The sequence below is a fragment of the Ciconia boyciana genome, chromosome 7 (assembly GCF_034638445.1).
Source record: "Ciconia boyciana chromosome 7, ASM3463844v1, whole genome shotgun sequence".
NCBI classification, from domain to species: Eukaryota; Metazoa; Chordata; class Aves; order Ciconiiformes; family Ciconiidae; genus Ciconia; species Ciconia boyciana.
The window spans coordinates 14,510,669-14,582,757 of record NC_132940.1 but is presented as its reverse complement, the minus strand read 5'-3'; the positions used below and the strand labels follow the sequence as shown (position 1 = coordinate 14,582,757).

The 72,089-nt window shown below is 39.6% G+C and overlaps 1 protein-coding gene across 1 annotated transcript; it reads left to right on the top strand.

Annotated features, from left to right (window-relative positions):
• Positions 1-16,174: 16,174 nt before the first annotated feature.
• On the top strand, positions 16,175-59,536 carry LOC140654436 (vitellogenin-1-like). Its single transcript, XM_072867701.1, has 35 exons — positions 16,175-16,214; positions 16,522-16,542; positions 16,767-16,918; positions 19,376-19,627; positions 22,162-22,323; positions 23,013-23,164; positions 25,947-26,097; positions 26,197-26,354; positions 26,468-26,633; positions 27,694-27,816; positions 29,377-29,595; positions 31,655-31,872; positions 31,958-32,055; positions 35,975-36,099; positions 36,186-36,287; positions 36,374-36,493; positions 36,751-36,940; positions 37,029-37,122; positions 37,234-37,419; positions 42,569-42,713; positions 44,298-44,517; positions 45,400-45,569; positions 46,212-47,024; positions 47,108-47,164; positions 48,050-48,313; positions 49,370-49,576; positions 50,618-50,760; positions 51,279-51,417; positions 52,593-52,728; positions 53,438-53,624; positions 54,049-54,146; positions 54,753-54,847; positions 54,953-55,112; positions 56,277-56,438; positions 59,418-59,536. The coding sequence occupies exons 1-35, from the start codon at positions 16,175-16,177 to the stop codon at positions 59,534-59,536; spliced, it is 5,844 nt and encodes a 1,947-aa protein (XP_072723802.1).
• The last annotated feature ends 12,553 nt before the right edge of the window (positions 59,537-72,089 follow it).

The following is a 72,089-nucleotide window of genomic DNA, read 5'->3' as shown; positions in this document are numbered from 1 at the left end:
CATGAATTGTTAATGTAGAAGAATAAAAGAATTCACTCAAGGCAATCAATTTCCCTTTAAAAATACAATTCACCCCAAAAGAGTGAAAGAAGGCTTAAGTGATAAATTGCAGGAATATTGCTTTCACATTTGACACCCATTAGCCCTGTTTTATATTGGGAAAATAGTATCATTAAGCAAAGCAGACAGTGCTTTACAACTATTAGCTTATGAAAAGATTCAGCTACTACATAAAGATAACTGTTATTAAATAGGAACATTTTGCAAAGCCTTTAAAGGGTAAGAAGCAAGAAAAGTTGTCTGTGGTAGTATAGGTCTTTTTCTACATGCTTTCACAAAAAAGCACGTCTCACATCTTTAAGACGGAACAATCGGAGCTATTTGAGTTGAGAGGCACTTAATGGGAAGCTAGATTCCCTTAGCAATAAATGCATATGCCTGTATAAACTGAAGGAAGTTGCTGTCCTCCTCCAGAAGCACGGGAGTGCAGTAATTACTGTGTGCTGAATTCTCGCAGTGAAATGGTAGCGACTTGTTCTGCCCCAGGAGGAGCCATGGAACAGAAGTAGGGTGGTCGGCATTCAGTTCTCCAGGGTTGAGGGCCAAGCTAAATAGTGCCTCCTTCATCCTTGCCAGCCTTTTCAGACATAAGCTGAAACCACTTCCACCAGCAGCCTTCATCCAATAGTCCTTTTCCAGCACAGATCATAAACACTCACTCAGTCTTATAATACACTATCTTGTAAGCTGTTAAACAAAAAATATGTGACTGAGTTTCAAAACCCTACCAAACAAACCTTCCTTCTAATATCCAGAAACTGCTGTCCTTTCTATCTCCATGTCTAATTTGAGGCAGATAAAACCAACTTCTCACCATGCTTTATCCATCTGTAACATGTCTTCCCACCACATTATACTCCAGATGTCCCTTGGAGAAGGAAAAGAATAAGGCTGATAGAGAGGGGGCAGTTCATTCCCTAACCTATGCCCTCTCCATTCTGAACAAAAAGCATATATGTCTATTGAAACCATTAGCCCTCATCCCCTGTGCCAGGTTATGTCCTAAAGCAAGGCGCAGCAGTGTTGCGGATGCAGGGATTTGTGAAAGGAAAGGATGAGAAAAGTAGGATGGTGAGGACTGCATGAAGCATCAAACACAGGAACAAGGAGAAGAGAATTCAGAGCAAGGGTTAGTTTTTGCACTGAGTGCTGGCTAGAAAAAAAGACTTGGAGCTCTCATCCTTGCTGTTTCTTACTTTATGTACTCTGTTTCTGAGCTGTGGATACTTGACTATATAATCAATTTTTTTCCCCTTAATCATCACCCCTATATTTGGTTTGGTTTTGAGGTGAAAACAGCGTTTTCTAATTCCCTGAGAACTTTCTATTCTAGCTAGTGCCAGACTACAAAGTGGAAATAGCTTGGGATAAGCATTGATCCTTACTGACACTAAGCAAAAAAGACCTGGAAAGCCCTTGCTCCTGGCTTATAAACATGTGGACAAGGAAATGCCTTTCATACAGCACGTGTGATTCACATGAGCCTTTACCTCTATTTTGCCAGCACCCTGTCTTCCATTTCAATAGCATTAGTTCAGCCATCACTCCCTGGTCTCAATGGTGGTCTTCAGGAGCAACTGCTCTTCACCATCTGCCCACCAAAATATCTTCACCAGCTCATTTTCTTCCATCAGTTCCTCCTTCTTTCTGTTTTCCCTCACCTCTCTGGTTCATTTTCTTCTTTGCCAACCTTCCTAATCTTCAGCAAGCAAGAGCTGTCTGCCCCCAGCATCACAACAAAGCTAAGTGCCGAAGAAAATCTGTGTACCCAATCTCACATCTGAGATAAGCTCCAGCAACCAGAGGAGGCTGGGAAGAGACAGCAATATTTGGTTTTGTTATTGATCAGTATTTCTAATATAGGGATACCTCAACCTCTCAGTCAAGATAGATATTTCTTTGAGGTAGATGCTGAGCCTTCACCTAGAGAGAGATTTTCCCTGCCTTAAAACTTTTATAGTCCAATAGGCATGACATACTATCCACATTTTGTATTAAGAGTGATTTGCTCCAAGAGCAACATGGAACCATAAAATGAAACCAGTTCTTCTCAGGCTGTATCCACTGCCTCAACCACAAAAGCAAGTTTTCTGACTCCTGCAGGCTATTTAACAATTGGAACTCAGAAATATTTCACAGGCTCTTTTTCTTAGTACCTGTAAACTGGGTCTTACTGAAGCCAAAAGTGTTTCATACTAGTGATGTTTGTAACTTTGCTGTGTTTTGTCATGTTTGAATTCAAGCTTATATACCACTACAGCTTTTCTGTGCTAGATAAGAATGTCCTTTTTCACAGAATCACAGAATCACAGAATCATATAGGTTGGAAAAGACCTTTAAGATCATCGAGTCCAACCGTAAACCTAACACTACCAAGACCACCACTACACCATGTCCCTAAGCACCTCATCCAAATGTCTTTTAAATACTTCCAGGGATGGCGACTCAACCACTTCCCTGGGCAGCCTGTTCCAATGCTTGACAACCCTTTCAGTGAAGTAAAATTTCCTAATATCCAGTCTAAACCTCCCCTGGCGCAACTTGAGGCCATTTCCTCTCATCCTATCACTTGTTACCTGGGAGAAGAGACCGACCCCCACCTCTCTACAACCTCCTTTCAGGCAGTTGTAGAGAGCGATAAGGTCTCCCCTCAGCCTCCTTTTCTCCAGGCTAAACAACCCCAGTTCCCTCAGCCGCTCCTCATCAGACTTCTGCTCTAGACCCTTCACCAGCTTCGTTGCCCTTCTCTGGACATGCTCCAGCCCCTCAATGTCTCTCTTGTAGTGAGGGGCCCAAAACTGAACACAGTATTCAAGGTGTGGCATCACCAGTGCCGAGTACAGGGGCACGATCACTTCCCTAGTCCTGCTGGCCACGCTATTTTTTATACAAGCCAGGATGCCATTGGCTTTCTTGGCCACCTGGGCACACTGCTGGCTCATATTCAGGCGGCTGTCAACCAACACCCCCAGGTCCTTTTCTGCCAGGCAGCTTTCCAGCCACTCTTCCCCAAGCCTGTAGCGTTGCATGGGGTTGCTGTGACCCAAGTGCAGGACCTTGCACTGAGCCTTGTTGAGCCTCGTACAACTGGCCCCAGCCCATCGATCCAGCCTGTCCAGGTCCCTCTGCAGAGCCTTCCTACCCTTAAGCAAATCAACACTCCCGCACAACTTGGTGTTGTCTGCAAACTTACTGAGGGTGCACTCGATCCCTTCGTCCAGATCACTGATAAAGATATTAAACAGGACTGGCCCCAACACAGAGCCCTGGGGAACACCGCTTGTGACCGGCCGCCAACTGGAGTCAACTCCATTCACCACGACTCTTTGGGCCCGGCCATCCAGCCAGTTCTTTACCTAGCGAAGAGTACACCCGTCCAAGCCATGAGCAGCCAGTTTCTCCAGGAGAATGCTGTGGGAAACCGTGTCAAAGGCTTTACTGAAGTCTAGATAGACAACATCCACAGCCTTTCCCTCATCCACTAGGTGGGTCACCTTGTAGAAGGAGATCAGGTTGGTCAAGCAGGACCTGCCTTTCCTGAACCCATGCTGGCTGGGCTTGATCCCTTGGTTATTCTCTACATGCCGTGTGATGGCACTCAGGATGATCTGCTCATTTCATGAAATCATACTGATTTCCTCAGTACTAAACTATTAAAAATGTTTAAAAAATCAGGTCCAGAAGTAAGTGCACTCATCCTTAAACTGTACTGCACCAAGTAACTCCAACACACTTTGCTTGCCCCTTTTTCATACCTACATCAGAAAAGTTAGTGCATCATACATTATGATTGCTGACAGGTATTTTCAAGAATGTCACTGTTTTGTATAAAGCTTTGTACTAGAGCTTCTTGGTAATCAGGAAAGGTGCTACTTGGACTTTCAGATGCTTGTCATATGCATATCTAAGTGATCCAGATTGTATCTCTGTACATTACAATTATGCTTAATGTCACCATTCTACCCCATGTATTTCATTCTGGCCACTTATCAAGTGAATGAGCAGCACTTTTTCCCCAGCCAAGCATTCATACAGCTGTGCTGTAAATTCGAACTCATCCCCATATCATTTTCTCCTACACCTTGCCCAAGTTTTATTCAAGTTATCCATAGATTGTTCTGTTCTTCCCAGATCAAGGGCATATATTATAGTTGCAGTTGCTATTTGATTGGCAGCAAGGATACTATTAGGTGCTAAACAATCTGAAAAAGTAGGTCACATAAATTTGCAGAGTGTAGTTTGCTGAATTTCTGTGGAGATTTACATATAGCACATTGTATAGATTTCTTCTGAGCATCCTTTGCCCGCATTGTGCTTTAGAATGATGTGGTGGATGGGAATGTTCTTCTAGCAAAACACCCTTCATTCTTTCTACAGGACTATCCTGATGCCAGAGCTAATGCTCCTTGAAATTTGAGCATGAACTGGGAAGTGAGTATAAATGGAAGACAGTGACTTGAGGGCCAAAATATAATAAAGATCATGGAAACAGATACCAAAAAAGTACAGAAGTGATTTCAGACTTAATTTATGCAACTTGTTGTCAAATGTAGTTAAATGGAAGCCAGGAGTAACTCTCTCATCTTGTCCTCTAAATACTTCCATAGTCCTCACAGCACATCGATGTGAGCAATATAGAGGGCCAAACTAAGCCCCAGCCTAACACCGCTGATGTAATTCCAAATTATCAGGTTAGATAGAGGCAACGCTGTGCAAAAATCTATAGCCTGTGTTACTGAGGCCCCTAGTTTAGGTACCATAATGGTCTCTTTTGGCCTGTGAACCTTTGAAATGATCATTCCACTTTTTAAAGAAGACTTAAGCATCTTGAGGTCATTGCATTGGGCTACAATTGCAGCTATAAAATGACCAGTAACAAACCAAACACATTTCTTTTCTCTTTTCTGAAGCATGCTTCTTATGTTGCAGACACTGCTTCTCTCACTCATTATAGTGAGATCCCTTATTGCCCAGTATTGTACTAACTCTGTCTGGTCTATTGTATTGTGATAACACTCCTTTGCCCATTGTATTAGGTTAGCACCTCCTTGGCTGTAATAAGTATGAAAAAAAATTCAAGGTTTAACTTGTCAAATGGAACTTTTCAGTGACTTATTAAAAGAACCCCTGCAGTATTACAAAATGCAGGTTTTCTGTCATCTAACTAAAAGATCCCTTTAGAAACCTTCATTTTTTATGTGTGTAAAGACAATTTCTTCTAGTGAAACTCTTTGATTCTTCCCTGAATGAAATCAAGTGTTTTAAAACTTTTTGAGGTGCCCCAAAGGCTCACTTCTATACTATGGAACGTGAAAGACTATGAACCTCTCACATAATCGTCACATAGACACTTTGCAGTGTGCTCCTGGCAGCAATCGTTCATTACATACTGCAGGCTTTCATAAAAAAAAAAAAAAACTGAATACAATCAGGGAAGAGAAAACTGTGAACTGTGTCTTTCTTGATCATGAGAATTCAGGGGAAGCAAAGCTGGAGAGAAAGCAGTTGTCAGAGATTGTTAATGAGGTTAAGACAAATTGTTGCTGGAGAGTTCTTACCTAATGAAATAGAGTAAGAAACAGAAATGTGGAGGGAGATGGCATCCCTGTTAACCTCCTTCAAGCAGATATACCTTAAGTGTTGTTGTCTCTTGTACTTCACAAGCAAACAGTAACATTTATTTGTACGAGTGGAGCTCATAAGTCAGCATTCTTTCCTCTCCCCTCACATCCCTGCTTGGAGCACCTTCCTCCCACCACAGCACATGGATTACTGCCAGCAAAGTAAGTTGCTGCAAGTGAATCAGGTCCTTGGACTGTCTTCTCACATATTTGCTGTTTCTCCCTTTCTCTTTATCCCTTGTGCCGTAATGCTGAGGCGAAGCTGGGCTTTTTCCCTTTTAGAGTTCCTATGGCAGCCATTAACATACATGGTAATGAGCATAGCATACACACAAGAAAGAGAGAGAACATTTTATACAAATAACTCTGCTTTGGTCTTTGGGGGTTGTTTGGTTGGGTTTTTGTGGGGCTTTTTTTGCTTATTTGTTTATTAGCAACGCCTGTGGTAAACACAAGACCAATTTCCTGAGCAGTTTGGGAAGACAGTGCCTCCCACATCTTTGTGTGAGTGCATAAAGGAGGGAAGGGAAGGGGCAAGGTCAATGCCAAGCTTGCTGTCCTAGTGGCATAGTCAGGGCACCACGCGAGGAGGCAGCAGCACCTAAAGGATGGTTTAAATGGAGCTCCCTTTCCGTTCCCTGGACAGCTAAGAGGAGTATTCATCTCTCTCTGGTTTTATTCAGTCTTCTTCGTAGTTAGTACAGTTTAAGTCCCCGTGAAGCAATGTAAATTAGTGAGAGGTTTAGAGAACTCCAGCATGGGCTGTTTAAGAGATCAAGGAACCATCTGAGGGGTATTGTTGCACTGTGCTTCTCATTCAGCTTTGAGTTTGGGACAGAGTCACCGTGTCTATAGTGCCACAAAGCAAGAGACAGGCTGAAAATGGTGAGAGATGTTAGAATAACTTTTCTAGATAAGAAAGAAAAGCCAACTGGGAAAAACAGAATATATGAAATTCAAGGGTCTTCCAGAAGTGCAAGACTAAGAAAAAGAAAATACCTGAAGCTCTTATATTGTTCTGAAGGATCCAGGGAGGGATCAAAGAGAAAAAAAAGTTTATTTTTGGTTCTTTTTTTTCTGCATTGTACACTTGCTCCTGGCTTCAGATAAGAGACTGAAGTAGACACCTTTTTCCAGGCTTCTCATCTGAAGAATTTTAAATGGCCTTCAAAATGGAAAAGTAGAATTATATATATATATATCTCTTTTTTATTGTGTAGCTTCAAATTATTCTCATTCGTTTCCAGAGCAGGTTTTGGTGTGTATTTATTTAAATTGTTTAAAACCTCTCTATCTTCTTTTGTTTACAGGGGCAAATCCAAATCATTTTTCCCCAAGACAGAGAGCCAAAAATAAACTACTTAATGTTGAGGTAATAAAATGGACAAAATATCACCTGTGTGTTTCAGTTTAAATCCCTTTTTCCCTCATGTTATTTCAATCTGCCTATTGAGGCGACCTAAGAGTCTCTCTGTAAAAACAATAGGTTTCCAATTAAGTATCATTAGTGGGACAAAAACACCTGTTTTGGGTCAAAGATCTTATAAGGCTCCAGAGCCAAATGAGTGACAGTGAGGGCAAAGTGCTATGATGAGAAATCGAACGGCTCCCTCCCTGGGAAGTCTGGCGTCTCTTCCCTCTCTCCAGATCAATCTGAAGCTGTTGTCGGCTTCTTGTGTGCCTCGTGCTCTTTAGCAAAGTACACTCCCTGTATCTCTCAGGGTCAGGGAATACCCTTGTGAGAAACCTGGCTGCGTCCCTGAACCTGCCCTTTCATACAGTTCCCGAAAGTCTTCTCCTCACCCCTTGTACCACCTTTCATTGCAGGCAGCTCAGGCCAACTTCAGCAACTATTCTTCCCGCTGTTTCTGAAGAAGCACACTGCCTCGTTTTGCCTTTGGTCGTGGTCCTTGGCACCTTGTTTCTCACAGCTGGAGGTCCATGGGCTCAGTCCAGGTCCATTTTGAAGACCTGTCCACAGGTCTCACTCTTCCTGAGAGAAAGAGGCAATTTACCCATTAAATGGCAACAAACTCCCTTTTGCTGTAACTTCAGGATGAAAAGGCAGGCTGTTTCAAGCCCATTGCTAAACTGCTCCGTGGAGTCGGAGAAATGGCTCTAGAAATACCTTTAATGGTCTTCATTTCAATATACTTTGAACCTGCTGCTTCAGTAATTATCTTCTTCAACGCGAAGGTTGGCTCACATACCTGTGGTTCCACATGTAGTGTAGACAGTTCTATAATTTTAGAGCCTATTAACCACTAACTTACAAGTCTATGGTAGTTCTATTTTGTGAATGCTTTGTGAGGCTTGAGCTGATAGCCTATTTGCTTGTTTTTCCTTTTTTCTTGTTTCCCAGGTGACTGGCCTGGCTTTTCAAACTGTACTGTGAGATCAGTTTCTTTTCCGTGCTTCATTAAGACAGAGCATTTGTTACCCTCTCTTCAGACATTGCCTAAGTCTTGGTACATGCACTGCTGTCACTCCCTTTTATCTTTTTCTATACATTTCCCAACATGTTGGGTGAGTGTAAATTTACAGATGGAGCTGCTGATGTGCTTTCATGTAGAGCATATTTTCTTTTATAGCTGTATGTCTCATATTTTAATTTCCCTTTGTTGTTACCAGCAGTTACTTTTATGCCTGGAAGACGAGCTCTTCCCAAACTCCTCCATAGCTTCTCCTAGCAACATTTCTTTGTAGATTGGTTGGTGAGGAGAACTGAAAGGTTATAGGGCTGCTACCTTCCAGAAAGACATTGAATTATTTAGTATCAACACTTCTACCTGAAATGATAGCATCTTTTGACTTCAGGTTCAGCAATGGCACTGCCATCATCTATTAGAACAATGGCTCGAGCACACTGCTGCTACAGAAAGCCCAGGAGCTGTCTGGAGAGTCTAAACATGGACAGATTTCAAAAAATCCTTAATGCTTATGACTAATAGCTACACTGAGAAAGAGATTTGAGCTTTATAAACACAAAAAAAATCCTGTGTTAAGAGTCTTGGCTGTGTTAATAGGCAGTTCTGCTGAAACTGTGTGTGAGATGGCAGCCACAGGCACCCGCGCTGAAGAGTAGTCGCCAGTGGTGGCTAGACCAAGAACGCAAGTGGTATAGGATGTTTGTGTGACTAGTTAGGAGTTAAAATAAATATATGTGTTTAAATGTGTACATCTATTATACCTTATAGGGTTATATGCTGCATATATTTATAAGTGCACAAGTACAGAATGGAGTGATAAAGTTGATGTTCACTTCAGAAAACTCACAGATGTGTGAATCCAAATAGTTTTGTTGACTGTAGGAAAGGTCTCAAATCAATCTTTAAATGAAGAGGATGCCAAATTTCCATTTCCTTTTACTTCTTCTAGTTTTCATTTTAAGTGTCACAGTGTCCAGAAATTCTGGAGAAATTAATAGGAATGTTTGAATTATGTACTAGATAATACTTACGTTTCTTTGTGTTTTGCAGCATAAGCACTCAATTATGGGGTTCGGGCACTAATAATCAGTTCAAAGGAATTTAGTTGTTAGAAAGCCTCTAGAAAAATAAGAAGGTAGCATCAACCAACATCTTCCTATGTCAAAAATTTTAAAATATTGGGTTAGGTACACAGCTGGGGTAAACTGACCCAATCAGTTTATCCCAGAAGAAACTCAGCCTGTGAATGAATCACAACTAAATTGTCAGAGAAGAAAGGAAAGCCAACAAGACAAAACTGTAGAAAATGTCCATGGAATCTCTCTGGCTTCATTCCATTGCCTTCCCTGAAGAATTTTAAAAAATGGATAATTATGTCCAATTTCAGTTTTGAGACCAACATTGTTTGTTAATCAGTGCAGGAATTCCCTGAAAATTAAATTCAGAAGTTGCTTTCCCAGGCATTTGCCTTTGAACACCAAGAAGATAACAATCTTCCTAGTGTTTTCTCCAGAGATGAGCAAAAGGAAATGAATTTCGATATTACTGTAAAAAAATAAATTAATTAACAGTTAAGAAACTGTTTTCTGAAATAATTTAATAAAAAAAATTTTTTTTCAGAAACTGGTTTCTGAAATAAAGTCTTAAAGAACTTTTTAAAATATTCTGAGCGGTACCTGTGATAAAGCAGATTTTCAAGCCCTATTCATATGGAGAACTATTTTATTCCTTGAGTGTTTGCACTGAAGTTACTGTGATTACTCAAAGAGCAAGTTAGTGTCAGTATATACCAGGTATAGCTCCAGTTAAGCTCCGTGAACAGATACCATTAACTTCAGTGCAGGGTTGAGAGTGTAGTGAGCCAGAGTCTGCCTTTAACTTTTGCCTATATTCATACTAAAAAGCCTTGAAAATAGAATTTGAGCAGTTAAACATTAAGGCTGTACGTAACATGCCGGGGAACAGCATTTGTAGTGTTCTGGCTATGTTAAATTCTTCCTGCAGCAAAAGACAGTCTTTATCCCAAGAAGTTAGAACTGTTCCCAGTCAAATGGGTAAGAAATTTTCTGCAAGATGGGAGAAAACGCAGTTGTATAAAAGCATAAGATACCAGTCAGCTGAAAATTGCACTCCTGGATCTGCATCCAGATCCCACATGTCCTGGATACAGGAATTTATTCAGCCTTCATTCTTTATATTAGGGAGAAGAAATTAATTCTTCATAGTCTTAGCCAAAGGTGTGTTCGAGTTACTTTGTCCTCTGATGTTTATGGGCAATGTGGAAACATAGCACTGTAGTGAGTTTACATTCCTTGGTAAGCAGATATGAACATCAGTGCTCCATTTAATATTTTAAACTGTAATTGTCTTATACAGAAAATGGGATTATGATTAATACATGCTGTAGTGGGAATAATCATGTAGCAACTTTCTTTCAAAATAATGAAACATATGGTGCTCAATTTATTACCGAACTAACTTTCAGAGTAACTTAAAAACAAAATTGTGTTCTCATTTTTATATGATTAGACCTTTTAATCTTTGGAAGTCAAAGTCATTGATTAAATACGGGTAGGTGATTTTGCCTTTTTTTTTTTGAGGGTAAAGTCAATGCCTGTTGTTTGAACTGGCACAGTATTATCTGCTCCTTCCTTGGGAGTAATACACTGCTTATCTTATCTGACCCATGACCTAATGTCACAGTGACCCAGTGCTGTGAAACTAAGGTATCACACACCTCATATATTCTGTACTGAGAGTAAGTTCATATTGAGCTTCCTCGTGATACCATAAACTTATCTGATACTCTGACACTAGAAAGTGGTGATCCAGATCCATCATGTTCTTGCAGTGGTTCTGTGGTATAAGGGAATAAGTCACTAAGGTGAAGGTCTATAAAACTGAAAAATAATAATCATTATACTTGAGAATATTGGCTTCAGGGGAAAATAGTCAATGCTTTCCCCTTCATTCATAAAGACTTTTGCACATTTTGGGTGGAACCACAAAATAAGTAGCAATTTTGATAAGTCATTATATGTTTGTACAAATCCACACTTTAAAAAAAAAATTGTAAGCCCAATTCCTTTCTTAGGAGACTTTGAAGTTTTGCAGCCCTAATATATTTGGCCTGAAGTAAAGAAAAAGAAGGAACTGAGAATTTTCTTCTTTCTAAGATTCTCCCACCAATGACTCAGGCCTTGTTCCTCCAAGAATAGAAAAGTATCCTCACGCAGGATTACAGGGGACAATGGGCCTTTTTCTGAAGTGGCAACTTGTTTATGTGCTCACAGAACCTCCTGCAAAAGGGTTGTTGATGCCGAGTCTGTTAAAACAGGTATGCTCCCTCTTCCTGCCATCCACCCTAAGGCACATGGGATGGCCTGGGATCTCCTCACCTCCCTGCGGCAGTGCCCACATTTTATACAGTCAGAGTACATTGGAATAAACATTGCACAAGTCTTTTTCCCTCTGGATAAGTTATTAGCCATGATAGCTCTAACCAAGCATGCAATTACAAGCAGTACCTCCGCCTACAGTAGAACAACGTTTAATGCAGCTCTCAGGTGTCCTATATGTGCAGTCACCATTTCATCCCCAAAGTGACTGAGGTAGAGACATGACAAGGCTAAATTTCAGGGCGACCTGATTTCCCATCAGTACCAATGCCACAGCAGCTAATCACTCTGTGACCACGAAGTCTAAGTTAGGGTTAAGATAAACTTGGAGAAGTTATCTTCTAGTGCAATAGAACTACATAGCAAACACCAGTCCTCAAATATGACGTGACTCAAATCTCAGATGGCAAGTTGTCTAACATTTAACCCTACTGAATTACTTGGGAAATAGTATATTCTGAAAGGGGGGGGGAAATTCTGAAGCCACTTCATCAGTATGCTGGCTGCTGAGCCAATGATGATAGCGATGATGGTGGACTGTTAGGCTTCAGAATGTGTTTTCCATATTTGAATGAAAATAAAAGCCTTTGAACATCTTAGTAAAGCTAAGTTGTATCAAAATGATCTGTTTTCAGACCGTGAATGTCAGAGTTGGGTTTCACGCTCTTCCTCTCTTTTTCTTAATTTCATTCTTTCCTCTGGAAATGACAGGCAAATCCATGCTAGGCATCAAGAACAGTCTCACTGACTACTTCACTGAAATGCACAAAGACTTGGCTTTGGCTTAACAGCATATATTACCAAAAAATAAATTTATCAAAACAAAACTCTGCAGCTATACTATAAATCTAGACCAACAGCATCTTTCAATCATGCATACTCCAAAGCCAGACAAAACAGAAATAGCATTTCTACCTCTTTCGTTTTGCAAACCTTGTATCCAATTGCCACAGTTATCACTCCATTGGTGATGTGCCAGCATCAAACTGGGATAACAGCAGGGAATTGGGCCTGTTGGTTTCTTTCTAGTAAAATGAATGGAAGTCAAAAAAACAAAAAGCACCTTTTAAAGTAAGCTGAAGTAACAAAATCCCTTTGTGAATGTACTAGAATCAGCATATGGCAATTTAGCCCAACCCAGAACACATTCTTATTCATTAGGCAATGTCCAGAGTCTCTGGAGAGAATATCAAACATTATCTTGGATGCTATGCTACAATAACAAATGCTGAATATTTTGTAAAAAAAAAATTCAAGGAGTGACTGTTAAATATGAAATAAGTGTGAATTTTTTATTATTATTTTTTAAGTAAGGTTTCTTCATCTTTAGAAATGAGGAGAACTGAAGGCTAAAAATCACTTAGCTTAGCCAACTGATTATATCTATTTTAACCTGCTATGGTTGCTTGGGAGCTGTTTTGCTAATCCCTACTTTGTCGTTAGGCTATATATTAGCAGGATGGAAATGGCATCACTGCACCATAATTCAGCAGTATGAATACAGAACAAGGAGAGTGCAGAGCTATCGGCAGCAGTACAACAGCAGATAATAAGACTCCGTTACTCAAGCAGAATGTGTTATGTAAAGACAATTGCAGTGTAGAAGCAATAGCTCTAATCAGGTTAATTAGGCTGTATTCATGTTTCATTTATGGTGCAAGTGCCCTGTAAATTCAAAGCAGTCTACCTCATCTTATTGCACCTCTTATACAGCCATCATGCTCTCTGTAACACTCAACATCATATCTTTTCTTCCTTAAAAAAAAAAAATCCTAAGATATTTCCCATCAATTTTTAAGAATTCCTTCTCTTCATTGTTTATGGCTAAAAAAAAATAAAAAGGAAAAGATACTGGTTGTGTATAAAGCCCATGCCCACATTAAAGTTCCTTTCTCTGCAACCAAATTAGGCACTTGGAAGGTGTTTGTGGAGGGCCTGTTTAATTGCATTTTATTTATTTTTCATGTATTTTCTTGCTCACTAACATAGCATCTTGAATGTTTAAGAAAAATCATATTGGCTTTAAAAAGTGTGGCTCTCACCTTTCCTCCTTTTATCCATTTCCTTAAAGTGATAGATTGCCTGTTTATTCCCTCAGAGCTAGCTGGAAGGACGTGTCTGCTTTGGAGAAAGGATTAGAGCCCGGTGCTGTGACCCTAAAACTCTAGCTGTGTCTCCTCTCCACTTAGTGAATTTATTAGGTTGTCCCTTTAAAGTAATAATGGGTACAACAATTCTGAAATCACTTTCTCCTCACCCTCAAGAAAACAAGCGTGGGTACAGAGGAGCTATTAAAAAGAGAGGACATGCTGCAGATGAATAGAACACAGCAGCCTGCACAGTCTTAATTATTTTAGCTAACTGTCTAGCAATCAGCTGTCTACATTCTGGTTGCAAGCTTAGACTCAGTGTTCCCCATTAAAAAAAGAAACGCAGTATTTTCACTACCCAGCACAAATCTATTCATGTTACACCTTAATTATAAAGCCTTTTATTATACTTGAAAAATGTTATAGCTCCATTTTAATATGTATGTGTCCCTTAGACATTCTTTCAACTTGCTGTTAATAACAATGTTTAAATTAATAGCCTCGCTTATATAGGTCTGTATATAAGATATATATATTCTTTCTTATATATTCTACCCTGTGGAAGTGTGGCTGGTTGAGCACGACGGCACAATGTTGCTGCAGAGATCAAGCTGTGGCACTGATGAGCAGTGCCATAAAAGCAGGGTGACCGAAGCAGGAGAGTTTTGCATGTTCCCACTCGCAGTATTACACTGCTGCTGTACATTTACTTCCATTCTGGCTGCAGAAAATGTGACTGTTTGTAAGGCATTTCTGACTACATTTGACAGTGCATATGTGCCAGCCAAGGTATGCGGCTGAATTTTACAGGGCCCGCAAACGTGATGCATCTTGTCGATCTCACACGGTAGTTAGCACCTTAGAAGAAAACATCAGGGAAAATCCATGTGCACTTAATTTTTCGCCACCTGAATCCACAGTGAACCAACACCCCAATTATTAATCTCTTGTAACGGTTCATATGTCTATCATATGTTTGTAAATATTTTACTAGACACACATTTCATTTCACGGAAGATCTGACTACTCATCCAGTTGCGTATCTTTCCCTTTATGAAAGCAAGCTGCAAGGTTGAAATTCTTGAGATTTCTGGAGGTATCGGTAGCGAAGGTGCCTAAACGAGACTGCCCTCATTTGACTTCTGGCTTCCCGCCGTTTGTCCAGCCAGCTCGGCTGCAGGGAGCAGCAGCAGAGCGGAGGGGCCGAGCTGCCGCCGAGCGCGCGCCACACGGCTGCATCCCTGACTCCAGCTCAGGTGCGCTGGCACGGCGATAATAAACTCCATTATTCCTCAGTCAGGTGGCATCACTCCAAGTAAATGAAGTAATTGTGTAAAGGGACTGTTTGATGGGGTCTGCAGTAAATATATTCTCAGGCCGGATGGTGGAGGCCTCAGGACCCGTGCTCAGGTTTCACCCTTCACCTCCCTGATGAATAGCAACAGCCAAGAAAACCTTGTTCTCCTCCTGGAGGACAGAGCCTGGCTGCCTGACTGTGTGCATTACTTGCAAGTATGTTGTACCTTTCACAGCCTCAAGGAAATACCAGATACACATTCCTGAGCTCTCCTTCCTGCCCCCTCAGTAACCCTTGTACCCAGGTGGGGTTTTACGTGATATTTAATTTACCATTTGACCAAAATACAAGCTTAATTTCAAAGTCAATGATAAACACTTGCAAAAAATACGTATAACTGAGTTTAGGGAGCAAACTCCGTCCTGATTTAGTTTTGCTAAGGACTGGTCTAAATGTTGTAACTACAAGTGGGAAATTCTGGGTATGTTTTCCCAAGAGTGGCTGCAGCCAAAGCCCTGTGAGAACCCACTGAGAAGGACCCGATGCTACCAACTCGCTGAGGTCCTTCTGGAAATGTAACTTGTTTTTTATTAGATTATTTTCATAAACAAAGAAAATAATTTCCCTCCTGTTTTCATAGTATAAACTTTGACCATTAACCAGAAGCTAACGTGAAGGTCATACTGACAAGATTTGTCTTCCCAGGTGTGGGTAATAAGATACGCCTGGAAAGACAACCATGGTAGATACCATGGAAAGACAGTTTCTCACTGCATGTCTATAAGCTTTAAGGTATCTCAATCCTAAATCTATGAAATCAATCACAAATTCTCCTCTAAAAATAGAGTTTCAATGTGACAGAGCAAGGTGTGTCCCCAAAGCTGTGACCCTTAGCAAGAGCAAATTATCAGGAGTTTGAAGACATGATTGGAGAAAAGCTAAATTATTTCAGTTGTGATTGAGAAATTATTTTTATTTAATGTTAAATGTTAATTAGTGTTTTACTATATAGCTACGATGTGGAGAAATTGGGGAAAAAATAGCAAGCAAGATATTTTGAAAATGAAATCTCTATTTCACATTGAAAGTAAATTAGTTGAAATCATCAGGTAATTTGAAGTTGTCAGCATTCATGACCTCAGAAATGTTTATTTTTTGATTGATCAATACACATTCTAAAATACGCTTATTTGTCAAACCAACATGCCAAAAGAAACATGTGATAGCACATACCCTTATAAAAGAGAAACCAGCATGTTCATCTTTACTTATCCCCATCATGAGGGGCTTGATATTAGCCCTGGTTTTAACCCTGGTGGGTAAGTAACTTATCTGCTTTGATGAATTTAAAATAATAGATTCAGGAAAAGGTTTCAGAATCTAAACATAGTTCACTTACAAACGTGAACTTTAACATTTTATAGAAAAAATTATTTTATGACAATTTTTTTGTTGTTTAGGGAAAAAAAAGCTTTTGGCTATGTGTTGAACGAGAAGTTAATTAGAAAGAGTTATACCATATGTACAAGATGAGATATAGCCTTTCATACTAAAATACATTAACATTTTGGGGGGGGTTTTTTGCTTTGTCATTTCATTACTCTTTTTTTTTTCCTTCTCTTTCAGGGAGCCAGCATCTTAATTACCGTAAGTAATTTTCCTATCAGCTAATATAATTATAATGAGTGAAATTCAAAATAGAATCTGAAAAGTATATCAATGTTTAATTTAATTTTACAACAGCTAATTTTGTTCAGGTGCAATACAAAAATGAACAAATTCATCTTTTTTGTTCCATACATTCTAATACAGGTACTTTAATATGTTCTGTACAGTCTCTATAATGTTTTATGGGAACCATTTCTTTGCAGAACCTGACTTCAGTGAAAACAAGGTTTATACATTTAATTATGAAAGCATGCTTCTGAGTGGACTTCCAGAGAAAGGACTTGCAAGAGCTGGAATAAGAATAAAAAGTAAAGTGGAAATTAGTGGTATTGGGCCAAAACTTTGTCTTATTAGGGTAAGAAAACGTATTCAATTTGAAAGGTAAAATTCTCTTCATACTTGAATTCTTTTTTAAGCTTTTGGGAAGTAATTAAGTTTCATCATGTGTTGTGCTTACTCAGGGAGAATGTAACTAACACTATTATTTTTTTATGCAGTGTCCTAAATTCTATTTGCACTTTGCCAGGTAATTCTCAGCTCAAGCCAACCTTGGGCTTGAAGGATTTCTTCTGCTTTGTGGTCAGGGAGACAATGGAATGTAATTTGAAATGCACAATATTTTATTACTGGATCAATCCAATTGTTCCAAACTGTACAACCTAGGATTATTTAATCAACTGATTTCGTAACCAGCAAACGAAAGTCAATAAAACATGCGACAGTAGCTGGATGTGCTTCAATATTTAGCATAATTAATGTCATCTGGTGGCTTCTTTTTCTGCAGGGTCCCAAATGACATTCTTTGTCATCCTCAATTGTATATTTTTACTACATGCTGAGTAATTACTAAGAGTTCTGATTATGTGAAGAACACTTTTGCCTTTAACAGAAGCCTATACGTGCTTCTAATGAACGTATTGAAACGCACTCCTCAATTGCTTTACACAAACTCCACTTAGTCTTGTGTATATGTGGAAGAAAAATTATCTTTTTAAAAGCTTTTATTTGGCAAATTGAAAACTGCAGATTAAAAAGACTGGTGACTGTCTGATAAATGCTTATAAATGCTGTAGCCTTCCAGCCTGAATTAGCCTTCTGTTACTAGGTATTTTTATAAGTTCAAATTATAATAGATCTAGACAGGAAACATTGCTTTTCCATGACCTTTGCAAATGGCTGGATTTTTTTTGAAAAAAAGCAAGGAAATAAGAGCCACACGTCTGTACTGGTGAGTAGAAGGCTTCCCTGGCAGAGAGGAGGCAGAAGCAGTCTTGTCTTCACCCCACCTCCTCCCCCATTCCTTCCGAAACAGCTCTTGGTGTGTCAGGGTGAGTCTCCCCCAAAATTGACTCCTGTTCCTTAAAACCTTCCAAACCACTTCACCTGCCCTCATGCATTTGGAAAAAAGTTTCTGTTTCAAAAATAAATACAAAAAGACTTTCAGGCAAGAAGAAAAAGAGAAAAGAAAAAAAATCACGAGATTTTGGGGCAAGTTCTAAGTGAGAGGTAACGATACATTTTTTCCCTTCTGCTCTGGGAAAAGTTTATTTTGCTGCTGTTATATTTAAATTAGACAGTTCGGAGGGATGGTTCAGGGAATTAATCTTTCATCTGTAGCCTACTAGTTCGCATTCAGCCCAAGTAAAAAGCTGTGTTCCCTGGGCGGTTTCCAGCTGACAATTTTTTCATCGCAAACCCACAAGTAAGAATTGCCAGCTGTGTTCAAAACCTAGCAGACAGCGTAAGTCCTGGCTGGGCCCCGAGGGCTGGGGAAAACTACTTCGCCCTGACCCTGCAGAGCAGTCCCAAACCTGCCCGTATGCAATATGCCAGAAGCATGTCCAAGAGGCAGCATGAGGGATTTGCTCCGTAACAGCCTCCTCTGTAAGCTTCAGTTACTGGGGTTGGTAGTGATCTCCACCAACAATAACAAAAATAAATACGAAAGTGCAGTCTCCAGCGATTTGCTGTATGAGGATTTAGTTTGTGTGGCTTTTTGAGAAATTAATCCGCGTCTTGCATCACATCGCCAGCCTGAGGTGTCAGAGAAAAGTCTCTTTAAACTGTCAAAATATATGGAAGGGAAGGGTCCTCTGAGAAACTAAGCTAAACATGCCCCATTCCCATGGGGTAGAAATCATTCGAGTTATGCATAGTTTAGCACGACTTTCTACTTGCTTGGATGTGCCCCAGGTTGAGGCTGGAGTGTGAAGTGCAGAGCGGGGTCGGGGGCAGCGCCTGAGCCTTCGGCTCCACAGCAAAACGTGTAGGGAAGGACAATTTTGGTAATCTGCTCTCCACTGCTCAAACTAATTATGACTATCTGGCTGGCCCAGCAGCCATGTTGTTATTAGTTTCTGACTGCTGTCTGTGCTCTGTGACCCCAGCGAGGGAGGCGACAGAGTTCACAACAGGAGTTAATGATGCTTTATGCAACATTAACTTTCTCCTGCAATTTCCTGCAGATCTTCCATACTACTTTTGGGTAGCAACCTGCTTCATGCAGCTCTTCTCTGGCTCATTTCTTCATACAAGTCAACCTTTGGCAATATGGATTATCTATGAAACAGAACAGAGTGCAGTGACTGTGGAAATATCACAGTCATTTGCATTACTCTCTTTCCTTTTATATATGGAAATATGTATATTGATACTAGCTATGTTAAATGACGACTTTTAAGTTTCCCTTTGAAGAGGCTTTGCGTTATTTCAAAGTGTATTTTTGACGTGCGTAAAGCTCTAGATGCTTATGTGCATTGAAAAAAGTTAACTGAAAAAATTAAAGAGGAATTATATTCCCCCTTTGTTCTAGATTCACTCAATCGAAGCAGCAGAGTACAATGGTGTCTGGCCTACAAGCTCATTCTCTCGATCACTCAAACTGACCCAGGTACTAACCGGGCAACTTAGTAATCCCATCAAGTTTGAGTATAGCAGTGGCCATGTTGGAAAGCTTATGGCTCCTGATTCTGTCTCGGATGATGGTCTGAACATCTACAGAGGGATTCTGAATGTGCTGGAGCTAAGTATAAAGAAGATGCAGCATTCATACAGCTTACAGGAGGTGAGCTTTTTGTTTTGGCCATTGTGGTCTCTTTGTAAATAAATAAGCCTTCTCTTCAGATTCTTCTACTGCATTTTCTGAATTCATCCTTGACATAAACTTCACTAACAAGAAACACCTAGACTTGGGAAATCATAATTAAGTTTTTCTTATGGGACAACTTTTGATGAAGCTGTAGCTAAACAGGACAACACAATAGCAGATTTTTAATCTGGCTGATCAAAGTATTTCAGAAAATACATTTGCTGTATTAGACCCTTAGAAAATCTGGCTTGTGATTCTAGAGAAAGTAAACTCCTGTGAAAGCTGAAGCCTACATAAGATTTGAATACTGTATTAAAACAAGCTTAAACGTACAGCACATGATTAAAGATAAAATAACAGTAATTTGACTTTCTTACCAATCATATATACTTTAATCTTTTCTAGCTCCTCTTTTAGGAGGAAAACAGTATATATGCCATGACATTACTGTAATAGCTTTGACAGTTGCAGTTGATGTTCTATTGGAATTTCCACTGTTTTTCAGGTTTTAATATCTTAGTCAAGGTAAATCATCTGATATTACTATTCACCACAAAAATTGCAATGTGTTTAGTTTTGCAAAACCATATTTACATTGATTAGACTACATTCGATTCAGAGATCAGCAAAAACCTTGAGATTATTATACTTCCATGTTATTTTTATTGAAAATGCAGACTGGAGTAACTTTAATTTTTAAAAAATTTATTTTTATGTAAGTAGAGTTGTTTCTGGGAAAGGAACTACATGATTTAATATTTTCACACTGCTTGTTGCACATAAAAACCTGGGTGGTGGTGTCGCATATTCTGCAGCACTATTTTCTCATATCTAGTTTTACATCTTCATTCTTTCTAATTCAGTTAGCAATATGTCCTAGTCTTGCTGCTGAGCAATATATGTGACTTCACCCCCTAGAATTGTTCCCAAGTTTTCTTTGCTTTTCTCAGACAGTAACTGATTAATGAAAATTGGCACCCTTGCTTGACAATCTCAAGTCACTCTGTAAAGGAAGATAAGCGTTATTAGTCCCAAAATCTGAGCTGCAGAGAGGTTTAAAGGACTTACGTGGGAAAGTCTACATCACATCCTGCAGGGTATAGGGTAAGGGTATAGAATCATAGAATCATAGAATGTTTTGGGTTGGAAGGGACCTTACAGATCATCTAGTTCCAATCTCTTTGGCTCTCTCATGGCTCCTGCCATGGTCAGGAACACCTTCCACTAGACCAGGTTGCTCAAAGCCCCATCTAACCTGGCCAGGGATGGGGCATCCACAACTTCTCTGGGCAACCTGTTCCAGTGCCCCACCACCCTCATAGTGAAGAATTTCTTCCTTCTATCTAATCTAAATCTACCCTCTTTCAGTTTAAAGCTTGTTCTTTCAATCATTGTTCTATCACTACATGCCCTTGTAAAAAGTCCCTCTCCAGCTTTCCTGTAGGTCCCCTTCATCTGAGCTAACCACAAACTGCACACAGCTAGAAAGTCCAGCTAAGCAGAAGGCTACTTCATCCCTCTGAGCCCAGTGGGCTGGACATTCCCATTTAAAGTCTAGATGTCTCTACCACACCCTGCAGTCCACAGAGGAGCCCCACACCTGTATTTGCAGAGTACAAGTCTTTCAGAAACCTTGGGCAATTCTTATTTCTACCCCTTACCAAAGCCACAGTGTCTTCAGGAATACTGTTAAGCTAAAGATGAAATGGGTATGTCTTGCCTTCCAACCACCACATGACCATTTTGCTGTTCTGACATAGCCCAGAGCTGCTCTCTGGAGTGGCTATGCTACCAATAACAATTAAAAAAAAAATCATTAAAATAACCCTTCCTCCTAAAATGTAATCAAATACTTTCCTCTCCAAAAATCTCCTCACTGACTGAGGACATTTAAGAGAGCTTATAAATATATATCATTGAAATATTATTGAAGATCTGAGCTAAAACTGTAAACTCAAGAAAACTCACAATCAAAACTCTGCTATTCTTAAATTCTTTTTAATTATTGCTGTTCGTATTGTGACAGATCATCTGATATTGCAAGACCTGTTACACAGGCATTTATAAGCTGTCTATAAAAGCAAATTTTAAGGGCAGAATGTCATCTCCAACCTTAAAATACTTAGCTGTTGAGATTTTATTCTGACTGATCAAATTATTTTGGCACTTTTTATTAATATTCCTTAAATCATATTTCCTAATCGACAGCTCTAACTGAAAATTGTTACTCACCTTTTCTGAGGCTCCAAATCTTGTCTCAGTGAAACTCTTGAGAATTTTAGTTCTCTCAGTGAGACTCTGATTTGGCTTACTGGAAACCTGTACATGTAAAAAAGAGATGAAAGTAACGATCATTCCAATTTTGTTTCTGGAGAGTACCATAAATAAAAAAGCATTCATTTCTATCAGGAATTTTGAAAATACAGAATTAAACAGGAGAGCCCATGTGGGGAATTGATGAAGCTTTGCATAGGGGTGAACTTCTCTGATCGCTTTCTCATTTTTGCCAGGCTGGGATCGGAGGTATTTGCAACACAACGTATGCAATCCAGGAAAACAAGAGAGCAAACTTAGTCTATGTGACCAAATCCAAGGACCTGAACAGTTGTGAAGAGAAAGTTCAGATGGTCACAGGTTCAGCGTACACTCATCCATGCTGGACCTGTCAGCAGGTAAATTAGAGTGGTATTACGTATATGTATTTTATATGCGTATACAGGGATCCATTTGGTATCCATGTTATTTCTTGCTTTGTTACACTTAAAATGAGAAGAAAAGTCAGATCTTCTGTATCTAGTTATCAGCATTTTCTTTCTGTATGAAAATCAGATCCACAGAGCAAAATTCTGTGCTGCAGACTGTTATGTACTACAGACACACTTCAACTAGTTTAAACTAGCTGTCTTGGAAACCATTAATTATCAGCATGAGTTAATTCACCTACTCTGTTGAGTAAAAAAGATAGTCACGATGTCCAGTTTCTGCTATTCAAGATAGGTACTGCTGCATCTTATTATAATCCTGTCTTTGAAATAAGAAATCATGTGGCTTATACTGCTGCTCTCCTCAGAAAATGTGTCTCCTTCTCAAGGGAATAACAAATTACTTATATTTGGGAAAGGGAAAAACCAGCTAACACTCCTTAGCAGTAAAAGTAAAGGAGCCAGGCAGAGTGCCTGACCTCTCCCATGGAAGTGTGCAGTCAGAATTCATATAAAGTGCTTACATGGACAATGAACAAAACAGCCCTGGAAAATAAGTAAGTGGGTTGAAGTGGGTGATGTAATAGCTTCTAGTCACAGAATTTAGACGTTCAATGACTTTCTATTTTCTTTGTTTCTTTGCTTTTTATATTATAAAGAGAAACAAGAATTCCCGGGCAACTGCTACTTACAATTACAAAATTAAATATACACGTAATGAAGCTGTAATTACACAAGCTGATGTTGAGGAAATCCACCAGTTTGCACCCTTCAATGAGATAACAGGAGGAAATGCTATAGTAGAAGCAAGGTACTGTACATATGCCTTTAATTCAGCAACTAACTCAGCATCTCAGTAACCTGGTCAAACTCCCTAACTGAAATAAATCCTTTACTTCCACAGCCTATTGTTTGCCGGTATTTAATTACATAAAATCCCAAACAGTTCATAAAAACAACCTTCACTGTTAGCTGTAAATCTGAAACATGCACATCACTATCCAAATTTTGTTAGCTAAACTTGGCAGGGTTTGACTATTTTATTTCTCAGGGATATTTGATTTATGTCATAAAAGCCAAAACAAATGTAATTCCATCTGAAAAATTGTGAACTAATATATTTGCAGTAAAATACTTTGAAAGACAGTTACTCACTGAAAGAAAGTTCCCTGGAAAATAATAATGCAGTAAGAGACCCTGGAGACTAGTTCACAAGAAACCTAGATAGGACTTTGGATTCCGATATACTTCCTAAGTACAGTTGGCTGCTTGCAAATCTCCCATCAGAACAGTTTCTTGATAGGAAATTGGGTTTTATTGCAAAAAGATTGGGCACAAAGCATATAAAATGTATTTGCTTTTCCACACCAAATTTTGCATATTACTTAAACAAGTTTGGGGAAAAATGAGAATATGGTTGTCTAAGAAATTAAACCCCTGCTCATTTTTAGCTCAAGCCCCCAAACTTGCAGTGTTTGAAAACTTTTTCATCTGCTTCAAAATCATCTGTTGAAAAAAATTGTAGTTACCTGCTTTAGTGATGGAGTCTGTAGACAGGGGTGCCCTACTAAAGAGGGAGGCTTTTTGCATAAGGTCACTGTACAGAAGATATACCTCAATCCCACTCCAGCTGCTGTAATCTTGCATTGCTCCATTAGCTTTTGCAAGAATCTGTTGGTATAATATACAGTTTTGGAAACTGCAACATCAGAAAAAGAACAGTAAAGGTGAAAGTGGCTTTACTATCTCATGCAATCAAGGTGATGATAGATACAACTGTAGTGCTTTTCATAGAATCATAGAATCGTTTAGGTTGGAAAAGACCTTTAAGATCATCAAGTCCAACCGTTAACCTCACACTGCCAAGTCCACCACTAAACCACTTTTATCAAATTATAGGTTGTTATGAATGAGCATTAGTCTGGAGCCAATGGACTTTTGCTGATTTAAACTCTCCTTCGGCAAGCCTGCATAGACTGTCTTCCTTACTGTTCTCCCTCAGGTACTGAGCCCCCAGAAAGGGTAGTGCCTTTACTTATCCCCATTTTCTCTAGATCTTTTGCATTGTCCAGCAGATGGGGCCAAATATAAGATAGCTGGGAAGATGTGGTTATGTCACCCAAGTCTTCAGAAGTTATTTCTACTATGCACTTTCTGTGTAAAAAAAAAAAATGAAAGAAAGAAAAATCTAACATCAAGGACTTAAAACATTTGGAGCTGAGTTTTTGGACCTGTTCAGCATAAGCCTCTTGCAGCACCTTTCAAAGCCAAGAGAGGTTTTACTATTGTTTCACCGTTTTAATCCTATCTTTAGTATTCATTTGCTCTTCTCTTCGGAGTATAACATTTTCCCATCTATTCTAGGCAGATATATCTCTTCCCAAAATGATGAAGGTGAAGACATAATAGATTCATCATGTTCTGGAAGGGGGAGTTAAATCTGTCCAAGTGTACCTGACGTTATACTTTCTGACCCAAATGCCCTTTCAATAATATTGTATAAAATTTCAAGAGAGAAAAAATCTCTGCTGATTCTGTAGTGATTTCTATTCAAATTCCAGTGGCTTGTCTGCAAAGCAGTTATATGCTATTTTCTGCAGCAGTTCTCTGCAATCCATATGGAAGGAGTGGATAGAAATGATACAGAAGATCATCGCAGAGATTCCAAAATAAACACGCCAATTTTCTACAGAGATTTTGAGATACTGTGTAGTACAACGATATTGCTTTTGGAATGTTTTCAGTTGTTAACTACAAATGCCTAACTTTATTATCGTGTCCTAAACGACCTATTTTAAACATAATTGGTGGGATAGGATGCATCCCTTTAGCTGAAAATGTAGCAAAGATAGAAAATATTTACAAAGACAGCCTCTCGTTGGAATTAATAACAAAGGTTGGAGGTTTTGTACTCCTTGAAAAGTTTCCAAAAACTTGAGTACTTTTCTGAAATCTAATCCTGAATTTATCTGGCCTTTTTTGTTTGGGAAATCCAATTTGAAACTTCATGAGAATCTTTTATCTTCTGCAGTCCCCAGGACATTCAGCTTGCCAGGCAAAATGGGGAGAGAATTGTAATAGTGCAGGTAAAAATATTGTAACATTTCTTATTGTATCTAACAATTTTCAATTGCTTTTGAAACTTCCAGGAGGCACAGACACATAAGAGCTTTTATGAGCTTCTTAAAAGGTTTAAATTAAGTGACAATTTTTTAAAAAGTTTCCCATCAGTTATTTTTCTCTAATCCTTAATTTACTCCTTAAGACACAACACACAGTTCCTGTGATCTTCTTCAGGCCACAGCTTCTCACCTCCCACTTCTTCCTTTAATTCTCAAGCCATGTTATTCCCAAAGGAAGGTAAAGGCTGGCTCTGATCTGAGCCCTGCTGTGTAAGTGCACACCTTCTCAGAGTACGGTTCTGAGCATCATGTCCAAATGTATCTATTTGTAAATACCTTTGCCCCTCAATAGCAAAACCCTTTGGAAACAACTGTAGTCACGTTGCAATGCAGGGAGGCAGAAACGCTGTTCTCTTTTTAGTTTTTAGCCTGCACCTTGTGATGTTATCTCCCTGGATTCCTCCATTCCAGGCAGAAACTTGCTTTGACTGACGTGCAAAAGCACATGGCAGAGGTCCCACCAAAAGAATTCCAGAATCGTGGGTCACTTCAGTACCAGTTTGGCAGTGAATTGCTCCAGCTTCCTGTCCACTTATTCAGAATAAAAAATGTGGAAAGCCAGGTAAAGTTCAGCCGCTGGACAGACTCTTTGCTGGAGGCTGGAATCCGTGCATGTGGAAAACAATGCGTGTGAGCTTTGTGCATTTTAATCTTTCTGCAGATAGAGGAAAGCCTGCAAGACCTAGTAGAGACCACGTCTGAACAGCTTCCCAGTGATGCACCAGCAAAAGCCCTCAAGCTTATGCACCTCTTCCGTGCAGCAAATGAGGAGAATTATGAGTCAGTGTGGAAGCGGTTCTCCAGTCGGCCAGCATACAGGTACAAGCAATACAAGTGGTGATTTTTCTGCTCATAAATTCTGTTGGAGGCTATCTGGAATGACTGTGTTCAAATGCAGATCTGGAAAATGGTCCTTGCCTTTCCCATTACAGGCGCTACATTTTGGATATAATTCCTGCAGTTGCCAGTCACCGTGCACTCAGGTTCTTGAGGCATAAAATGGAAAGGCAAGAACTCACCAACTGGGAAGCAGCTCAGACAGTGCTTGTGGCTCTGCACTCCAGCACACCAACTCAGGACGTGATGGAGGAAGCAACAGTAGGATTCTCTAAACACTCTCAAAACGCTCTGTACTGATTTTAGCATCTGTCGTATTTATTCCTTTGACAAGATTGCAAAGATTTTGAAAATATAAAGGTTTTATACCCTCTAGTGAGGTTGAAAGGAGTTTATTTCCTGACTGTCTTGAGGGAAGGAGAATGCAAATCAAAAGGGCAAAAATTAATCCAGAATGAAACAGGAAAGAAAGAGTAAAATACCCCTCAATGACAGAGGTTATTGCTGCAAGCAGTGGTTTCTAGTCTCCCTTTGTCCAAATGTACTTTATAGTTACATCAGATCAGATCTTTAACTGAGTGCCTACAAAGACTAGGGAGTAAGAAATACATATTTGTTATATCCTGTATTCTTCCTGATTAACCTAGCAGGATGGGTATAAGTTGGAGCAGATCTATCGAAATCAAGCCCATGAAGGAGAAAGTCTAATGATTTTTACAATTTTTTCCTCTTCTGCAGGGTCTAATTCCAGCCTCAGATGCAGGAACTTATCTCTGCCTTCCCTAGGTAGAGACCACGTATCTCAGACTAGACTTCTGCCTTCTATAAAAGCTGTGACAGCCCGGCTGTTACTGTGCGGTAATGCTCTGCTTCCCATTCAAGGAAGCAGTGAGCTGGTGCCTCCTGTCAGCTCCTACGTTTATAGGAAATATTCCTGTCTGCCCAAAGTACTGAGGTCCATTCACAATGTATCTCAAGTTTTTTGTACCTATAGCTGAGGCAATTATAAAACAATGATGAATGTTTCTTGAATAAAATGTGTTTTTCCATTCCATAACTGGGTGATTTCCTCCCTTTAGATTACAGCCTATGCCAAATTTAAATCTGAAACACTATAAAAGCAACAGATCTGCCTTCCAGATGTTACTTGGAATTACTTTACAATTGCACTTTCAAATACAGTAATATCCATTGATTAACTATAAATCCATCGATACAAAAATATCGAAAGCCTGGTTTTGCCTTACATTTGGCAGAAACATATTTTTTAATATTGTTGCTCTTCATTAATGGTGGTAACGAACAACTGCTTTCTCTCCAGCTCATCGTGAAAAAACATTGCCCACGCTCAAGTACTGTACTTGGAAAGGTTTGCCATCTCAGCTATGCATCACTGTGCCACAAACGGTGCTCTTCATCAGACTCCTGCTCGGAATGTCTCCAGGTAACCACATTCTTATTTATCATTTAAAAAAAAATTAAGCCTTGAGTTCTTTCTTCATTATTCAGAAACCTGCATTTCACTTCACTGCAGTGTTTCCTTTGGGGAAAGGAACCCCAGTTGGTTAAATACAGCATTTTTGTCTTTAGATTAACACATGAAAGAGAGTGAGAGGAAGAAGCACATAATTCATAGCACTTTCTATCTGAGTATCTCTGAGTGCTTTATTGCCAATTATTAATGAAGTCCCATGGCACTGCTCTGAAACACTTTGAATACAGGTACTTAGATATACTTATAAATAAAGTGACACAAAAGCCCAGGTTTTTGCCCAGTCACGTAGCCCAGCCATTTCTCAGCCGGAAGCAGAGCCCAGTCATCCACATAGACTGTTAAGTTTTTAATAATAGTAATAGCCTCCCTGTTCTGCACTGCTTTTAATCAGCGGGCCTGAAAACAATTTAAATAGGCAGTAAATAGCATTTCCCCATTCTAGAGATGCATGTCATGGTTTACAGAGGTCAGCCACCCAGCCAGTGATAGAGAGGAAAAGAGAAACAGGTGTTTTCAGTCTTCGACACTGGTCAGTCCACCATCCCCAGTAAGAGCAGGGTGTTCCAAATACATTGTGTACCTGCCATGATTTTTTTCCTGTAGTACACAGGCATGGCCGACATTCCTGCGTGCATCTCCTGTGTTACGACTGCCACCAATGCTCTTGAGCTAATTAAATCTAAGCCCAGTGCCAGGGAATGGAAATTCTTTCCTGAAGCAAATGATTGTATAGGCTTATTCAATGCATTTCAAATGTCCATTCATTCGATTAGTAATATCAAATGGACTGTTTCTGCACCATCAATGGATCTCAAATGTGATATTTTAAAGCATGGGAACTGTATTGCAATTATTCTATAACATCTCAGGGTTTCTTTTTTAGAGCCACTTTTTAGCATTGAAAACAGCTTTCTATTAGGATTTAGTTCTTTTCTCATATTCAGCCTTCAGACAACTAGTTCTAATTTTGCCACATAAATGTAAGTGTGATCCAGTTGCTTGCAACGAAGGCTGTACAATGACCTGATGATCACAGTGCCAGCTATCAATGCACAATAAAACGTGGCTGTCAGCTGAAGTTAAGGGCACCACCACTAGCCATATCTTCAGGAATCTTATTTAAGAGTCTGAAGAATTTAACTGTATCTGCATTTTTGCACCTGTCCTCAACCATTAGACAGAGATATTCAAACAGCATTATTGCAGGGTTCCCAACGCACCCTGAAAGGCAGTGGGAACTAGCTCCTAGCCATTACTTTTTCCTTTAAAAATCTCATGATAACTTTAAGGCATAGTGATGAAGAAGCTGTTCATTGCAGCTTTCTTGGCTATGCTTGTTCTATGAATAAAATGTCCTATTCATGAGGACAAAAAGAGTTTGAAAATATTTAAAATAAGTGAATTGAACAAACTGAAATTATCAAAGTCAAACCTCAGAATAGGCTGGGGGATGGGATATAGATAAGAGCTGGAATTGAACTCAACAGAAGATTTGTTTTCTTTTTTCAGCTACTTCATGGCTTTGCAGGAGAGGCACTGAGTAAGTCTAGCACAGAAGAAATTTTCCTGGCTTTGAAAGCCCTTGGGAATGTAGGACATCCAGCCAGCATCAAGCACATCAAGAAATTTTTGCCAGGATATGCAGCCGGTGCCTCAGATCTGCCACTCAAGGTCCATGCAACTGCTGTGATGGCTCTGAAAAACATAGGCATGAAAGACCCCAAAATGGTAAGGAAACAAAGCTGCTTTCTTGGCACTTATGATAAACCAAGACAAGGCTGCTAATCAATGATGGGTGATGAGGGGAAAGCACATCTTTTTTTTCAAATAGAGCTGTAATATGGGGCTTTTTTAAATACTTAACCATTCCTTAGTTGGCTTGTCTTATTCCTTTTGACATTAACCTCTAGTATTTCAGACTGCAACAAAAATCACATTAAAAGGATACATTCGTTACCCTGTTGTTGAAGACAAATCAGTATTCCAATTATTTTCCAAGGACATTAGACAGAAAGCTAAATTATTGACCAAAATGTGTTTAGTGCTACTTCAACTTTGGTATGTGAGAGAACCACAAAACAAGGTTTTCAGAGAATTGACATTTAATACTGAGTGTCACATCTAATCGTAATTCAAGATGAGATCTTATTGTAAATAGATACTAGAGGTTTGCATCCTAATTACAAAGTTACAGACATTGTGTGGGTTTAAGTCATAAACAGAACATTTAATAAATGTGACTCTTGTCCCTGAACAAGATAATGATTAGATGTCACATACAATGGCTACACAGGCATACTCTCATCCACCACAGACATCACTTTACAATCATTTTCACCTTAAAGCAATCTGCTTCCAAAAGGAAACCTTGCATTTTCAAGATTTTTTTCCTGATATTGAATTTTTTTGTTTTATATAAGACTGTTCTTAATATAAAAAGTAAAATAAAAGCTTTCATTAACTATTCTCCTACTAATCTGTATCAGTTTTTCCATTATACTCATTTTTTGCATATGACTCCCAGTTTGAGTGCACATATTGATCCACAGACAATAGTGTGCCAGGGTATGCTTTTAAGCAAAAGAATAAAGAAACAATTTACTAGAGTGCAGAAGCTAAATGGGGAAAAGCAGAGGGGGAGGAGAGAATAGCAAGGGTAGGAAGAACCTGCCCTTGCTGGGGAAGAAAAAAGCCCGTTTGGTGTTTGACAACAGTGCTGAGTCTCTGATTGCCCTTTGGCCTGGCTTTCCACATGTGACCAGACCACCCATTTTCCATGCATTTTCTTTGGAGAAAATTAATCTGGAGCAAGTTAATGACTGTGGCCAGATTTTTCATTGTTCAAAAAGCAGTTTAATGCCTGGTTTGCAGATAGCTACACACCCATATTTGCATTAAACAGATTTAATACAAGGTCTGTCTTTTTTATTGTTTAATTTGAAAAGGCAGTTACATTTAGAAAGAGGCTACTGCATCCTTGTCGCCACTTTTACCTTAGTATTTGATAATCAACATACACAAATTAATAAAACCAATCAGGGTATTTCCAAAGTTTGTTGAAGTTTTCTGGATCAGACTTTTCATTAGAGAGCATGGATGTGCGCTGTCCCAGGCAGGACAGGACTGTGCAGAGGGACTGCCAGAATGGTGTTACACCATCCACCTCTATTTTGAAGCTGGGGTCAACGGCTTCAGTGCAGCTCATGGAAACTGGGAAGGTTCCAGTATAAAATTAGTCTTGATACTGAATATTGCCAGGGTCAAACACATTGGTCACAAGTAGTACTGTGGAAATTACATTTGTTCCATAAACTTTCAGTTTTAAACAGCCTACGTGACATAGGGACGTCTGGTAGTAAAATGGTTTTTATTCTAGCAGAAAGGTCTCCAGGAGATCAAATGATTAGAAATAAGGCATACCTTTATGGGTAGGGATAAGGGATCACTGAAACCACTTCTCAGGTAAGTGATGGATCCATGAAATCTCTTTTACCTAGAGTAGTTAGGCTACAGATATGTTTTGCTGTAGCTCAAAAAGGGATAATATATTTGACGTAGAAGTTATCCAGCAAAGTTCCTTGGCTTTGATTGTGTAGGAGATCAGACTACATTACTATAATGCCCCTTCCAGCCCTCAGACTATGAAACCAGGAACACTGTTGCCATAATAATTAAACAATACAAATTTTTACTGCACTAGTGATGAAGAGATCATTCACCGGTGATGAATGGTTATTAGCAAAATGTTCAAACATACTGTAAATTTGAATGTATCTATCATTTTCAGGTCCAGGCTATTACCCTTGAGATTTTCCTGAATCACAAAATTCATCCTCGGGTCCGAATGTTAGCTGCGGTGGTTTTGCTTGAAACCAAGCCAGGTCTTCCAATACTGATGACATTAGCTGATGCTGTGCTGAAGGAACCTAGCATGCAAGTGGCAAGTTTCATCTACTCTCACCTGAGGGCCCTGGGTAGAAGCACAGCTCCAGATCTTCAAGTGATGTAAGGAAAATCTGGATCCCTTCCCTAGCTGAAAAACTTGTTGCAAACTAATTGAGGTGTTAATGTGCTCATTGAATCTTTTCAGGGCTTCTGCCTGCAGAATGGCTATCAGAGCATTAAGTCCCAAATTTGACAGATCTGGGTATCAGTTCAGCAAGGTTTTCCACTTCAGTATGTTTAAAGGTAAGATTCAGAAGATTTTGTAGAGAAATATATACAGGTCAATGTGTGAAAAAATTCATACAGTACGAGAACTCAGTTGTCCTAGGCAGCTGGTTAGCTGCATGTTGTTCCTCCATATTCTCCTATGTTTAGTGAAGAAAAAATATAAAAATCTCAGGCTCTCCATTTGGAGACTGTTTAGGTCCCTGTGTGTTTTGTATTGTACACTGCCAGCATGAAATTACCAGAGGGCTTGTGGGGCTCTAACCCTCCATTTTCATTAGCCAGTGAGGCACATGCTCCTGTATCAAATGCCATAGTCTCAGTGGTGCTTAACAATTTCATACCATTGTTCAGCACCAAACAAACAGAAGGGACCTAAATTACTGCTGAAGTGGATTAATTTCTGCTAGTGCTGAACACCTACAACTCTTGCTGAATTCAAATGCGATGCTAAATACTCTTCACCCCAACAGTAGTGCCCAGTGAAACAGCAATCTCTGAAAACATTCAGATGTCACAATTCATTGCACCCATGGGCAGCTAACTCAGGCTTACTGTCCAAAGATTTTTCTTGCACCTTCCTACCAGGACTCTTTACTGGAATGGGCAGATCCATGCATGGGATCTGGACGCTGACCAGTTACATCAATGGGAATTGCACATAAAAATGCAGTCAGAGCGGGGACGACCAGATTAGAAGATAGCTCTTGCTGGGCCAAATTGTAGCTATTTCTATTTTCCATGTATGTTATTTTTCTCAGTAGAGATTTTTTAAGCAAGTCCCTTATGTAAATGACCATGACAGCCTTGGTGATTTGGCATATGTGGCTGGCAGACTAGGGAGATTATATCTACAAACACAGTCTCCTTACACATGCTGTTTTTCTAGGAGGACTTGGATGGTTTTAGCACTTTTGTTATTCACTGGTACATGTAAAGATTCTTTTCAAAGTAATCAATAGAAAAAGAGACTCTGAAACATCTGAAATCCACAGTGTACTAAGCGTACTTATACTAAATACTAAGCATAGAAGTACTTTTGCCTTCTTTTTGGAGAGAGGGAGAGGTTTGAAAGACTTTTGTAGATCTTATTGTTACTCTGCCCCTGTTTCTGTAAAAACCTGCTCATGGTTTTTACATGAACATTTAATCTGCTCTATAGTAAAAATAAATATAATACGTACCACAACAACCACAGTAATATACAATACACATGCTTGCTGCCTCACAGATGGAGACAGAGAGTGCCCAAAGAAATACAGTCACTAATACGCACTGTGTGAACTTTCGTACCATTTAAAATGCATTCAGGGAGAGATAAATTTTCCAGTAATATGCAGATATGTGTTTCTAGTTTTAGGTATTCATTTTCTCCTCTTATTTTTGCTTTTAAAGTGAAGCTATCTGAATTTTCTCACAGTGAGAAAGAAGGGTGCAGTACGCGTGAGCGTAGCTGGCAGAGGGCTATGTGAAATGGATTACTTTGTTCTGGCTGTAGCCTGGAAATGCAGCACATCAGTGAATTGCTGTTACTTCTTGGTGAAGACCAGTGTCAGAAATTTGGTTACCATGCATACGTAATATTTAAACCTCTCGTCCTGAAGAATAAGGAACAAGATCCTTTTCTCACACATGTTAATCTTAGACTTGGATAACTCAGTTAGCTAAAAGAAGTCAATCCTCTATTATGCTGGTGTGGGAGGAGGATCCACCCTCCAGCTTTCTGATTTGATTTGTCACCACTAGCCACAGGTGAAATGTGTTTCAGTGAGTCCATTCCGGAGGAGTTACCATAGTGACGGCTGTAATGCAGTACTTATTTCCTTGCTAAAAACAAAAATGTGCCCTCAGCATCACAGATATTTGTGGTGCTAGATGCTGAATTTTTAATGACAGGCAATAATGTCAGCTGAATCTATCTCTAATCTGGAATCTGTCGCACATGGCCACCACAAATAGTACTTCATGCTCTACACACACTGCTACTGAAATCAAAGGGATGACCCAGGTTCTGCTCAATGTGAGGACCGACAGAATCTGACTCTCAATATGCACAGATTCATATAATTAAATATGTGTACTAATGTTCATAGGGACCAAAGACTGCTTTCTTTGATCACTGATTTTTCTTTCCCTCTTCCTTGGGACAAGGCATTTAGTCAGATATATGCAGGTGCCATTACACTCTCACAGTGAAGTGGCTACAGTGCATCATCTGACTGTGTCAGTAGGATTTTTCATTGGTAAATATTTTCTTAGAGCATTAGCGCTATGTAATGCCTGAGATATGGAAAATATCCCTGCTCTCTTCAAGTCAATGAATTCTGTGTAATCATTTAATCATTTATGAGCAACACTTCTTATTAAGTATCAGTAAGTACCATGGGTTTTTTTAACTAACAGTTTTCATGGGTTAGAACACAAAAAAACAGCCTTAACAAATTCACCGAAAGTACCATGCTTCATTCTAGTGTCCAGTCCACATGATGTAGTGAAATGCCAGTTCATACAGATTTAGTAGACTGAGTGGATTGCTTTTCCAACAGACTGTTTCTCAAATACATGAAAAGTTGGAATCTGTCCTGAGAAATTAGAAATCAAAATTAGTCCCAGCAATCTGATACAAAACAACCTAGCGTGAGGAGTAAGCAAGGGTAAAGGACCATGCAGACCCCTGTCTGCATGCACGGCTTCAGAAGAGAATGGGAAAGTGTTGACTCACAAGTGAGATGTTATCTGAAACACAGAGAGTGGCACTAGAGAAGTAATATGGGCATGAACATTCATAACGCCCCACATTTGTGAACCAAGCAATAATCTTTTCTTTAACTTTTGGCTAAATAATTTATGAGAATTTAGGCACTCCTTTTCTGGAAAGAGGTAAAAGACTCACTCCCTCTCATAATGTTTGAAAATATATTTCCTACAATTCATCAATAATTTCTGTACAGGTACTGACATTATTGGTCTGGATCTTCCAGGGCTCTGCAATTTTCCTGGCTGTACTGGATTTCCAAAGCTGATTTCTGGTGGTGCTGGGATTTAATCAGTATGTGGTGCCTATGTCTAACATGAGGATAGCAGAAATTTAACATAGGGACTCCTAAAATACTTCCCTGTCCTCCAACTAGTGTAGGAAGAGGAGAGGAGGGCTGGAAGAAAGGAAGCATCACAGGGATGTCTACATGTCATGTCAGCCTTGTTCTTCTTGAAACCTAAAGAAACTTAGAAAAGCCTTGGGATTACTTTAACTCAGAAAACAGGACTGTATAGACTTGTGCCAAGATCAGGAAGAATACATGACTGTGCTCTGCACTGATGATCTGTATCGAAGAACATTATAGATGATAAATCTAAAGTAGAGAAAATAAATAGACTGAAGTCATGTTTGCTCAAAGTTCACTCAATAGTTAACAATAACTTAACAATTAGTGCATTTCATGTAAGGAGTTACAGCATTTGGAACTAGATGTATTAAATTGCCTCTAAGTCATTTGAGAGACAAATCTACACCTCACCATCTGTCCTTATAGGACATCTATATCACTTTCCCTAAACTGTTAGTAAAGGATGGCAAATCTGTTTTCATTTCTGATCCCCTTTGTCAAGTTGCCCTAAATGATGTCTCATAAAAGCATTTCATAAGCTGATGTTACAGAATCTGACCGGATGTAAATAATATAGCAGAAGCAATTGGAAAAATAGCATAACCGCCATGTAATGAGCAGGGGGCTTGTAATTTTGCCCATTAATAGTTTAAAAATGCAGAATATTCTGTTTATGACTGTTTTATAACATCAGTTTTATAGCTGGGTTTTCTGGCCTTTCTCCTATCATGCTGTATCAGTTGAATTATGCAATTAGTAAATTGATACAATCTGCACACTGTGGCTTTAAAAACTAACTGTGCTGTGTTTTACTGCCTATTTCTCTTCAGAGTTCCTTATGAGTGGACTGGCAGCTAAGTATTTGGTATTGAATAATGCAGGCAGCTTAATTCCAACAATGGCAATGTCCCAGCTGCGGACACATTTTCTTGGAAGAGTGGCTGATCCCTTGGAGGTAATTGGGTCTACCTGCAGTTTGTTCTCTCATCCCATCTTACAACCATCATCCAACTGGCATTTATACTTTACTTCTTTCCACAGGTGGGAATAATGGTTGAAGGACTGCAGGAGATGTTTGCTAAAGTTTACTCTCCTGACGGGAACTGGGAGACTGACTATGACTTCAAGGAAATTCTGAAAACGGTAAGTTCTTGGGGAAAAGAGAATCTCTAAGGTGTTTCTTCCCCAAATGTTATGAAGAATCAGACTTTCTTCCTCTTCTCGTGCAGCTCTCTGACTGGAAGGCATTCTCCAGTGACAAACCTTTTGCATCGGGCTACTTGAAGATGTTTGGCCAAGAGTTGTTCTTCGGTGGACTTGATAAAAACGCCATCCAAAATGCATTGCAGGTATCATTTCAAAAACACCACCACCCAAGCATCAAGAGCTATAAATACTGTTTCTTTCACACATTCTCTCCCTTTTTTAAACTTTTTAATTCAAGAGGGGTTTTGTCTTTAGTATTAATCAAGGCAAATAAGGTCAAGCTTTGATCAGGATTAGCTATTATTGTTGCTGGCAGACTTTCCCCTGAGGCACAGTTAATGACACGGATCATGATATTCAAGTTCTGCTTATTTAGACAAGTTGAACTCTGTAATTGCAGGCATGGTATGGACCTGATGAAAAAATCCCTTCGATAAGGAGAATAATCAGTAGCCTTCAAAGTGGTGTAGGGAGGCAGTGGACCAAGGCTTTACTGTCCTCTGAGATCCGTCGTATCGTGCCCACCTGCACTGGGTTCCCGACAGAGACCAGCTTCTATTACTCTTCTATCACAAAAGTGGCAGGAAATGGTAACGTGTTTCAAGACTTGAGCAATACAAACGTGCTTGTCGGGATTGGGGGGGATTTCTAACACTTTTTTTGCTTTCTTTGTAATAGTTCAAGCACAGATTACACCTTCTCCAAAGTCTGATTTCAGATTGACTGAGTTACTAAATGCCAACATTAGGCTGCGGTCCAAAATGAGTCTAAGGTAAATATTTAGGATAAAATAAAGAATTATATTCACAAGTGGCAGAGGCCATAAAAATTCAACAGCTGTTTGCTGTCTAAACATAATTTTACCCTCGTTCTACGTTTTCAGCATGGCTAAGGAGATGACCTTTGTAATGGGGATCAACACACACATGATCCAGGCAGGGCTGGAAGGACACACCAAAATGAATGCTCATGTACCTGTGAATGTTGTTGCCACTGTCCATATGAAGGAAAAAAATATCAAAATTGAAATTCCAGCATGTAAAGATGAGACTAACATAATTACTGTAAGGTAAGACATAGCACTTATTATCTTCCTATGTAGCAATGCAGAGTCTTTCCAAATAAAACAGAACATTTGCTTAGGGATCTTGTCTGACTGACAGCTTGGGTAACTGGCAATGATTGTTGTAGTTTATTTATTTTAAATGAAGTGGCATGTACCAAAGCTTTGCTTGAAAATATGTGTTACTTCCTGTGGTCTTCACCTGAAAATCCTCTTTAGGACTCAGTTGTTGAGACCCATAAGCTATCTGAAACACAAATGGCATAAAATTTCTATCCCAATACATATATTTGGACTGGAGAGACCAGGTAAGATATAAGCCAGCTGAATCCTATCGGTTATAACAGATAACCCATATATATTTGCATTTGATGCCTTGAAGTGTAGAGGATTTGGTGTTTCTTGTGTTTTTACCCTGTTTCCCTGTGGCTGCATTTGGTTTTCTTGCCTGTTAGGACTACTTGATTTATTATCAGTGCATGCAATTACAATACACTCTGGAAAACTGTTGTAGCCAGATGCCAAACAAATGAAAACAGATGGAAATACAAGCACAAAGAGAGGGAGGAAGCAGAAAGAGTACGTCCAAGGAATCAAAGCAGTAGACCAAAGCTTAGAAAACCTTCACACACACACGAAAAAATACTGAGAAAGACAAGCTGAAAATTCATCACAAAGGAAAAAGCATCACTGACGACACAAATCAGCTATTATACAATCCGCAGAAATGTTAACAAGTTTCTGCTCTAGGAATACAGCCGTAACAAAAGAGCTCAGTTGCTCGATCCAGCTGCAATTAGCATTCATGGCTGCTGGCCCAGAGAAGCTCTGCAGGTCTCCTCACTTTAGCCATCAGTTAGGCTAATCATTATTCTCCCTTGCCCTTCAATGGTCACAGACCATCCTAGTAGGCATTTGACATCACATCCTTCTCCCTAAGATGATTCCTCCACTCCATCAAATGTGATTGTAATCAGGTTCTCCATGGAGGGAGGGTTTCAGCAGTTCACAGAGCATCAGTTAGCTGTGTGTAAGCCGCTGGGGCAGTACAGCCCAAAAGTTTTGTTCAGTTTCTTGTGAAGACCAGGACAGTCTCCTCCCAAGGTCATCAGGGACAGCAGGCACCTGCTCTCACTAACTTTCCTAGTTGGAGAGCGTGAGGCGGCTATTAATGAACTCAATAAAGATGCTGAACTGAAATGAGAATATTGGACACCGATATGGACTTTAGAGCCTCAAGCAGAGCTACAAATGTTAACAGAAAGATCCTCCCTACAAAGCAAAATACAAAATATTTTCCTCCTTTGACTTAAGGGGAAATCAAATCAGACACAAAAAAGGTTAAATGCATTGCCAGAAAGCATAAAGCAAGTCAGTATCAGAGGCAGGGGATTACAGTGGAGAGGTCCATGAGTTCCAGCCCAAGCCCTGCTCTAGACCCTGCAGCATTATCGTTTATAAAGTGAAGTAGTCAGTTGGAAACAGCTCTATAATGCCAAGTATATGAGAAAGCTAATACTCACTAGCTAACTTTTAGCACCATCAATTTTTCTCCAAAAAGCATTCCTGTTCACTGTTACAAAACAAATGGTCAGTGGAAACCACATAGAGCAATGAAACAGCAATGAGTACAAGTGAAGGCAAAGCAATAACTAGAGAATGTAACATTGAACCACATCACTGAGGGAGGTCAAAGACCAAGCAAAATAAAATCTTAAAGGGATGAAGAAAAACAAGCAGGCATGATAGAGAAAGGATACATATATATTCCGTACAGAATGAGTCAAAAAATTTAGTTTAACATAGATTTTCTCTTCCTTTTGCATAGATCCACCAAAGAATAAAGAACCTATTGAATTCCACATTTTAGAGATATTCTGACACCTTCCCTTGTTGGCTTTCAATTCCCCATTTAAAGAAATGGTTCTAGAAATCTATTGCTCTTTCATTTGTTTGTGAGCTCTGTTCAAAATATTTTAGTATTGGGCACTTTGTCTTGATGGTCAGTGGGTTACTTTCTATAGTACCATGTTGTTAAAGCTAGTCAGGATGTGATATTATTTTCCCCTTCATCTCTCACACCCAGACGCAGGAAGCAAAGTGTCTTCGATAGCATTAAGTTCAGTTATATCCTACACACCGTACAGGTTATAACCTGTCACAGCTGTGGGATTTATATAAATTTTCAAGAGCCAAAGAGAAACTCAGGTGAGCAATCACAGACTCTAAAGAAAAAAAAAAAATGAAAACTTTGGTGATAGAGAGATTGCATTGCCGGCACAAATCAGCACATTATGGGCTCGACTTTCTTTGTAGCAAAAATCAGAGCAAAATAATTAATCATACCATGGAGAGAATATATAGCATGTGTTTCAATTCAATCCTATGAAAGTTAAATTTAATTAAAAATAATAGTTATTTTTAAGGCTCTTTTAACATAATTATTTGCTATACTACAGATGGCTACTTAAACATACTTTTAAACAAAATTTACAGGAAGAAGTAAAAATCAAATAAATTCCAGGGAAAAATTAGAGCCCTGTGATTAAAGTATAAATATAGAGAGCTGCCAGAGAATGCACTCTGCAAATGCATCACATATCCATAATGACAGGCTACTGAAGTATATACATACTCTTGAATAGAGCTTCTATCAAAGGGCTTTTTTGCTTGTTTTAACTGTAGGATAAGCAGAAATTGCTTCACATGGACATCTTATTTATAAGATGAATTATGAAATTACAACACTGTATACAACACATGTTGCGTACAGTATGTATACCACACGTGCAATGGAAAATGCAGAAGAGCCAGCGTATGCTGTGAACTCGCAAGGCAGTGCGGTGTGTGTGGGGACAGAGAAGGGAAGTGAGTGGCGCTCCAAGTCTCTGTTTTTACAACACCTTTGCACCAAGGTCAGAAGGATGATGCATAGGAAAGGCAGAAATTTTTGTTTCACCACAGTGGAAAAAGAGCTAAAGATCTGGTTGGAGGATTGTCTCTTGCTTCTCATTTATTTAGATACAATGTCATGCTGTGCTTTAAAACCGGGGAAAATAGGTTTTTGTTGATTTTCTTTGTTTTAAACACACCTTGAGTTCTTCTGTCCCCATGTTAGGGATGTATGTAAGGCCACACTCACTGAAACATCAGTGGGCCTAACACAGCTGAATTGCTTGTCCCTTACCCCTGCAGTGAATTTGGCTTATACTATAGCACAGCTTCTTCTCTCATCCAAAAAACACACTAATACATATTGGAAAATCTCCCTTTTATTTTTTCTCCCTTGTGTGGGATCAGAGAGAACAGATTCTTTCATACCATAGCTTTAGGCCTTCTTTGTGACTGTTTTTCTTGTTAAAGCACCAGAGCTGGCTCTTGTAGCCTATTTTTACTGTGCCGTGTGATTCTGCAGACATTGACATGTGTCACCTGTGATGCAGCTACATTTGTCGGCTCTCTGTGCTCAACAGGGAGGAATCGATCCTCCACTTTCATTAGGTGGCAGGAGTAGACTATTGGCATAAAAAATACTAAAAAAAATTGGAAAAGAAACCCCAGGACTTTCTGCTTGGAGACCCAGCCTGCAGTTCAGTGGTCATTTGAATTATTGAATGGGATTAAAATAAAAGTCATTTCCCTTTTTGTCCCTTTACCCAGATGAGACATCTGAAATGCAAGTTGATTTGTATTTTCTTTTATCCTCTCAGCTTGTTAGGGAGAATATTTTATTTCAGATTCCATTCTTCAAGGTTCTCCTATCACCCAGCGTGGCGCGTTGCTGTCACGTCCTTATCTAAAAAAAGAGAGAGATGGAAAAGAAAACAAAGCCCACAGGTGACACACATTTTTTTGAGGTGTTCCACATGAAGTGCAATTGTGTGCTTTACAGTGCACACAGCACAGTAGGAGCCTTCAAGACGAACAGAGGGCTATCAAATGAATACAAATTCATCTTTCAAATAGGTTAGATGATTGGAATTGCTCAGCTAGTACAGTGTGGACCATATTAAAATAGAGACCATTTTGCAGACCATCTTTCCATTCACTGTCACAAAGGCCACCTCCATTGGCAGACCACAAAAGCCCCAGGGCAAGCAGATCAACTTCACACTTGAGAAACAGCACGTGGGAAACTTTGAGCTGGATGTTAGCACTGATAAATGGCTAATAAGGTAGAGTTAGCACAATGTTAATAGCTGAGGGAAATAGGTTTTCATGTCTCAAAAGTGTTCAGTATTCAAGACGTTTCTCTGACCCAAAACAAAACTCATATTTATCACAGCACTGTGACAACTTCCATGAAGAACGTGGGGTATGGAGCCAGGGGGTCAGGATATTTAGCCATGAGAGTCTCAGTCTCATGCTGCACCTTATATCACTCATCCTGGACCCTGACTAATACTCTTAGAGTCCACAACACTGGAAACAATGTACTGAACACATTTATGTAAATAGGCTCTTAACCTTCCTACACATCTCTGTGATGTCTTGCCAAGCCATGGCCAAGCCATGAGTACCAGTGAATTTAGATCAAGCTGGAGACACTTACTTTGATGATTTCAGGCTCCTTTCTTTAAGTATGCTTTTAAAAAAGTTGCACAGGAAACAGCATTCAGTAGCCACCAGTCCTCAGGTTGTTTTTTGAAGTTATGACAGTATTTTCCCAAATATGTCAAAGGAAATGAGAACTAAGTTCAGCAGTGAACACACAGAAGATGTTTAAACACAGAGTTTAAAACACAGATTTTTACACGCAGAGTTTAAAAATTTAAAAGTCCAGAAGATCAAAATAGGAGGCTCAAAAATTTAATAATGTAATCATTTAATAATGAAGCCTTGCCAGGCTTCTAAGCAAGTGGGCTGTTCTTCCAAGTGTTAGGCATATGGAGATCCCATCAACTGCAATGCTTTTAACCTGTAGATGTGATTCTAAAAGCCTAACTGAGCTATCTGCCCCTGAGATTAGTCCATGTCTTTATTCACTCTTAGCAGTCCTTGAAAATACAACTAACAAGAAAGATGCTGTAAGTACCTATAAAGCAATTTGCAAGGTATGATACATGTTGTTGAGTACATGCTACAAGGCATTATTCAGGTCTTTTCCTCAGCAGTGCTTTATCGATACAGGCTTCCTCTAATGTTTATTCTGCAGGTCTAAGACATTTGCTGTTACTCGAAATATTGGGGATTTGGCTGCTAGTAAGATGACTCCAGTTCTTCTACCTGAAGCAGTGCCTGACATAATGAAGATGTCCTTTGATTCAGATTCTGCATCAGGCGAGACTGATAACATCAGGGTAAATGATGTAGTGTCTGACTATTCTTTTTTGGGCTTTTAATCAGTGGGACACCATTTCTTTTCTCCATTGGAAAATGTACAATTCATCTCTGACCAATGCTGCTCAAAATAAGTCAGGTTCAATCTAATAACACAAATAGTCCTATAGTAACATTATTTCAAAATCTGGAGTGTAATACATCGGACTCACAACACTTTTTCAAAAGCAAAAGCATTTTCTTTGGTAATTAATTTTACACTGCCATCTACAGGATAGGCCCACAATATTTAAAATACTTTGCAACCATTATGCAAGCATCGCATTCCTGGGGCAGCCACAAATGTTCCACAAGACACTCCACTGCTCAACTTGTAGAGCCAAATTTAATGCTTATAAGCATCCTGATTCAAGGATGGATGGCAGTTTGTGTGTCAAGTCAAATGACTTCCTGAGCTACAGTTTTCCATAAAAGCCAGTACAGGCTTTCTATGATGGGCAGCGTTGTGAAGGTATCACCATGACAATTCATTCAGTGAAAGACTGACAGAGATGAGGAATACACTGTCCTGTTCTGGTTTCATTGTTGTCCTGCAACTCGGAAGGGTTTTCAGATAAAATAAGAGAGGAACTGAGGATGAGTACAGCACTTTCCTATGGAGAAGTCAATAGGCAAACGTACTGTCAGTGACAGCAGTTTCCAATATCCTGGAACAAGCAAAGTTCTTCTGCTTTGTGCCTCTGTGCTGCCCTTCCTGAAAACTCAGCACTCCGCAGTTATTCTTAAATGAACAGCAACTGAAAAATGGCACTAACTGGAGCATTTCCTACTATCATTAGAATTTCCTTTGGAAATAAAATACTAGCATTAAAATTCTAGTTTTTCAGTGGGGTGCATACAAGTTTGGAATCTTGTGAGACATGATAAACTGAGTAGAAAATTAACTGCAAACCTGTATTACATGTGAAATGAAAGCTTATGATTATGTGTCTTTAACTATTTGCTTCATTGCTCCAAGAAATCATAGTTTTCATTTCATAGATTTGATTGTAATTTTAATTAATTTTAATTTGTTCTTCTGCAAGCATTGCTTAGCACATGTAAATTACATAGTTTTGAGTGGAAATTTCTAACATCTGATATGCTTTGACCATGTAGTTGATGTAGTCTCACATTCGTGTCAGACCTTAACTGAGACAGAATTTTCATGGACATAGAGGAAGGTTCTGTTGTTTGACCCAATCATAAATCAAAGGAAAGAACTCCAGTCAGTCTAGAGCACACTCAGATTTATCAAGAACCTGTTAACCCTGTCTAATACTCCAGCAAAACAAAATTAAATATTTAGAACTAATTTGTGATATCATTTTCCATTCTTATAGCCTGAAGGTCTTTTTACACTAGATAGTCTAATCAAGCCATTCAGCTGATAATTTTGTCCAATTGAAAACCAAGTTGTCCCATGTCACGGCCTTGTTATCTCAAATAAACTGGTGAATTCCTCCTGCAGAATACATGTAGCTATTACCGAAACAGGACTCATAACACGCAAGTATTCCTCTTACTGTTGTCCACTTTAACTTGACATGTGTATTATCTAATAGGACAGACAGTCTGCAAAAGATGTTTCATCGGGAAATTCCTTTTCCTTTGGACACTCTTCTTCCCGAAAAGAGCCATTTGTTCAGTCCATGTGCTCCAATGCAAGTACATTTGGGTTTGAAGTGTGCATTGAGAGGAAAAGCATACATGCAGCATTTATCAAAAATGTGCCTCTCTATTACCTAGTTGGAGAGCACGCCCTTAGAATGAGCTTCAAACCAGGTAACTACAACTGTGCACAAAAAAGAAAGTAACGGGTGGGTGGGTAGATGTGTGTGTATATACACATATATATTTGTATAGGTACACATATATCTTTTGTATCTTAAGTACCACTAAAACTACCATTAGACCTACCAGCCCTGCCAGTATTGGCAACGGACTACGCTTGTAGCAGGAATTCATTTCTCCCCCGCTCGTCTGAGCAACAGTTTCCCAGCTCTCCCAGCAATGCCGCTCAGCATGGCCAGCATCAAGCAGAGCTGATCTGTGCCTGCAGAGCGTGTCTGATGCATCCTGAATCACTGGATTTGGGATGCAAGCACAGAGCAATTGGACATGGGCAACAGATCTGATGCAGTGTCCTGTAGCTACACTCTAAAAACCCAGGCTCTTAAAGAGAATTATGGATTAACCCTGCCAGGATCTAGTCCTCAATGTCTTAATCCGTGGTCATAGGAAGTAAAAGCACAGCAGGCCACTGAATCTAGGTCTCCTAAGTATCAAACTAATGGCCTAACCATTGGGCAATTCTTTACAATTCAAGAGCTGAGCCTCAGTTCTTCTCTGATGCCTAATTCGCTATCCCATAGTGTTATCTAGTTAAGCAATCCAATTCACTTGACTTAAATCTGCTGATCATTCTGTTTATCGACTTGAAAAGAATCTAGTAGCATGCTAATATTTTAAAATTTGGTTATTGCCAGTATGTGCTTTAGCTATTACAGAAATTTTTTAGCAAAGTTGCTCAATACCAAAAATAATCAATGAACATTTACATTTTTATTTGGGGAAGAATGGATAAATCAATTATCGCAAAAATTGGCTTATTCTATTATTCAGTTGCTAATACTAACAGTAATACTAATTGTCGTGCAATTTCAGTTTACACAGAGGCACCTATTGAAAAAATACAAGTCACAATTCAAGCAGGAGACCAAGCTCCTACAAAAATGGTACGTTTAGTAACATTTGAAGATCCAGAGGCAGAAGTATCTTCCACCAAAGAAGCAATTAAAAGAGTGAAGAAAATCCTTGATGATACTGATTACCAGGTACTGCTGTAAAAATCCACTTCTAGATTTGTGGGAGACATTACACAAAGCTTAGTTATTTATAGTTCTTTTACTAAGTAGCCTCCTTTGTTTAGACAGTATACAAAAATTGGAAAATAAAGACAGGCTTTTGGGTACACAAGTCCTTCTGCAGGTCTTTTGTTTGCATTCATCTCTTCTACAGGTGAAGGACATTAGAAAGAGCAGGTTGGTTTTGTAGGTTTTTCTGAAAATCTCGTAAGACACAAAATAGCTGTTGTGTGCCCAAAAGGTAGTCTGTTCTTTCCAGCTACTGCAATTGTAGCAAAAAGGTATGACACCTACCTACACCACTTGCCCTGAGATAGTCACAGCTACAGCACTGTCATTACCAACATTAGTTACATGTAATTATATGATCAACAATTTCTATGCATGTTCGTTATCACAAAAGGGCTTGGGGTATTGTTCTACTTACGTGTGGTTTTAACACATTATTATGAATTTGCCTTATTGTGATGTATTGCAAGAATGCTATCAGGTGTACATTTTGTCTTCTAAGGCAGCAGAGAGATTCATAGCTCTCTGTGTCTGATTTTACTTACAGCCTTCTGCAGGAACACAGAAAAATAATTTTGTTTTTCCAATGGTACCATTGACTAGGGGACAAGAAAATCCAGAAGCTCATCGTCCAGTGCCAGCAGCACCAGTGGAAGTGCCGAGAGTACAAGGAGCAGCCCCTCCAGCAGTGACTCTGACAACAGAGCATCACAGGGAGGCACCCAGATAAATCTGAAAACAAGACGCTCCAAAGCCAAAGGAAAGAAGTTCTACCCCTTTGGGGACAGCAGCGGTAGCAGCAGCAGCAGTAGTGGTAGCAGTAGCAGTAGCAGCAAAAGCAGTAGCAGTAGCAGCAGTAGTAGTGGTAGTAGTAGCAGCAAAAGCAGCAGTAGTAGCAGCAAAAGCAGTAGTAGTAGCAGTAGTAGCAAAAGCAGTAGTAGCAGTAGCAAAAGCAGTAGCAGTAGTAGCAGCAGCAGTAGCAGCAGCAAGGGCAGCAGTAGTAGTAGCAGTAGAAGCAGCAAAAGCAGGAGTAGCAGCAGCAAGGGTGGCAGCAGCAGCAGAAGCAGTAGTAGCAGCAGCAAAGGCAGCAGCAGTAGCAGCACAGGTAGCAGCAACAGCAGCAGCAGCAGCAGCAGTAGCAAAGCATCTGGTATAAAGCATAAGGCTAAGAAGCAGTCCAAGACCACATCATTTCCACATGCCAGCGCTGCTGAAGGAGAGAGAATTGTCCGTGCGCAGAAGCATAAAACACAGAGTAGCAGCAGTAGCAGCAGAAGCTCCAGCAGTGGCACCAGCAGCAGCAGTGAAAGCGTTGGTGTTTCTCGTCGCCACAGCAAATATGACAGACAAACTGAGCCGAAATATGTCAAGTCCCAATTTAACAGTCACAGTAGCTATGATGCTTCTACAGAATGGGTAAAATTTTCTAATGCTTTGACTTCTGCTTGGAGGTGATCCTTACTGAGCTGTAGGTAATGACTTCTTTTGGAATTTTGCAGGAATATCACCTTCCAAAAGTATACCGGCTCCGTTTCAGGTCTGCTCACGTCCATTGGGTAGGTCCCTAATTCAAGCGCATATTCCCATGGTGGCTACAGTTGATATGATCAGGCATATTACTGAAGGGCTTTGTTTGGTTCATTTCACTTGAGCATTCCATACTGTCCAATATCAACATTGATGATGACCAAAATACGCATATTTATTACTTTATTTATTACTTTATTACTAAAATACCGACTATTACACTACAACCTTCTGTTGTTGCAGCACTTGCAATCCTCAGATTTTGGTCAAGACACCTTTAGGCTAGATGCTGTACAATGCAGCCAAAGCTAAGTTAGCACAGACCATGAGGGAATTATAAACCAGCAGGATCTTCCAATAGGAATAACTGTGTCCACAGTTTTTAAGAAATCATGGTAAAATCATCATGTATGTGGATTGTATCAGAAACCAGTTTCAGTATGCATTATGGCACAGAGGTATTTTTAGTATATATGAGAAGGATGATGATGTAGTGGCTTTTGCAGGTGTTACCTGTAAATTTATTATGTATCCTGCTTATGAAAGAGAAAGATGATTTACAGTGTTTTTACTTAAATTGTAATCTCTTTATTATTTCTAAAAAAATTGATACGTTTTACCACTTATTAAGCGTCAGTTTTTATTTTCCCTAACATTAGACCTGGACAGTGTGATGTTGCCATTTGCAATCACTGTCTACACAGTCTTCCTTTCTGCAGAGAGGTCCAGGTGGATCCGAGGCACATTCCTACCCAACATATTTCATGTCTGCATTATGATAATAAAAATAACACTCTAGATATGTCTAAGTCTGTCTGTTACCTCTAAAGGGAGGCTGATAGCTCTGATTTTGATGTCTACACTGTAAAACTAGAGGCCATGCCATAGCTTTTTTACCTATTTTTGTTTCATAGCATCCAGATCGGAAGATATCAAGCAGCTCATTGTCATCTTCCTCTGAATCGGGAAGCAGCCACAGCAACAGCAGCAGCAGTGGCAGCAGAAGCAGGAACAGGAGCAGGAGCAGTCACCCAAGCAGCAGCAGCAGCAGCAGCAGCAGCAGCAGCAGCCACCACCACGGAGCAAACGCTGGCCACAGCTCAAGGAGGAGCCACGTGAGCAGAGTCAGCATTCACCACAGCCGTGGTTCCAGCCTGACGCGCGAGATACTACTATCTGTGTGGTACAAATGAGCAGCCGGGCTTTGCTGGCTGCTGAGCAGGAACTGTAGATGTGGTGGCACTAACCAGCTGAGGGGGTTACGCTCAGGAAGTACGCTGCAAGTCAAGTTTGTAAATGGAAAGTCAAAGTCCGTTGAGATCTTTTCCTCCCATGAAAACATTTTTTCCAAATTCCCTTGGCTTTAGGGTTTTGTTTGCTGGTTTCTTGGGTGTATTTTCCTTTCTAAAAGTGTTTGCAGTATGTGAAAGCCTGGATTTGGAAATTATAAAAATTGAAGGGAATGGGGTTGTAAGTTAAAGGCGAAAGAATTTTCTTTTTCCTATGAAAGCCCAAAATGCAAAATAAGTTGCATTAAGGTAAAAATGGGGAGGAAATAAATACGTTTTATTTAAAGATTTTTTTTTTTAACTTAAGTCCACCTAATTATTTTTAGATGTAGACCTGAGGTCATGAGTGCATGCATAGTATAACTAAAATCAGACTCTCCATGGTCATTACTGGTTGGTAAATGTAAAGTCCCATTAAGCACAGATCATCTTTATTTTTATTACTCACTTAGTATTCTATAATTGTACTAAGTAAAGGGATCTACATAATAATAGAACAAATAGCTCTGCAAATGCAGACAATGTCTATGGGAACTCTGCTACTAAGAAGGATTTCAAAATAATTGGCTTGAAGGAGCTGTAGCATAGTAAAATATGTTGTGAATGTGTATACGGCTAGGAAGATGTCTAGTACGTATTGTAGGCAGCTATCTGAAATATTAAAATAATGCACAAAATCTTACTAACTGCATAAAGGTAGTTTGAAAGAGGCTTGGATCCGCATCAAACCAATCACATCTTTGAAAATTCCTGGTGGTAATGAAATAATCAAGATTCCAACCAAATTTATTCTTGAATATTGGGGATATAGAAATACGTACCACAGACTAAACTGATGAAGGACAAGGGCTGCTTCCTGCTATCAGCACACATAAACTGGACTGTAGGCTCTCCAGTGAACACACAGAAATACTTAAGCACAGATGGTTGGGGGTTGTTTTTCAGTGCAACTTCCTGGGAGACGTAATTCCACCTGGCATTACGATTGTGGCACAGGCAGTAAGGAGTGACAGCAGAAATCAAGGTTATCAAGCTACAACATATGTTCGTTCTGATGCTGCCAAAGTGGAAGTGCAACTAGTTGTGGTTCAGCTGGCTGAAACCAATTGGAAAGCGTGTGCTGATGCTGTAATACTGCCTCTGAAAGCACAGGTAAGCACACAGGCAGCTTTGTCCAGAGAGACATCTGAAAAGCCCAGAGTTTTTTAAATAAGCACAGAGCACCTGCTGATTAGGAGAACCAAACAGGAAAAACATACATATTTTGAAATGCTTCACAAAGTTTGTGAAATTTCAGAAAATGTTCCTGTCTTTCACCATTCTTTTGAATAAAAAATAAAAAATAAAAAAAGTCAGCCACTTAAAAAAAAAGATATTGACTTTCAAGAAACATCAAAATATGACCAGTAGAAGTATAAAAAGTGTTTGAAAAATTGACTGCTTCATTACTACCTATTTATCATTCCCTCTACTATGAGTTTGCTTGTCTGGGAATCTGGCTGTTTTCTCTATATAATTCATTTCAGAGGACTCATAACTCAAATGCATTTGAAATGTTGTATTTCTTAGGATTTATATGAAAAGATGGAAAAAGAAAAGTTGGGTAATGAGTTCATGCCTGAGAGAGCATCATAAATGAAGGAACAGGTCTTTCCTTTTCCTTTTTCACGTCTCCCTGTGCTGTGCTTCCCATGTGCCTTTTGATGCAAGAGGTCTTTGCGTAACAATTTACAAACCTCTGCTTTTCACAGCTGCAATTGACAAATTCAGTATGGTATTTCAGTATTGAAAAAAGTGGGGTGGGGTTCAAATCAAGCGGTATTGGGGAAGGCTAATAGAAATTATAGTGCAGCATTCTTCTAGAAAAAAATACATATTGATTATGAAGTTACCAAGTCTAAGGAAATCTCAGGAAATTATGACAAACCTGATGTTTCAGGGACTGCTTTGAGCCCAGAGCATGTACATGTAGTTCTGCACAGCCTAGCAAACTTTTTTTCTACTATGCCTCAGATTTTTCAGGATGTAATCAAAATTTCTCTGTGAGCCTATTTAGAGCAAAAGAAAGACTTGGAAACATTAAGGATCAATGTGAAGTTTGGGGAAAGAAGAAAAACTTGCATTTTGAAATGGTCAAGGGTGGTTCTGTGATTCTCTTCTGAAATTTGGGTGACTGTTTCCCTGTTTGTAAAGGCCAGACTGAGATGGGGCAAGGAGTGCCGGGACTACAGGATAGCAGCCGTAGCTACCACAGGCCAACTGGCAAGGAAGCCAGCTGTGCAGCTGAAGGTGCAATGGGGAAACCTTCCATCCTGGATAAAAAAGACAAGCACGGCGTATGTAATTCGCTCTTTCCTAAGTTGTTACTTTGCCTTTCTTATACTAGTTAGCTTTATAAAAACACTGAAAGAATTGGACAAAATTTTTCAACCCAAACATGTTTGGGGTTTTTTGGGGATGAACATCAGTTCAATGGCACAAAAGTATTTTGTGAATGTGTTCTACTTTCTCCGCATGTTTCATATTAAAAGAAATGCCCCAAATATTTAAAAACTTGACATGCTTAATTTCATTTTCCATATTAAATGATTTGATATTTCAGTTCAAAATGACTTTTTGTTTTGAAATGTTCTTCTATTCAGTTTCAAAAATTACCCAGTTAAAATAAGCAAAATAAAACCAATGTGTTTCCTCTGGATAAAATCAACCATTTAATTTGACCCAAAGTATTATTTCTTTGACTTTTCAATTCTTCCATTGTTTCCCTGATTTTTCAGAACTGCCAGTAGTCCTCATCCTCCCATGTCTGCTTTTGCTCATGTACCTGAGTTTGTCACATCTTGTTTATCTCTAGATTCATGCAATACATTCCTGGTGCAGCACTTGTGTTGGGCTTCTCAGAAGCACATCAGAGAAATCCATCTCATGAATTTATAGTAAGGGCAGCTGCAACATCTGCACGAACAATTGATACAGTAATTAAAGCTCCTGGGGTATGTGTCAATTTTTATTTTCCTTTTCCTTGCCTTGAATGGATTTTCAACTAATAACATTTTGATACTTAATGTAAAGAAAAAAAAGCAAAACATTCCCTTTTAGAGAAGCTGATATATACCTGACTACATTACATGGGTCTTGAAATACATAAAAGAGTACTCTTGATTTTGTACTGCTTTAGTGCAATGTAGCAATACGTTGAAAATCAGACTCTGTAGTCAAATACCTTATTTCCATGCTGAGAACAGCAGTTAGGCCCAAATTGTCTCAAGTATGACTGCTCTGCACTCACACCTTTATTCATTTTACCCAGTGTGACTAGTTCTGTGGGATTTATAGGGGCCTCAGAGCAGATAATGGAGGCCTTGAGAACACCTTGCACTCTGTTGCAACCATGTACAGCATCTATCTGTGTCGGCACTCAAGTCCAACATCTGCAGTAACCATGATGAGACAGGTCCAAGCAAGTTATGACAGCCACAAATACAACTCTGCCTTAACCAAACTGGAGCAGTTAGTTACACTCTCAGAGCAGCTTGCACAGGCTGGATCTGCAGAGTCCTACTGATTAATTGGTCCTTGTCCACCAAATCCCTATGCACTGCTTTGAAAAATTTCCCCTATGGATCTCTGGCAAATTAATAACAGCTAGCTATTCATACACAGAGAAATTAGTGTGTCTTTAACCTTCCATGGTGCTTCAGTATTGCAGGATCTTTAATATATGATAATGAAGATGAGGCACACTAGGCATTAATTGGTAAATGTAATTTGTAGCTACAGTGAGGGATCTTACCCCAATACTCGTCATGCCAGTTTTCAGCCTGTTCGCTTTTCCAGACACATCCATCGACTTACTCAGTTACTTAACTTGTTACCTTATTTTTTAAGAAGTCACTTAGTTACCACTTAAACTTCATCTATGTCGGTTACTTTCCAATGTCCTTAACAATTTCTCAAAAAGTCGAGAAGTGTGACTAGAAGAGAAGACAACAATTCCTCACAAAAGCTTAAGGTTTGGGTGCATCCCGGAGAGACTAACACAACTGCAATTGTATAAATGCATCTTAAAGACTTTTTTTTCAAGATAAGAGTCTTTTTTTGTTTGCAGTCATATCTTGAGCAATATGGTTCAATTTATCTTAATGTATTCTCATTTCTGCTTTTTCAGGTAACACTTTACTACCAGGCACTCCGAATGCCATTCACTCTGCCCTTAGGCCCATCTCCAACTTACGAGACTCGAGATATCACTGCCTGGAATTTATTTCCTGAAATAGCTTCACAAATAGCACAAGAAGATCAATGTAAATATTACTTATATGCTTGTCTCATGAATAAGCAATGTTTGTAGATCCGTCCTCTGCCATGACTGGGCCTTGCCTTTGCTTGTTGTGGTCTTATAGGGAAGCATAGCGTCTCTAACCCTGCTTTCTCAACAGATCATTCTTTCACTTAGAAGCATGTTTGTTGGCAGGTGAATGAAGAGACTTCAAACTGATGTAAATATCCAGAGTTCAGGAATCACTCCTGTCTGCAAGTCCTAGGGCTTTGCCCCTTCTAAGAAGGTGCCATCTCTGCATTGAGAGGCATCAGATGATGGGTACAAGACAGATCATATATTTTCTGCCCTGTTTATTTTCTTCAGAAAGGAGTCATGTGAGTCTTAGCTGGTTTGTGCCTAGCACTTCTGTGGGAAATGTGAACTACTTTTTATCATGGTTACTATTTTTAGTTTCTCAAGAATTTGGTACATTTTAGTCCCTGTTAGCTTGAGTTTTGTGTTTAGGATGTAATCAAAATCAATACTAGTATAGTCTATATGTGGTAGTTATTCTGTAGTGCTATCCTGTCCTTACAGACTCTGGCAGCGTTGAAAGCTTCTGCCAAGGAGATGTTGAAGTTTCTTTCCTGTTTGCTGGGTAGTTCAGTCTCACAGAGGTGGCCTTTAATACTTTGCAGCAGCACGCATGCCATAGTCACATCTGCCATTTCTTTTCTGGTTTTGTTTTGCAGCCACATGTGAAGTCAGCGAGGGAGATTTCAAAACATTTGATCACGTGAGCCGTACATATTCTTTCAATAAAAGCTGCAACCTGATAGTGGCCCAAGACTGTACTGAACACCCAAAATTCATCATTACTACAAGAAAGGTTGATCCTCAGTCTTTCTCAAGAGAGGTTCACATAAATACAACCTCAGTGTAAGTGTGGTTTATCCTGAGGACTCAGGAATTGGGTATAAAGTTTCAGGGAGTTAGTCTGGGGATGGAGATGTCTAGCTCCTAGGTGAAACTGATTTGCAATCAGATATTTGGGGAAAGACAGGATTTCCAGAAGGATTCCTCATCTGAGACTCTTTGGTTTAGTTGTTCTTGTCTTCAATTTCACAGCCACCATTATCTGACAACCTGCTCATTAAGTCCCCACACCATCTTTTCTTTAAAGGTTGAATCTCAAAACACAATGTCCCAGTGAATTTTGTACTTTGGAAAGAATACGGCTCATTCATTCATTAATTCAAAATTCAGATATTCAAGTTGGTGCTCTGCTAGCTTTGGTCACAAATATCTCTACTTTTCACATTTTAAATTAACCACTAGTTTCTTCTTTTTTCTTTTTCTGAAGGAACATCAGAATCTGTCCTGCCACAAATTCATCTCTCCTTGTGGCATGCAATGAAGAACCAGTTCTGTCACACAGTGGAGTTTCTGAGTATGAAAAAGGTAAGCTGTCATACCCACTTTTCCAGAACTGACCTGGAAAGTAAATACCTTCAAGATGTTTTTATAAATTCCACAGAAAAATCTCAATGTAAAGAAAACACAAGTGGGATGAATTCAAAGAAAAACTAGAGACTTTACTTTCTTAGGATTTGTGTTGACTTACTTTCTTGTTTCCTATCCTATAGTATATACACTCTTACTTTCTCCCAGCATAGCTGACAGGTAAACAAAGCCCTTTCTTATATACATGGTATGTCCAGGTTGGTGATTGTTTAGAAAAAAGGGCTTGTTATAGTCACAGTTAGATGCTTTGGTTCAGATATTTAGCTGGGGCACCACCAATGTCATGATCATTTCGAGACTTAGCAGACTGGATAGAAAAGTCAGTTCCAAATATAGGGAAAAGCAGTAGAATATTTTTACAAATAAAGAGATAATTTCTTCTATTTTTCCTTTCTATCTCCACCAAAAAAAAAAAAAAATCCAACTGTAGCTGCGAAATGATCATTGTGAAGAAAAATGCATTATGGCGTATTTTGTGCTACTCAGTTTCTCCATTAATTTGAAATTAAGTAGATCACCTTATGATTCACTATCTTTTTACAGACAATGTTAAAATTTATAAAAATGGAACAACAGTTATTGTGGAAGCTCCAACACATGGACTGAAGAATGTGACTTTTGATGGTGTGATCCTTAAGGTATTGGGCTTACTTTCTAGGTTACTACTTTCTTTCTGTTTAGTACCTTGGCAATGTAACAGACCAACACGTCAGTGTTCAGTACAAAGATGTACTATTTTATAGGTTACCGTTGCTTCATGGATGAGAGGAAAGACCTGTGGAGTTTGTGGAAATAATGACAGAGAAAAGCACAATGAACTCCTAATGCCAAATCATAAGCTGGCACACAGCTGTTCTGCTTTTGTTCATTCATGGGTATTGTTAGAAGAAACCTGCTCCGGTGGTGAGTAGATCTGAAAACAATTTATGCTTGGGGAGAATACGATTTCACTTTTCCTCTGCCAATAGCTAGAAAATATTTTTTTTAAAAGCAGCAGATATCTTTTACTTAGAAAAGACAATAGCAATATATATCCATTTTAACTTCATTAAGCACTGTTTAAAACACTGCCTGTGAATATAGAGAATATATACTACAGCAGAAGTCTTTGTCTCATGTGCAGTTCAATGTTAAATAACTGATTCTACTATAATTTCTTACACTGAGTAGCTTTTTTCTTGGAGAGGCGAAATCAGGCCTAATCTCGCTCCCATTGAAGTAAGTGTGATTTTTACCACTGAATCAAAGCAGTTTCAGCTGTTGTCTGCAGACTTAATCAAACAAGTTACAGGCTATGAATGCAGTGTCAGATCTTAAGTTTATGTAAATTTTCAGAGTGCATCTGAGGGTGCAATCTCAGGGAAATATTTAGAAATACTCCTAAAGTAAAAGAGCTTCCTCTCACATGTAGCTGAAAAAATAATGATGGTCTCCCATAACATCAGTACAGTTTTGTTCTGTATGTCTCAATTTACCTTGGACATGAGATAACTTTATTGAAGTTAATGGTTGTTTTCTCCTTGACTTCGGTGGCCGCAGAATTGTACTTATCTGTGTGTCAGGAAACGGAGTCATAGCTGGGATGCTGTTAAGTTACATTATACCTTTCTAGTGAGATAATTGCAACATTATAAAAATCATCCAATACAAAAATTATCCTTGATGTTATTACATAAATGCTGCTTTTTTTTTTTTATCCATTCACTACAGTTGACATTTTTCCTAATGCAATGAAGTAGCCATTGTGCTTGCAGTATCTATTCTTAATAGCTTTCAGACATGAGAGGTTATTTTCTGTGTATTATGTAGTTCTAAAAACCTGGGTATACATGATTCCATTTGGGTTATATTGTGCAATTAGATTTTAAAAATAGCTCCCTTTTCAGACTCTTTCCTCTATCCCCCAACTTATTATCATCCTATCTCGATAACCTAGCTACTGTTAAAATGGTTTGTCAGGCACCTGTGTTTTAATAAAAGCTGAAGAGAAAATATGGACCTTTATTATTGCAAGGATCGATTGGGATTTATTTCTACAATTTTAACTACCTTTCCTTTTCCTCTTAGGGTGCAAGCTGCAGCGCAGTTATGTGAAGCTGAATCGAAATCCTACTATTGATGGAGAGGAATCTACGTGCTACTCTGTTGACCCAGTACTGAAATGTATGAAAGACTGTACTCCAATCGAAAAAACTTCAGTTAAGGTTGGCTTCCACTGTTTCCCAAAAGGTACGATATTTTTCTCTCTCCATGTCACGTACTGTAGGAGTTCTGTCAGACCACTCGAAAGAACAAAACACAGCACAGCCACGCACAGACCTGTATTGCTCCAGCTCCTCTCTGAGCTGCTGTTTTTAATCCCATTAGTATTTCCTATAACCACTGACAGTACTGGCCAGCTAAAAGCTAGTTTAGATGATGGCAGGTAGCATCATCTGAGAAAAACATTTGAGGTGGTAAAAGGGGCAGCAGTGATCGATAAAAATTTTTTCAGGTTTTCAGGATCTCCATAAAGTTGAGATAAGCAACACTGAGTCCTTTTATGCACATTACAGCCTGCGATTTTGTGTAGACCAGGGCAAGCAAGGCAATTGAAAGTCAGTCAAGTAGTGTGACATGACTGCTGTGATTAGGCTGCCATGCTATGCCACTGTGCAATACATCAGCAAAAAACACACTGCTGAAATGTTCTCTAGATTGTTCCAAAAAATGGTTTGTTTTTGAAGGTATTTTATACATACACACTCATGCCCTAGATTTTTAAAAATGCTGGGCCTTTTTCTCCTTTCACTTAGACCAATTTGTCATAGACACAATGCATTGTCTAACACAGGTTCACGCTAAAGTTATATAAGCATGAGAGGAGAATCCAGCCTACAGATATTTCTGGTGCATTCCTTCCTAAATCTTTTAATGAATTACACAGTACATATATACCTTAGAGGGAAACCTACCATTAGGGAGTATCTACTGAAGTGGTCTGTTCTCTGTGTTAACCATTGTTGGCCAAATCCATTGTTAGCTGGGATAATCCAGTGTCATTTCACTGAAGCCAATGGATCCCTGTGTCGAGTAATACTGGAGAGGAACAGAGTATTTTATGTCTGATTTTAAACAACATCTATGTAGAACTTTGCACTTTGCTCGTGTTATTAAAGTGCTGAATCAGCCCATAAAAGCAATGAGTATCTTTCTGTAATAGTCAACCATCTACAACAGCCCATTCAACAAGTAGCACAGAGAGAGTGCTAATAGTTTTCTGACGGCTCCCAGATATGTGAATAGATGCATCCTTTTATGAAAAGAAAAACCCACCCTCACCAAAAAAAAACTTCCAAAATCTTGTCATATCCATGTTTCACGGATTTCTTTTGTGTGTCCAAGTCTGTATCTCTGAAATGTCATCACCCCGGGCCACTCACTGCCTCAGAATATTAGGCTATAATGAAGCTGTCTCATTCTCTCACAAAAATGTGTGAGAAAAGAGGAAAATCAGAAAAAAGATATGTTAGTTGTCGCAGCCAGTGCTGCTTTTACAGCAACTGCAGGCTTCTCTGGTTCATTTACTGAACCAGAGACTGGGAAGTCTGCTAGCAGCACTCTTAATCAAGGGCTTTTTTTATTTATTTATCCTGAGGAGAAGGAGGAGGAGGGGGAAGACAGAGAGAAGGAGGAGGAGGAGGAGGAAGGGAAAAGATGCCATTTGTGGTTTTTTTAGCAAGATGATTGCTTTTCCTCAGGCTAAGGATCAATAGGAATACAAGGCCAGCCCTTAAAAACTGTTCTTTTTCTTTCTTTGTTCGATGACTTGGAGAAGCAGCAGAAACAAAATCCCCATCTTTCTCAAGCTGAGAACATTTATTTGCATACACTGGACAAAGACCTTTTCTCAGCTCTTTATATGAGAACTCAGATCTGATAGTCTGCTGTTTTAAAAGAGAGGAACCCCATTACTGTCACTGGTGTAGCAAGGATAAAATGAAGTACAAAGATGCAGTTCCCCCTGTTGTCCTCAAATCAGTGAGACTGTAGTCTTAGGATCTTGACTGAGGCGGACATCACTCCAAGTTTAAGTCCACATATTGGTTTACATTTCAAACATGCCACAAGCCCTACCCATAGGGATCGTAGGTACTCAGTCATGATCCAGTTTGCTGAGGGAACTGTTTCCTACATGGATATGAATGTGATCAGACCCACAGTGTGCCCAAGAGTAAGAGGCATAACAAGAATTAATGTGTATAAAAAACAGAATCCAGACATTTTATAGCATTTCTCATTTCACAGCTTGAAAAATTATATATTTTTAAAAAGCATCTCCAGCACTGTTCTGGGAGATATTTATCCTCCAGTTTATTGTGCAAAACCTGTGCTTCAGGTTGGACAGTAATTTAGCCAAGGAGACTGTTAGCATTTCAGGAGATAAGTGATACAACCTGAACCCACACAGCAGTCTCCAGATTTCCCTGTGATGAGAGATGGCATGTTATACATGTATTGTCCAACTAAGGAATAAAACAAATGGAGGTAAAATTATGAAAGCTTTACCCATTCTCATTATACAAACTTAATCTAAATGGGTGTCCTAATATTCTTCCAGATGCAATGATAAACCTCCAGCTAGCTAAGAATATTTATTGGGAGGCTGAATATCATTATTCCGTTTAGATTATTTCAGCATTAAGGGATATGGCTTATTCAAGCTGATGTTGATAAAACAGTGTGGTAAGGTTAATACTGCAACTGACAATGCTCTGCCAGATTTCACAATATATGGGAAACTTTAATTAGAAGTTTATGAACCTCTGAAAATTCTCCAAAGGGCTTATCCTTTAGAATGAACTTCGACTAATAGTCAGCTGAAATACGCAGTGATATGCAGCACTAACATAAAAAGAGATTGCTGATGTGTATTGGTACGTGGTGGTCTTACTTTGAAGGTGGCTACCTCCAGCACTTTAACAGGCTCCTGCCTGTTGTCTTTGTGCTTTGTAAAATGTTATCCATTTTGTTTTTAGGGAAGTATTATAGTAATTATATCATGGATGAAAATCCTGCTCCAAGTCAATGAGTCAGTTAGATGTCAGTTGTGGGGGCAGGATTTCATTCTTTACTTGACGAGGGAGTTGGCAGCCATCAAAACAGTATTTCCTTGAAATGTGTTAATTTGCTTGATGTTAGTTAACAATGGCTTCGCCCTTCTGACAGATACTGCTGTAAGCCTGATGGAATGGCAGAGAAGCAGCGATAAGAAATCTGCATCTGAGGATGTTGTGGAGTCTGTGGATGCTGACATTGATTGTACCTGCACTGGCGACTGTAGTTAAGCTAAACGCTTTAGTGTTGTGCTATAGACATACTATACAAATAATTGAATAGCTGGACAGATAAGAAGGGAACCTAATAGCTGTAGTAAAATATTAAGAAATGTGCTTGAAGAAAATAAGCCTACTGCATTGCATCCAAAGTCAAATGCATTATGTACAGTCTGCACTGCTTAATAAATATGTTGTTCATAAAATAAGTATTCATGTGGTCTCTCTCTTTATTTTTCCCTATCAACAAAACAATCAGACCAACTATAATATTATCCAGAAATTCTGCTTCCTTTTATCTGAAATATAATTACAGCGGTCCTCTCTTAAAATTATGTTCACTAGGTGATGAAAGGAAAACATGATTACAGCTACTGCTAACATTCCATTGTGCAAAGAATTTCATATTTAGCATACTAAAGACACAGTAAGCATTTGTTTTCTTTTATGTTTTCTGGTAAAGAGCAAAGTCTGTTCTTGGAACCATTCTGCAAAAAAATACATTTTACTCCCAGCAAGACCATTAGCCTTAGTACATTCTACAAAGGAATGAATTGGACTGCTAGACTCCCGCTGTAGCTTTCCAGAGAGCTATAGTGTGTGACACAGTCCCCATTTTCATTTAAATTTCAATGGATGTGCTGTTGCTTCATGAGCTAAAAGTATGAATAGGAACTTTTTTTTTGGTTTACCATCTCCTATTGTATATCTATGAAAATGATGCCTTCAAAAACTTCAGGGAACAATAATACATCAGGTAGCATTCCAAATACTCCAAAAAAGTAATATATAGAAAAATATGTAAGATCAATAGCATCATAAAGCTAAAATAAAGTACAAGCAGGACAGTTTGACTGTGTTTAACCAGTGAAGTGTCAATCTGCTAGCTTTCACTAGGCCTACGCAGAAAGGCAATTCCCTCCCACTCCAGAGGACCAGGAATAGGTGGCACCTTCAAACCCCGAGCAACAGCACATATCTCTGCACCATGTACACGAATCAGCCATGCAGTGAGCCGTGATACGTTTTCCGTAACAGGCAGTAACAGCCAGCATGCTCTTCCAAGAGAAGCCTTAGTGTGAGCAAGGTACTGCTGAACCCAAATGTTGTCAGGAAACTGTCATTAAAGAAAATACTTTTCTTTCTAACTGAAAACTGAGCTATCAGAAAGATGATAGAAGACTAAATAGCTGAACAATTACAGAATAACATTCCTCAGTGCTTTTCTTTCAAGAGCAGAAACACGAGTAATGTATAGTACTCCTCTCACTCTGTCTCACGTTGCAGCTTGCAACCAACTTGAAATTACAAAAGACCCAGTTTTTCTCAGTGTACTCCACTTACTTCATTACTTCCAGAAGAAAGTAAGCCATTATGAGTTTGTTCAAAGCAGAGCTCAGTGGGCTGAGCCCTGACGCCTGGTGCATACCCTGTGGCAAGCATGTTTGTGTCTGCCCTTCAGCCTCTCTCCTGAGGATAACCTACAGAGGGCAAAAGGGGGTTACCTGCCTCTTTCCCTTCCCCCAGCCTTAATTTAGTCTATACGTTGTATTTGAGAACCTTCATGTGTACTGGGTCTATATGCAGATAGCCAGCGCTCTATTCAACAGCTTTTTTTCATGCAAGTGTATTCAAACTGAGACCAGTAACGTGAGTTCTTGCACTGTGTTTTTATTTGTAATAAAGCATTCACAAATTCCCTGTACAAAAGCTGTGTTTTGCTAACTCATCAGAAGTGCTACACTGCAAAAAGGGTAGTCCCAAACAAGAGGGGAGATGAAGAATATTGTATTCCACTTCCCTTTAAAATCACACTAATATTACACCTGGAGAGCCCTTTTCTTCCTGGTATTGTTTTCAGCGTGGCTTATGGGAGATTTGCCATTGGCTTTCATGGGCTCAGACTGTTGTCTTTAATCCAACACCTTTCTCTTTAATCCGCTTGTTTACAAAAGAGAAACTTTTGCCAGTCAACCACTTCAGCTAAGACAAGGTAGTGAAAGATGTGGTAAGAGAAGAAAAATAAACTTTCATGCTCAACTACTAGAACAGGAATTGAGTAACAGCAAAGAGCCATTAGTAAGAGAAGTAATTCTGCTCGCAGTAAAACACAGTCATCTACACAGAAGCATGACACTAATTAACAATGATCAAGCTGGGATGTACAGTACAAAAAATACAAGCAGCTCATAAAGGCAAATGCCTTCTCCCAGAAACAATTTACAGACTGTTAAAGTCATTGGAAAAAACTTGAGGGCAGAGACTGATCAGCAGTCCTAAATTAGTTTATTCTACAATGATGATATATAATAATACTACATACTGCACAGCGTTAAAAAACAATAAGCGTGCCAGGTCAGGCCCGTCCCTGCTGCAGCCCCACTTTGGATCCTGCACCAACCAGAAGGCACCTCCAGCACCCCAATTAAAGGGACCCGCCAGAACAGCTACACGTCTCTTTCTGCTAAATTGTCATGCCTGGAAAAAGGTGTCCTGCCCATGCTAAAACCACACGTGTATGCCTTTCCCCCAGCAGAAGCTCCTCTGTTAGCACTTTCCACTGGCTGTGGTGTTCACGGGCAATAAAGCTCCCAACAGCAAGATGCTGCATGCAACGGCTTGAGCCCAAAAGTCCTAAAGAAACTCCTAGCTCACACACTGTCCCAGACATAAGGAAAGAAAGGTGAAAATGCCCCACAGTGTCAGAGCAGGGCCAGGGAATTCACTCACCATCACCCCACCGGTAACGCAGCCCGGGCTGAGGTGCAGGCTCAGCCAGAGGGGAAAGCAGTCGCTAGCAAAACCCAGGCACATTCCCTTCACCGGTCTGCGCAGGGCACGGGTGAGACACAGCTCTTATTATTTCCATTTTGAAGGGGCAGCTTTCATTTCTGTCTGGTTCCTGTTCGTTAGTGCCCTCTTGCTGAGACAGCTGAATGCCTTTGACTGACTGAAAGACTCCACTGATGTTGCAGCTGTAAAAACCAAATATAATGAAAGTTAGTAAAGCCTGAGGTTGGCAGTGGGCATGGCAAAGCAAAACACTTAGAACCAGCTCATTTTGCCAAAGGAATTAAGAGCATTAGCAGTACAAGTGTGAAAAAGCCCTTCTGGAGTTTCTAATGCACCACATAGACATTTCCAACCCATCTGGGAGGATATCTGCAGCCCAGATATAAACCTCATTTGGAAATCATGCCTGTCCTATCTTATAAAGCAAACCAAAGTTATATAGCCTACTGAGTATTAAAATGTGTACTGCACAGTCTGAGCTTTTATGCACTCTACTTTTCATTCCTAGTGCTTCTCAATGATATGAATTAATGAACTCTGGACTTTACTGTAGTAATCAAGGAATATGACCTTGCAGTTATAGTACTCCAGTATTGTTTAAAAAAGAGAGTGTCAGAAAAAAAGATGCAGGCCTAAGCATAGGCTAGGTTTGAGTCCTAATCATGCCTTTGCAGCTCTGTAATGGGGTTTTGCGTGAGGCTGGGGATTTCTGTGCCTCATTTTCTGCATCAGAAGGATATGACTGCTTACCTACTTGAGGGAGTCAGAAATGCTTATGAATTTATAGTCCCGTATGTCTTTTGCAAGTTCTTCAGTGATTCTAGAAATGAAAAGTAAATTTTTCCACTAGATCTCCTAACCACATGAGTATATTTTACTGCTAAGTTGAAGGTTTTCATTTTCAGATTCATCCAACTGTAAAATAACCATACATTTGGAAAAAATCAAAACAATGTACTTAATTTGTTCACGGTCAGCTTTGGTTAAACCTTAGTGGATTATTCATAAAAGTCTAGAATTGGATCCTGCTATTACAGTGGGGTAGGCAAAAGGCTATTGGAGACACATTCTTTTGTATCCTAGACAAAGACAACAAACCTTTTGTCCATCAGACCAGGCTCTTTTGATTCACTAATTTTAAATGACACAGTGACTCTCAGGAAAGCATGGTCATTCTGCTCCAGAGAAAGGAGCTGCAGCGTGATAGGAAAGGACAAAACCGTTAATATCAGACCCCTCCTGGAAATGAAATGCCTGCTTCGCAGCATGAGCATTAAAAAAAAAATAACGTGTACAATTCTAACCCCACTGAAGTCAATGGTTAAACTCAACAGAGCTAGGCTTTTACTCAGCATGTTTGAATGAGTTATTAAATGAACTTTAGTTGTCCCTAAAAATAAATGTACTGTGTGGATCTAAGTGCAGCTGATGAATAAGAAACCTCGGGAATCTAGCAAATACAGTAGCTAGGGCTAAAACCAGAGACAGCACAGGAGGTTGCAGAAGAGAGTAGCTATTAGAGGCCATCTGAGCTTTATGTTGAATCTCAAGGTCTCTCATGCCATCTACTGGCTTTTTTGTTTACTAACAATGCTTTAAATCTTTTTCCTCCAGGTTTATTTATAGGTCTGATACATTCCAGGCAGTTTTATATAAATTCTAATCAAGGTTTGGGGTGGCTTTTTTTCCCTCTAACCTCCACACTTGATTACTATGTGGCTTTTTTTCCTGTAAGTACATTACAATTCTGTACCTTTCTGAACACCATTTCACATTGTCTCTGGAGGAAAAAGACATTGCCTAAGACATTCTCATTTCTGTTATTGCTGGATAGGCAATAATTACATTGCAAGCAGGGCTGCGAGAACAGTTTACTAAGAAAATCCAAAGCTGTTTGAAAATAGCACTTACGGTTCTTCCTCAATCAGTGTGAGAAGGTTGTTATTTTGGTACCTGAAAATGCTTTAGTACCAAAAAATATCTGGTTTTCCCTCCTTTTTCCATTGCAGTTCACTTAGCTGTAATTCACAGTGAACACTTATATGTCCTAATATTAAGTTTACTTTCAGATGGGTTTTGGGAAGCAGGAGTTATATATAGATAGATCTGATCACAGCACTTCCTTTCATTATCTGTAGCCTGTTTCTTCCTGACGTCCCAGTTTCCCTTCCCTATTTATCTGTGACCACTGGCCTGTTCAGCTTCTCTCAGCAGGACAAATGTGGGCACCTCAGCACACCTTCACCCAGCTCCTGGGGGGAGCAGGCAGCCCTGCAGCTGTGCACCATGCCTCATCTAGAAGCTAGTCAGGCAGTTTCAAAATTCACCTTGCACCCCATGTTAAAACATTAGCCTGCTGAAGCTTTTGGAGCTTTACAAACTTCCTCTCTCTCTTCTCTCTGTGCTTTTCTTCTGCAGTATCTTTCACTCGTCTATGATTACAAATAGGCTAAGGGCCGGAGACATGTGTGACACGGTAGTTGTCGTAAAGGTGGGTTGTTGATGTTAGACAAGGTTGGAGTCCAGGGCCCAGGAGGAGTTTGAACAGCCAAGACCTCTGTGGATTATCCTGGAGTACTCCAGTTGCCATCTGCATAATAGAGGCAAAATTAAATCAAAATCTTTACAGTAGCAGCTAACTGGGATTCATCAGGTTGTGCATACTGTTAGTCCAAGTAAACTTGGGTCCTGTTACTGCATAGCCACGTTCTCCATCATCTTTGATGCATTTTGCCTTTAGGTAAATTGTGAGTGCTTTGGAGAAAAATACTAATTGGAGACTTGCACCATCAAACCCCAAGTCCTGCATGAACTCTACAAGGGTCACTATAACAAATATATAGTGCTAAACTAGGGTGCTGAAATAACAATCCTCAGGCTTTTGCCACATCTTTGTTTTGTCTCACTGAGAAAACAGATCACAGTCTCTTTTTTGTTCTGAAGCTTCAGGGCGCTTTCATGGCTCTTAAAATCTTCTTAGTAATGAAATAAATTTAGAAATATAGTAAGTGGTGACAAAAGCATGAAATGTTGTGACTAGCTCGCCTCAAAGCTATCTCCATTACTTTTTTACATTATTTCCTCCATGTATTGTCTTAACCTTTGCAAGTAGAAGTAACTCAACATTCTTTATAGACATTATATGAAACAATATTTAAGTGCCTTGTTTAATAGTGGTCATATCTGTCCCTCATGCAGTTGAGAATTTACTCTAGCTAGAGCTGCTTTGATGCTTTGTTTTCTTGCCAGCTGATAAAAAGATAATTATAGCAAAAGAAATAGAGCCAAGAATTTGGGCTGAATAAGCTAACACACTAGAATTCTACTTAGATTCCTGCTTATGTGGTCAAAACAAAACTATTAATATTCAAGATCTGTTCATGACCACGAGACTTGAGGGATGATATACAGATTAGATTCACTATGGGCATAGGAGATTGACGCAGGCTCAGGCTGGGGCTAGAACTGGCAGTCAAATGTTTATCTCACCATGACACTAACCTATCTACCTTACTTCAGACTCAATGCAGATACATTGGTATCTCTGAATGGTGTTTCACCTTTGTGAAATGTGGCTATACGACTTCCATTTGACGCTAACTTGGACATCTCTACACCATGAGTCATAGTGCCCCATTGTCTCCGATACTACGATTCGCTGTATTACAAGAGCTGACTTTCATGTGTCTGAAGCCAGAGTACAGTCTTCTCCCCAGAGTAATGTACTAAATGCCATATATTAAGGAGAGTTAAGCACTTTAGGTGGGATATAAGGTATCTTCCCCCTCCAGCCTGATAGCTACCTAGCCTATTCAGTAGGAAATGCTGAAGAGGTCATCATTCACATCCCATTTCCCAGGGCCCTGGGTTCCCTGGGAACAGGTTTCCACACCTTTCTAGGTTCTGGCAGCTACATTGCCCCTTCTGAAACACAGCTGGGGGTTGGTGGGGAGGGGGAGAAGTCTCACATCTCAGGTGGGATGTGAGAACAACCCATTAAATCATTGTATGAAAATAGGTGGGAACCACAGTTGTATCATTGAATGAGCACAACCAGATACTGTGCTTTTGTGGGGCTCACTGATAGAGATTAAGGGGTGTAGAGGGAAGAACATCTTGCGTGAGGTTTTTCATGTCTTGTGTGTGAGAAGGGGCTGAGCCCTGTGGCTTTTTTAGCACTTCTGAGCAGAGGCAAGGCTGTTCTTTAGGATGCTGGAGAGCTGCACAGATTGTGAAAATTAGGCACCGATAGACTTTGCTATTAAAGGTATAGAAGGGAGTATCAAGGATTTCAGCCTTGACTATAAGCACCTACGTTGTATCTAAGTCTTTTACTTTCCTCTGTGAAGCTGGGCATCAGTCTCTACAACGCTACAGCTTCACATTGGAAAATCCTGATGCAACCAAACTGAAATGCTCCAGAGGAATTAATTGGTGACCTTGCCTGACAGACCAAAATAAATCTGGCAGGCAGGTTGCCCCCTTTGCCAAGTCCTCAGATCCCCAGCTGCAGCTGTACGGATTACACAGCTTCCTGGGCCAGGTAAGGCTGCCAGCTCCGAGTCCAGCAACCAGCCAGCTCCCCTGCGCTGCCTCCTGCCTTCAGCTTGGCTCTGCAGGCTCCTAAGCATGCCCAGGGCCAGCTGGTTAGCACCAGGCAGACAGGGAACCTGGCACTCCCCCCACCTTTTGGCCAGCTGGTGGATCGACAAAATGGATTGCTCCACTCATGAGAAATGCTGGGATGCCGACATTTCCCTCCTGTGCAGAGTGAGACACAATGTGACAGCCCGAAACTCCCCTGAGACGCAGATCCTTTTTGCAACGCGTATGGACTGCTCTGCCTCGCTTTCTTCACTTGTGCAGGGGACAGAGGAGCTTTTCAGGTGTGGTGTGATGAGGTTATTCCATTTATATTTTTGAAAGGATCGGAAGCCCAAAGCACTAACTTTTTGAACGTCGTTTGGCATCCCATTCCAGCTTTCTCTTGGTGCATATGCACAGACTAGCTGAATTAAAGGTCAAGGTTTAGGTTACAGCACAGGCAAAGCTCTGTGATTTGTGCGTCACTCAGTCCTACCAAATCTGCAGCTTTACATGAACAAACACCTACAGAGAGAATCCTAGCCTGGCCAAGGCAGAGTCATAGCTCAGACTATAGTATTGATTTAATTCATGTCAATATAAATATAAATATAAATATAAATATAAATATAAATATAAATAAGAAGGATTTCTCATTTCTTCCAAGTTTCTACCACCAATTCTAAGGCTAAACTCTTTATGGTATAAATATTTGAATGTCACCTTTACTCTGTGTAAGTTTTTGCTCCTCTTGAACTCTTGCCTTATTATTAGCATCCTTTTGGACAACATTCCTTCATTAAAAGTCTTGTTCTAAAAGGTTTTTTTCAATGATTTATATATGCAACTGATTTGTTTTGAGATTAGGTGATCAGGACTGTATGACTGAACTGCCCCACATATAATGGCAATATAAATATTTTCTGTAATTGTGACCACCTCTTCACCATTGTTCCAGTCATCAAGTCCCCTTGTAACTGCAGCTCCATAACAAGCACAAGAGACAAGCATTGCACTGCCGCAACAGCTTACATTTGCATAACTTCCAATAACCTCCGTGCTGTAGAGAAAAATGTGAGATTTTCACCACTGCTAGCTGTAAATGCATTTCTTTAGCCGAGCTGCCAAAACTCATATTTTAGCTCAGGAAGTCCTTCATCCAATAAGGCTCTCATTACACTTCCACCTTTCTACAGGCACTTCATCCTAAGGCAATCAAGATGGTAAAAAATAGTACTTTTTTAAAAGCAACGGCCTCAAGTCAGTGGGTGTTTGGAATACAGATGAAGTGGGATCACCCGAGGTCGGCCCCCTCAGGAAGATACCTTATAATTTCCACATTACATCATCCTTGAACTTCAATCATTTCCTCAATAGTTGCACTAACAGCACTGAAATCATTGAACTTCACTGTTTTCCTGCACATCAACATGCACTCTTGAAAAAATAAAGTTTCTTCTGCTGCAAAAATGTTGGTAGATCTTTTAAAACAGTGTATGAGAAATAAAATACGTGGCGTAGTCTGCCATACTATTGCAATGACTCAAGTCTGAAAACTGCAATAATTTTTCTGAATGACAGACTGAGAGGTTGCTTACTTGGTTATCACACAGCAATTTCACAGCTACTGGGTTTCAACACCCCCTTCCCTCCCCAAAAGATTTCCTTCATATGAAAAGACCTTTCCTACATTGAGTTCTTCTCTTTGCCTGAATTCTTCATTATGCTGTTTGTAGGGCTTATTTTTCCCTTGTTAGGCAGAAAGCAGGGTCGTAATGAAGGCACTATGTAATCAAGTGTGTCTCAACAAGCTGAAGAGATTCCTACAGCAAACCCCCAGGAAACCTAACTGCAGCCCCCTCCGCTCCTACCAGCTGCTGCTGGGCTTATCTTCTAGATAAGAGACCTGGTGATCTCCTCGATGGCCTTGCCTTTGAGGGAACGGAGCAGCGGGAAAGCAGCCTTACTCACACTTCACCCTGAACTCTAGGTGAGAAGAAGCCTTCCCTGTACAGTTATATGCTCACAGTAGAGGCTGATAAATAGACCAGCCCATAAATCAAACAACGGAGTTAAATACATTCCATTAGCCACGTTCTCTGTACAGGGCCCTTCTCGTCTGCCTCCTGGGGGGTCCGTCGTTTGCAAACTCACTGCCACTAGAGGGCAAGCGTGACCAAGCCATTTAACAAAAGAAATCGCTCTACATTAATATATAATCAATTTTAATTATGGCTTATTGTGTAAGAAGAAGCCTCTTTGTCTAACTGCACCTTCAGAAAAGATACAGTAATGGTATCTTTTACCCGACACACCAATATCGGACGCACTAAAAGTATTCACGGTTGCAGCTGTGCCAAAACACATTGCCACTTCATTACATGTGGCCCTAAAAATTTTATAAATATGCAAGTCAAACACTCTTCTCAAATATTCAGGTAAAAATCTGGTATACATCTTGATATGATTCAAACCAATACAAGTGAAAACAAACTAGATGTATTTCAACCTTGTGGAAAAGAGTTACTTTGAAAAATATATTCACAGTAACCAGTCGGAACTGTTCCAGAAAATTGCTGAGATCCCACTCTGGGAATCTCCTATTAAAGGAGGAGGTGATACAATGAAACATCTAGACTGACTCCCTCTACAAGGCACTTGCCTGGCTTTCATCTCATTCTGAATGAGCACATTGGCAGTTCAAATCTCATTCAATAGCTCTTTATAATGGCTTCAGGGCCTGTTTCTGGAGTTAGTCATTATCACGTAATATGGGCATTTAGCTATTCAACGTTAGGATACAGAAGGTATTTTCTAGTGTAACAAAGTGAAAGGAAGAAAGTAAAGAACACACACAATGCATAGGGAATAACCCAAGATGTAATTTAAACTACGAGGAGGAAATAATATTTTTTTGATATTTTCTTGAAAGGTTTGTGCAGGTGATTTTCCTAATGGAAAGAAATTATAGGTTTGGAAAGATCCTGCTGTTGTACAAGCCTGCAGAATTGGTATCAAAGCTCAGAGTCTCTTCTCCCCTTAATGTAAGCACGGCAATATTTTTCTTCAAAGGGAGGTCCAGCTTCATAACTGCAATAAGATGCAATTCCACTGATGTTTCTGGAGTTGCATCTGCCTCTGGTAGCAGTAAGCGTGACCCCCCAGCATCAGGATTTTATAAAGATTAGCCCAGCCAGCACATAAAATATCAAAAGCTAGAGGAAATTTTCAGCATTTTCCCTTCAGCTCCTCAGAAGGGAAGTTGTCAAAGTAGCTGTCTGCTAAACATATCATCTGCCTTACTATAGAAAGAAGGATGTCAACACTGCATGTCAAATCCAACCCTGAGATATATTTTTTAATGGGCAGGATCTGACTTAGACAGATCCCAAATCTCTCTGCAATTACCTGCATCTGTAGGAAAAGCACAAAAGGATTTATCTTAAAGAGCTCTCAAACTATTTTCCAGTCTTGCTTTTTGTGACAGAAGCAAAGTAAAAATCTTAGGAAAATATTTTCAAAGGCATTGTTGGAGGAGATTGTAAGTTTTAGTTGTTCCCATGCCTTCACACTAGCAATAGGCCACCCAGGTGCAGTTTGGGCAAGGAGAGTTTGCTCTCAGCCACCACCTCTCCTGGGGCCTGGTGACCCTTCCCCCATGAGCTCCAGCCCCCTGTCTGCACCCAGACACCATGACACACGGCAGCTTTCAGGAAAGAGACTACTCAGAAGTGGACTAATGCCACCAGAACTATTCATCTACTACTACAGCCTCCTACCTTCAGAAAAAGTGTTTGGGATGATGCAATGTGAATTGAAATGACTGTCTATCTCTACCACTCTTCCTTAGCCAGGGACCCTTCAAACATAGGAAGGGAGGGCACAGAAATACAAGCACATTAAGAGAAAGCTGGACACTTTAAAGATGTTTCAGCTTAACCAGTGTAATGTATCGAGTATGCTAGCGGTCCTCTGACACAGCCATCGAGGGGCATGCCATGGCAGTGGGAATGGACACCGCTTCCTGAAGCCAACGTTCACATGGGCACAAGAGGCAAATTAATTCCTTCCTGCCAACACGGACTATCATCTTTTCCCTGCTAGTCTTTCTTTCTGCTCAAAGCATATTTCAAACGCAAGCAGTAATGTGACCTAAAGCCTAAACTCTGCTACAAGAGCTCTAGCTTCCAGGAGCCCTTCCCACAGGTAAAGGGAAGTCATGTCAGCCAGGTGTGGAAAGAAACCTTTCATAGCTGGCTTCTCAGGTTCATTTTTCACGTCCCACTGCAGATGGTCACTTCAGAGCTGTATCCAGCCAATGTAACTAATTAATTACACTGTATTAGCCCAAGAGCAGGCCTACAGATGCAAATCACTAATGATGGCACTTTAGGATTATGATATCTGATCCTTTATATCCTTTTGTGTGTGTGTGTGTGTGTGTGTGTGTGTGCGCCTCATTTTTACACCTACACAAGGTATGTACAGAGCCCTAATGTGTCTTTTTACAAAAACTTTGTGAATGTTCATAGAGGAAAAAAAGGAGAACTAAGCCTTTATGGTTAAAGGAATTTTTTTTGTCTTTGTAACTAACCTTTATTCTCTCCTGAGTTGGATTCACTAAGCATACAAAAATGTGCTTTGGTGGGCAAGGAAAGTAAATCTCTGGACAGGTTTTGCAAGTGCCCCTATGGATTCTTAAGCAGAGCACCAAGGAACTGTTCATAGTTAAGCCAGCAGTGTGCAAGTATTAGGGGATGAGACAGCATATCAGCTGCTTAGCCAGCACACCCCAGCTCCTTCCTTTCTCCTTCTTTGCCTACTTAGACACAAGAAGGAAAAAAAAAAAAAAAAAAAAAAAAAGAGTGAAAAGAGTGAGTGCTGTAGAAGGTGGTTGACTGAAACTGTATGAACAAGATTTTCTGCCCTCTAGGGGAATTCTCAGCTGGGTGGGTAAAATCCTGCCATTCTGGATTGGGCTGGATGCAGCAAGTCATCCTAGCCCTTACTTTTCCTAAGTTTCTAGTATCTTTCTCTGCTATCAACAGCCAATTTATTCTGTAAGGGATATGTATAATTTCAGCATCTCTTAAATTTTTAGAAAGGGAAAAAAGACTTTGAAGTGTCACATGAATTATGTTTTCTGAGTATGGTGGTCCCTAATGGGACAAAAGTATGGCAGAAATGG

What these genes read in the sequence shown, in the direction of transcription:
- LOC140654436 (XM_072867701.1), top strand. Translation starts at nt 16,175, where the DNA reads ATGAGGGGCTTGATATTAGCCCTGGTTTTAACCCTGGTGG. An exon ending in CGCGCGAGATACTACTATCT is followed by an intron (nt 48,314 to 49,369) that starts GTGTGGTACAAA and finishes GTTGTTTTTCAG; the next exon opens with TGCAACTTCCTGGGAGACGT. An exon ending in TTGATGGTGTGATCCTTAAG is followed by an intron (nt 54,848 to 54,952) that starts GTATTGGGCTTA and finishes ACTATTTTATAG; the next exon opens with GTTACCGTTGCTTCATGGAT.